General features: G+C 39.9%; 3 protein-coding genes across 3 annotated transcripts; all 3 read right to left on the reverse strand.

The window, feature by feature from the left end:
* Positions 1–2,364: 2,364 nt before the first annotated feature.
* On the reverse strand, positions 2,365–12,804 carry LOC148369064 (serine/threonine-protein kinase 38). The gene is made up of 14 exons (XM_088330989.1): positions 12,642–12,804; positions 11,395–11,532; positions 11,227–11,278; positions 11,020–11,142; positions 10,748–10,831; positions 10,542–10,665; positions 10,307–10,461; positions 9,959–10,061; positions 9,644–9,705; positions 9,105–9,222; positions 8,862–8,985; positions 7,043–7,138; positions 4,386–4,480; positions 2,365–3,886 (listed from the first exon to the last, which is right to left on the reverse strand). Exons 2-14 carry the CDS (start codon positions 11,523–11,525, stop codon positions 3,750–3,752), a joined length of 1,404 nt encoding a protein of 467 aa, XP_088187115.1. The 5' UTR covers positions 11,526–11,532; positions 12,642–12,804; the 3' UTR covers positions 2,365–3,749.
* Positions 12,805–19,952: 7,148 nt separating this feature from the next.
* Positions 19,953–54,690, reverse strand: LOC148369065 (DENN domain-containing protein 2D-like). Its single transcript, XM_088330990.1, has 17 exons — positions 54,352–54,690; positions 49,694–49,757; positions 49,511–49,597; positions 49,332–49,397; positions 31,433–31,471; positions 30,299–30,391; positions 29,679–29,854; positions 29,258–29,370; positions 29,103–29,172; positions 28,956–29,033; positions 28,561–28,701; positions 26,486–26,634; positions 20,976–21,147; positions 20,844–20,894; positions 20,679–20,760; positions 20,364–20,609; positions 19,953–20,278 (listed from the first exon to the last, which is right to left on the reverse strand). The coding sequence occupies exons 1-17, from the start codon at positions 54,379–54,381 to the stop codon at positions 20,217–20,219; spliced, it is 1,719 nt and encodes a 572-aa protein (XP_088187116.1). The 5' UTR covers positions 54,382–54,690; the 3' UTR covers positions 19,953–20,216.
* Positions 54,691–62,910: 8,220 nt separating this feature from the next.
* Positions 62,911–71,105, reverse strand: igf3 (insulin-like growth factor 3). Its single transcript, XM_088330991.1, has 4 exons — positions 70,987–71,105; positions 70,741–70,861; positions 65,777–65,970; positions 62,911–64,630 (listed from the first exon to the last, which is right to left on the reverse strand). The coding sequence occupies exons 1-4, from the start codon at positions 71,020–71,022 to the stop codon at positions 64,469–64,471; spliced, it is 513 nt and encodes a 170-aa protein (XP_088187117.1). The 5' UTR covers positions 71,023–71,105; the 3' UTR covers positions 62,911–64,468.
* Between the last annotated feature and the right edge of the window lie 984 nt (positions 71,106–72,089).

Genomic DNA, 72,089 nt, shown 5'->3' on the forward strand with positions numbered 1-72,089 from the left:
TAAACTTTATTAATAATGTTTATCGTACTTGTTACTGAGAAATGTCTTGGGTTCTTTTGTGTGTTACTCCCAAGTGTGTTTCTAACTAAGCCAGCCCTGGGATTCTAAATTGATTTTTTTTTTCTAATAAGTAAGAGAGATCCTGCCCCAAAGGGAAGGAGTTCAAGTATGCATTGTATTTATTATATTGTTCTCTAGTTCTGCCATACTTAACATAGTGTGCAATAATTACACAAATTCACTACAACCCCTTTTTATCCTTCAAAAATGTGCAATAAGAACCATACACAGGGTAGGATATCGGGATCATACTAATATTTTATTCATGCAGTCCAAATTATTCAAATGATTTAATAAAATGTTTCACTTCACAACTGTTATTTAAGGTCACCAAAAACATGGTGCCAGAAAACATCCAAAAATTATTCATTCGGAAAGAGGGAAATTATAACTTGAGGGGCTGTAGTAAATTCAAAATCCCAAAGGAACCAGGAAAAGTACGTGTGTGTCTGTGTGTGGAGTCGAACTTTGGAATAATTTACAAGATGAAATCAAACAATGTCCAACTATTCATGTGTTCAAATTTAAATACCAAAAAGCATTACTGTCAAAATACAGGGATGAAGAAAATGGGATATGAGTGAGATTGGAAATACTCCGTTATGGTTAACTTTGTTGTTATTGTTGCTATTATTATATCATTACTGTTATTATAAATATTATGTTTATTTTTATTGTTGTTATTATCATTGGTGCCGCAGTGATGTTTGGTAACTAGTGGCATTATGATGTTGAGGGATGGGTATTACGAAGATTAGTGTATAAAATATGTGATTATATTATTATAATTATTGATATCTGACCTATGTAATAAGTATATCCATGAGATTTTGTTATATTAGACATCAGAGGAAAGGAGGATTTGTGGAATGTATTTAGTGGGGAAGATAAAGAGGTAGGAAAAATAAGCATCTGCTTCTGACTACCCCTTTTCGAACATGTTATGTGACATTATTTTGTTGTTGACTCATTGTTTTTGTCCTGTTTTTATTTTAATGTTCGAAATAAAGTTTTCATTCATTCATTCATCTCGGGGTCTTGTCAACAATTGAGGGTAGGGTGGAACAGGAGATCAACAGACAGATCGGTGCAGGGTCTGTTGTCATCACCACCACTAACGACCGTTAGTGGTGGTAAAGGAGCTGAGCCGAAAGGCAAAGCTCTCGATTTACCGGTCGATCTACGTTCCTGCCCTCACCTATGGTCATGAACTTTGGGAACACAATCCCGGATACAAGTGGCTGAAAAGAGTTTCCTCCACAGGGTGGCTGGGTTCTCCCTTGGAGATAAGGTGAGAAGCTCAGTCACCTGGGAGGGACTCTGTGTAGAGCCACTGCTCCTCCGCATTGAGAGCAGCCAGTTGAGATGGCTCGGGCATCTGATAAAGATGCCTCCTGGACGCCTCCCTCTGGAGGTGTTCTGGGCATGTCCCACCGGCATGAGGCCCTGGGGACGACCCAGGACTTCCTGGAGAGGCTTGGTTTCTGGGCTGGCCTGGGAATGCTTTAGGATCCTGTCGGATGAGCTGTATGAAACGGCTGGGTATAGTGAGGTCTGGGCTTCCCCCAGATAATGCATGGATGGATACTTTTATGAACAGGGAACAAGATGGACAGCAAAACAACCATCTTTTGGTTTGGTGAGTTGGAGTAAAAAGCCTGAAGGGTCGCATGTGAGCCTGTTTGCTCGCCATGTACCAAATGGTTAGTTTAAGGACCACGTTATCTTCAGTGTACACTAGGATTTCAAACAATCACATATACTCTCCCAATACAGTTCCGTTTACCTAATTTTACAAATTGACTATACTTGAGTATTATTTTCAGCAAATAATTTTGAATATCACAATATTCAAATGATTACAATTTGTGCTTACACTGCCCACATCAGTATTTTTCAAGTGACTGTAAGGTTCATAAAAAAAAATACGAGCACTGGTGAAGGTTTGAATCATTTTAGTGTTAGAGACATAATTGTGCAAAAAAATTTGTTGCCTGCAGATTTCGATTGATAAGTTTCCTAGATTGTGAACTCTATAACACAAGTTTTGCATCACATCCACAAACTAGGGCCCGTTCATTGAACTCAACGCATCTCTGCAAACTACAAACTGAACAATGCAATGTGGCTTTTCATTTTTAAACGTTAATCCAAAGGTGTGCTTTTTGCGGCGCACTACTGACACCAAGCGGCAGTCACTACAAAGTGCACTGGTTATGGGACTGGTGAACACTCAAAAACGTCTCGTTGAATATTTTTAGGAAGATCGTTCGTCATATTTTATCAACATACTCAACATCTGAGTGAATCTAGATCTTTTTAATTGCACATGAATTCATTGCAAAATAGAAAATTCCACAAATCAGCATCGAGTGGTTTAAATAATAATTACAATATACATCCACCTTCCCAAACGTCCTCACACTTCAAGATGATTCCGAAGCAAACATTTACACAAACGCATCCTTTCGCACAGATCTTATCGCTCCAACGCGGACTCGATTGCTTTGAAGGTGAGCGACTTGACACGATGACTCCAGTAACAGATCACTTCACCCCAAAATGTACCCAGCCAAAAGAAAAAGATCCTAAAATATATATGCTCATGAATGTCATATCAAACAATTCTTCACAAAACTCAGATGGAAGCAATGTTTTAGTTCCCATGAAAATACACTTGCACGGATTAAAAAATGGTCTGCAATGCTATAAAGTCAAATGAACAAGCTGTGAGTTCGTCAGGGGAATCGGTGACTATTTTGGACATTGTTTTTGCATACTTTTCACCAAACCCGATGACGACAAATTCTATTTCTTTTGAAAACAATGTTAAAATCATGACGTCGGCCTTAACTACATTTCCTTCCATTTATATTGTACATTCAAACTCAGCATTTGGAACCATGGTAGCAAAGATAGTCAAGTGTTGCACCTTAAGACCTACATTCATCTGCAAGGACAGCATTTTGGATGTTGCGAAAAAGAGTGGTTAAGCCCGTATAATTACAGAATATTATGTACGTGCCCAAAGCGGGTTTAAAATAAAGCCTGCGGTGCAGCTCTAATTTTAACTAAACATACAAAAAAAAAGCCTCGTCTGTGGAGAGCCCAGAGAGGACTTACAATTGTCGAGTTTGCGCAACAAGCATTATGGCATGGGGAACCATTTTCATCCCACCACTTTTGTACGTAGCACCCTCCAGAAAGAAAACGGTTCCCAATCTAAAAATCACATAAGGTGCAGTTATGGTGGACTAAATACAAGTTAAATTCCCTCTTGACATCAAGCAAATGATGAAAATATATTCTATTAAAAAATAAACAACCCTTTGCAGTTGTTCCACGTGGTCACGGAGAAGTTCTCGATGCGGTCTTTGGTCGGACAGCCTTCAGCGCTATTTGGACAAAATCCCTGAATTCGGCACTGGTCGAGTGTCGAAACGTGGACAAAGAGGTGAGGGAACGGAGGAAGCATGCTGCTGGCTTTCGAAGAGGGACCGTGACGGTATGGGAGTTCGAAGCAGACCGTCCTGTCGCCGAGAAGAGCGAAAAAGCAGGAAAGCGGCTCTGGAAGCGCCAAAATCGAGGTGAAGAGAAACGAAGGCAGCGGTTTCTACGGTGCGAAGCGGTCGGCGGGAGCCCTTCCCGCAAAAATCCATTAGAAGACGAGGACTTGTCAAGGGGCCGCTTCATCTCTTGGTGGACTTCATGTAGGACGGGATGGCCCCTCGGGCGGTCAGGCCTTCGAAGCGCTTGTAGGTGTAGTTGATGAACACCCAGTCTTTATTCTTCAGGCCGGCGTCCGAGTGGTTGGACACCTGAGTGGCTGAAAAAAAAACCACACACACTAAGGGGTTACCATCACTGCATTTGCTGTCACGCTTAAGTTACCCTCCCTCCCTCCCCACAAAAAACACCCAAATACAATCAGGCAAAATAGATATATTGCTGTGACATTTACAATCTATCTACCTATCTACCCTGGTCATATCCCTGAAAAGAAAAGTTTAGAATTGGAGCCTTCTGATTTAGAACAAACCGGCGAAACAAGAAAACTGAATTAAATATCCTTCTTCAAATCATACTAAATGGCAGACAACTAGCACTTGGCCGGGAGCTGCTTAATAATCTGCAAAATACATTTTCGGTAATTCTGTCCCAATGACAGATGGAATTCATTATAAACACAGTTTGGCACTTTAATGTTGATGCATCAGTGATGAATGACACACCGCTACGTAAAATACTTTATCGGCCCCTGCCTAAATACTACCTAAAGACCTAACTCCTAGGACACTTTTATTTAAAATGTGTAGCAGTCCTACCTGTTGGTGTGAGGATATCAGAATCGGGGAATTCGTCGAAGTTGGAGGTATCGTCGATGCTTTTGATCTCGATGGGGATGGCAGCAGGCCTTTCTCTGCAGATGCAAGCAGGTTGTCATAGTCACTTATTTTGCAGATTTGGGAGGATAAACAACTGCATGCCATGATTAGTACTATAATACATCACAACAGCTTTTCTTGTTCCTGTGTGATTTCCTTGACCCAAAAAAGTGAGAAAAACAAACAAGGTTGACTGTTAAGTCAATGAAAGGTGGCGTGATTGTCTACCTGTTCTGATCCAAACCAAGAAAACGACTCTCATGTTTTGAGCAACACATGTAGTATGCAAGAGAAACAATCATTAGGGTGACTGTGTGTAATAGTATACCATTACAGGTGATTGTATAACGGGATGAGACTGAATGCAATACAGAATGCCTCAAAGACCAAACGATACAAATTCGCAAGCCAATTGCCTTGAAGGCCAGTGACGCGGAAGGAAGAAGCAAGATTTTTTAACCCAGATCAATTCAAAATAACAGCAGCTCGTGGCGAGCCATAGGCTACGATTAAATCCTTAAAGTGAGTGGCTAGCGAGAGAAACAAGTGAAAACAAAACGGCTAGTTAATATTTGCAAGAGCAAAATGACAAGGGACGGATGTCTGAATCACTAGATTCAGTAAAGATTAAATGCGAAGCCCAACTATAGAAGGTGAGTGGTTATTAAACCGGTGGTAAAAGCACCAACACAGACAAGCTAACTTTGCATAACTGTCATCCCCGCACCTGTCGATTTTAAATCATGTTTATGCGAGAGTAAAGACGTTTCTCTTTTAATGAAATGAGTATATTTTTGAAAACAAGGCACTAAGAATCCAAATTGGGACTTTAATTGCCGTATTCTCTGCACTATAAGGCGCACCTAAAAGCCTTTTTTCAAAAGCTGACCGTGCGCCTTATAATACAGTGCACCTTATATATGGCTCAATATTGAGTTGCAAGGTCTCGCAACAAAGGCAAGCAGCCGCAGACTAGATTTTCCTCCGTAGGCGAAGTGGTCCGCAGTGTATGCTGGGATATATATATTAGGGTGGTCCTTAATGGGGGTCGAAAATTTTTTTTTTGAAATATTGGGCTCTGACCCCCCGCATATGTTCTTATATCGATAAAAACACACTGTGTGCAATTTTGAACAATTTGGATAATATTTAGAGGTAGCTCAACGACTTTGAAATTTCCCAAAATGGTAAAATTTTGGCAATTTTCGAGAAAAAACGGAAATCTTAACCCTATGTGTACGGCGTTTTAGAACATCCAATTTCAGTCCATTGCTTATAATTGTAACACAAGAAAAGTTACAAGTAACTTTGTACACTAGGTCTGATATAATGTGCGAAAAATCCTTATTTTTCATACCAAAATTTCAGAGGCCTTGAGCGACCTCTAAATATCCTTTGATTTTGATGAAACTTTGCCTAATTACGTTTTGTATATATTGGAACATATTCAAGGGGTCAGAGCATGAAATTTTAAAAGTCGAAAAATAAGGACCACCCTAATATATATATATATAACAGCGTTTCATTTCCTAACCAATGTGTCAATCATTATTTGAATCGGGTCTTTTTAGAATTTACAGACTCACATAGGCTAAAGCGGGGCAAAACAAAGCCTGCAATTGGCCGAAAAAGATGTGAATCACACGTTTGGCTGCTCTACGGCCTGGAGAAAACCTTTTTTCCTAGTCTGTATTCGTAAACAGGAATTACGGGGCTAAACAGACAGCTAGCAACAAGCAACGTCTATCGATGCAGATACTTCTCGGCTGATTTTTCCTTTTATTTGTCGGCATTATTGCGTGTTTTGGACTGTGTTAATGTTTTACACGGTTGGATTTACTGCACTCACGGATGTAAGAGGACCATGGTTGCGTATTATTATTGAACGTGATGCCTGCAAGACGACTTTAGTGAGCTACCCCAGCTTTATAGTTTTCCAGTATCTTGTTTCAGACTGATCTTGATGTTTCTGTGATGAGTCTATTTTTAATTTATTTCAATTCAAAGTGTTTATTGTCATATCCACAGTAAAGAACCAAGTTTTCCTGCACAATGAAATTCTTACTTTGCTGTACTCACAGTTGCCAGCGAAAAAGAAAATATAAACTAAGAAATGGTTGGCATTTCTTGAATCCCAAGAGTTTAACCTTCCTAATGATATGTGGAATGACGCATTTGAGTGATTTGTGACATCGTACAGACAGCGTGTCCGTACATGTCTGGTACACGTATGGTACACGTATTTGCTTCTTTGCGAGCCGTCGGAATGTTTAGGGGTTAAAAAGTTTGACTGAACTATCTGGCTGTTTTGTTGACGTTCCCACTGTAGCGCCTTATAGTCTGGTGCGCCTTATGTATGGAAAATATAGAACAAAAAAACAATTTGGGGGGGGGGGCTTATAACTCTTATAGTGCAGAAAATACGGTAATTACACTCCTAATTATTGCTCTTCTGCCTTACAAAGAAAGCGAGTAATGTCAAAAAAGTACATGATCATATATACCTACAAAATCACATGTTTGGTGCACAATTGTCATTCAACTCTTATTGAACCAGTGACATTTGAAGCTTAAAATGTATACGAGCTATATGGCACCTAATATGGTCGTAGTCCACGCCCTCAAAGAACAGATTGGACTTGATTTCCTCCACACCAGTGGCACCGATCCTGTGCTCCTCTTCAGAGCAAAACCTAAAGGGGGAAAAAAAAACATCTCTATTTAAGATCACAACAATACTTGTCAGGAATGCGTAGTTCAAGTATTAGTACGACGCAGACGAGGCGTGAAAGGTGAGACGCAGCTGCCACGCGCCATTTTCAGAGATGCTTCAAGGTGTGTTTATCACGTGACCATTCAAGATGGCGATATTGGGTACATACCACATTTTTGTGACATTACAGCGCGGTTTCAATTTCTGCAGACACATTACTTAAATAAAGGAAAGTCAAAGTTACCTGAGAAGTAATGCAAATTAAAAGACAGCATGCCGAAGGGGAAGATACTGCAGAATAGTCCTGACGCAATTGCAACACTAACGCCTTAACTCTTGCTGATGTTTGCCACGGTAACCGGCAGAGCATGCGCTTGTGAGAGACATTTTTCATCACTCCGGCAGGATCAATTAAGCAACTTTAGCCGTCGGACGTTGGCGTAAACAAGACTCTCAAAACGTGACTGTGTGTCTTATTACGAGAGCTCTTGCAAAAGCCGGCAAGATGAAGGCTCCGATAATACAGACAAAAGTGTCGCATGTTTGCTGGAGAACTGTTCTAATAGTGAAAAGAACCGGAGTGCATAGCAATATTATGAACGCCACTGCTAATGTATAATATGATGCAAGCCTACGCTATCTAATATCAAACACTTAAAGCACAAAAACAGCACCAGAGTGAGCCAGAACTTTTGATTTGTAATTGCGTAACCAAAGCTGCTTGTTGGATATCTCTTCAGTCTTCTTGTCCTTATATTTTGAAGACCAGCTGACATCTAAAGGAAAACATCATTTTGGCAAATATCAACCAATTCATTCTCCAAAAGAGAGTATCAAATGTTTTCAGCTGTCACCAGAGCCTTTTCTACTCAGAGTGCATGTGTTGTGGAAAAGAACAGCTTGCCGTTTTCCACTCTGCTTGTATAAAAGCAGAAATTCGTAACCGAAACAATTATCAAACATGTTTGATATTCATCACCGTAGGTTTTTATTTTTCTCCGGAATGCCGCACACAAGCCGCCAAGAGCAAAATACCAAACATCAGTTGCAAAGCTCGCAGGCGGTGGCAGATGTGCGTGAGGCTTAATATGCAAATTATGATTTCAATATTAATCAATAGGGGTAAGAAGACATTCTTTGATTTGATTTGAAGCACGATTCTCGATAATTGCAATTCTACAAGAATTGAAATACGATACGAGTGATGATTGCTATTTAATTTTCTTTTCCAAAATAAAACAAGCAACTTCATTTATACACTTCTGGGACAATAAACGGCCACAGTTCTTAGCGCGCTGGAGATACAGTATTGAATGTTCACACAAAAACTAGGAAGAGGAAGTGGATTTCTTCTTTGGGGTGGATACTGGGTGACCTCTCACAGCACCACAAGGCAGAAAGAAAGACTAGAGTAATGTCCTGTACTCGAAAAAAAAGGTGCACAAAAATACAAAATCTTACTTACAGCAATGTCCGGATATTTTTCGACATCCTGAAAAAAAATGTATCTACCGTTTTTTTGTAAGTCGAATGGTCGTAAGTAGGGGAGCGTCTGTATATACATGAATTGATAAGTTTGTCCCACCCCTATTAATCAACATATTTTAGATGTTTCCTTGCTCTCTTAAATTCATCAGTCAGAATTGAAAACACATTGTGAGATTCGCCGAGATTAAATGTCAGGGCAGAAAACAAGGTGCAACCTGAGGATGAGATCTTTGGCCTTTTCGGAAATAGGCACTTCTGGAGGGAAAGTGAGCGTCTCCCGCCAGTTCATCACCTTTCTGTACGTCTCTTGAGGCGTCTCAGAGCAGAATGGCGGGTAACCTAGTACAGTATAAAACACACACACACACGTAATTGATATCTTATTAGACCCAATGTCCAATTTGGACACCTGAATCTTACACTCCAATATCTTACAATATCAAATGACAATATCTTACCTATAAGCATCTCATACATGATGACACCAAGGCTCCACCAGTCACAGAGCTTATTGTATCCATTTTGCATAAAAACCTCTGGTGCGATGTAATCTGGTGTTCCCACAGTAGAAAAAGCCTGAATGAAAAGAACTCAGAGTGACTACTATTTTTATGCCCCAAAATAATAAAATACTTGAATGATTCTTATCATTCAAGATGGCCAGTACTTAGTTTATTTAAAGTAGCAAAGTTAGACAGAGTCTTAATCAAGTTCATTCAGTGGTGCTTAAATTCGCAATTTTAAACTGTGATCTGTGATTCCATGAGTAGGAGCTAGAAAGCAAACAAACACACAACGTCACTATAAGTCCAAAATGTGCTTTTGGGTCTTTTTTGGACGTAAACTGTTTGATGCAAAAAAAAAAAAAAAAAAAGTAGAAGGGTCCTCTGATTAAAAGCACATTATAGAACTGTTGGTAAGATTACAGGTCTGTTTCTATACATAACTTGAACTATCCAAAGTACATGAACAACGCAACTGTGCTTCTTGTCCTTACCAACTGTCTCCTATTTCTCTTCCACGTCTCTGCTTTTCTCTTGGAGTTCATATTCTGAAAGGCTGGGGAAGGACAATGCAATGGAAGGTTAGAAATTATTTTAAATGGACAATTCAAGCTCTGAATGCTGGCATGTTAATTAAAATGTATTCGGATGACTTTTTGAAGGAGTGTGACCAGAAAAAAAAAAAAAAAGGAAACAAAATCAGGAGTGTATTGGATTTTAGATTATTTTTCAATATTGAATCTGATTCTAATAAAAAGGTATTTTGACCATGACTGTGTAAAAGGAAGAGGTTTCCTGACTTTGCTTACAGAGGTCGCTGGGCAAGTTATGGTTGAGGTTCTTGTAAAAATCGGTCCGATGTGCCCTCTTCAAGCCTGTGCATAGTCCAAAGTCAGACAGCTTTACATGACCCTGAAATGTTTACAACACGTTATCAAGTTAGGTATGGACGATGAATCTATTCGTTTAAGTTTATTGTTAGGATCATTTTTGTTTGTTTTAAAATGACTACTTAGGAGCAGGTTATTTCTGCAAAGCATAAAGAAAAAAACACTAGGGTCTACAAAAAAAAATGGTTGGGGGTCAGCCAAACTCAGATCGAATGATGTAGGGAAAAAACAAACAAACAAATGTAGCAGATCTGCTTGGTATCTTACTTTGGAATCCAGCAGGAGGTTGTCTGGCTTGATATCTCTGTGGATGAATCCCAGCTGATGGATGGAATCGATGGCCAGTACCGTTTCGGCAATGTAGAACTGAGTGGCCTCCTCCGTAAGTGTGTCCTTCTTCATCAAGAGGGTCATCATGTCTCCTGAGAAGAAACAAGCCAAACCACATACTTATTTTCCTTCCTTTATTTTTCGTTAGTAGCCTTAGAAGCAGCATTCATACCTCCAGGCAGGAACTCCATGATGAGATAGAGGTTCATCTTATCCTGGAAGCTGTAGAACATCTTCACCACCCACAGGCTGTCTGCCTCCACCAAGATGTCCCTCTCGGCACGTATGTGACCCACCTGATGAGATTGGAGCCTCCGTTTCAGTAAGTCACAACAGATGGAGAAAAGCATTGTGTATATGCTGGCATCGTGACCCCACCTGCTCCTTCTCGAGCATGTCAGCTTTGCGAAGAATCTTCATGGCATAAACATGGCCAGTGTCCTTTTTCTGCACCAGACGCACCTGGAAGAAAATCATAACAAAACCGATATTCTAGCTGATTTTAGATGAGCTCAGTAATTTTGACAGAGAAGTATTGGGTGAGAAACTATGAGTCAATGTTCAGCCAAACCAAATGCTGATGACAGACTCCATTATTATTTGTTCTACAATGACACCTGACATTCTGTACTATTGAATGATGGTTGTACCTCGCCAAATGCTCCACGTCCGATCACCTTAAGAGACTCAAAGTCTTCCAAACCGAGCCGAGTGCGCTTCAGACGAAGAAAGTCAGTCTCTTTCCTTGCATGCTCTGTGCGCCGACGGCTTTTCTGATGGACAGCAACGTCATGATTAGTAACATGGTTTCAATGATTCTGTTGGAGTAAAACCATTTCAATCTGAAAATCTCTCACTTCATCATCAGCCAAGCCTTCTTGGTCCATAACCTTCTCTAGTTTCTTTTGCCTGAGGAACCATTTAGCAGTTTACAGTTTATTTTTACACATTAATCAATTTCACATGATTACACTTAATCCAATGTTTTCCAAAGCAGCCAGTTTAAACTGTCTGCCTGCTGTTACCTCATCTCTCGCTCCTCGTGCTGGGCAATTAGGTTGCTGTAGAAATTTTCAAGGGTCACCTTGGCCATGGTGACCCGTTCCTTGGTGTGGTTACTCATGGAGGAACATGAGCTTTGGCCCGTCATTGCCATGCTTTGCCTAAAAAGAAGAGGAAAAAAATGCCAAAAACAAATTAAGTAAGCGCCATAGAGTGGTGATAGAAAATCCCAGGGACTTGTTGAGTTGTTATTGAGCTTCGCATCTGAGAAAACTTAATATGATTTCATACACGGACCGAGACATAAAAAGAGGAAGGAAAACGAGTGGCGTTGTGACAGCAGTTATGAAGAAAAAATAGGGAAATGTGCAAGAGATGGGCGGCGTCACTTCAGTGAAGTTGTAGTAGACAATAACGTATTTTTAAAAAGTATAATACGGTATGGTAAATACTGATCTATGTACATTTAAACTGCTGTTATCTGTTAACCAAGTATGTATCTGCTTAGAATATGAAACAGGAAAACAGTTTCTAGTCACAATAAAATCATCTCATCAGTAAACAGGAGTGATTTAAAAGTCAAAACTAAGCGCATGAATAGGCAAATGGATTTGGAGTTTTTGCTTGTTCGCGTTGCAAATTAAGGAAAACGTGGGCTGTGTTTTACAAGTCAGAATGAATAAATACCCCATCTTTAAAGCGTAAGAGGAAGATGAGCGTGGTTTGACATTCTAATGGGATGAGGTCACGCTTGACTTGAGCAACAAGACAGAAATACAGACTCAGATGTTGTAGGAGAAGAAAAATAGTGTTTGCGACCATTGTCAAAACAAGTTTTAACTTGTAAGCAGGGATATATTGATTCATCTTTAAGCAATCGATTTAGAGATGTTAACGTGTTAGCCAAAGTTAGCCGCCTAGCTACCAAAAGTTCAAGACTGTGTCAAGTTTTGAAAAATAACACATAACCTTCCGTAAATTAGATTCCAGGCTTTTGTCGCGTGTCGTTTTACAGTTTTTTTTTGTCGAAATATCATTTGTTTGAGAAAACTTTCAAAATCTTGTCATTTCCCTAAGAACTAAATAACACCTTGATGGTAGATAGTTGGCTAGCCTTCGCTAGCGTATTAGTGAAAGTAAATAGGGACGTTCGTCTTACGAAGACATGTAATACAAAACATTCACATGAGTTGGAGATGTATTAAAATAGAAATACTAATTTGTTTTTTGGGATTAAAAGTTGAAAGATTGTCCTTTGAACGTCTCTTACCTTTATCGGAGGTGTTGTGGTTGCCGCTTCTTCCTCGGCTAAACAGCGCTCAATGTAACATTCACAGCGTGGAGTCAGTGCGACTCCTAGTGGACAAAATCTAGCCGTCACCACTACACACGTTAGGTGTCAAACTCATTGGAACTCGGGGGCCACACGATAGAACAAACATTCTGTCGGGGGTCGGATTAGTATATAAAGATAGAGGAAAAGAGAGATAAAGAAATAAGAGAAAGAGGGAGGGAAAAGGAGAGAGGGCGGGACAAAGAAAGAAAGAGAGAGAGAGGGAGAGAGCGTGAGAAACAAAAGATAAGTCGTGAGAGATGGGGAAAAGAAAGGGAGGAGAAGAAAGAAATCCAAAGATAAATAGAAAGACAGAAGGAGAGAAAAGAGAAAAGAAAGCGCAAAGGGAGAAAGAGAAAAGGGAGGAAAGAGGGAAAAGAGAGAAAAGGAAGTTAGAGCAAAAGAGGTTAAAAGACACAGACAGAAAGACACAAAGAGCGACAAAAGAAAAGAGACACACAGAGAGTGAAAGAGACAGAGAAGGAGTGGGAGAAAAGGGGTGGAAAAGAAAGAAAGAGAGAGAGGGAGAGAAAGGGAGAAATAAATACAAGTACAGTGTCTTTGTGAGAGGCACCTGGCTTTGGCAACATCCAGTTGACATATCTGCGATTGGCTGGCAACCAGTTCAGGGTGTCCCCTGCCCACTGCCCGATATTGCTGGGATGGGCTCCAGCACCCCCGCGACCCTACTGAGTATAAGCGGTGCAGCTAATGATGAGATGATAAGTTGACATATTTCAACCTGCAGCTTGTTTTTGTTTTGCGCTTCTCTGAGTGTTATCTCGCGGGCCGGATTCAATCCCTTAGTGGGCCTGATCTGGCCTGCGGGCCGCCTGTTAGACACCTGTGCGTTAGCCGATGTCAAGTTTCAAAGCCTGAGGCTCTCGCAAATGAGTAAAACTTTTACATACGTGCTAAGAATGCATTGGTAAATATTTCCCACTTGTGCTTAGCTGCTACTAAGTGTGGGACCAATTCTTAACCCAAAGTTCCCACATTGAACTTCCCATGATCATGAGTCAACCTGAGGTAAATGCGGTGGAAACTAAAAAGCAACGAGGCGTGTTGATTTTGCAACCTCGCGTTGTTTCAGCCATATCTTGTGCACGTATTATTTGCAGGGTTGGGTAGGGTTACCTTAACTTGATTACTTTTAATTACTTTTGGATTACTCCAATACCAAATATGCTAATAAAAGACAAAAGAAACAAAATATGAATAAAATTATGACTCACAACACGTGGTAAGTTTTCTCTCTTTGATCTCTGGCAAAACTAACATAAAATGAGACAGAAACAAGATGAAAATAAATCCAAACAGCTTGCCAACATCATTTTTGCCATTCCATATATTCTGTTACTCCCCAAGCCTGCACAAAATTTAGTAATTTTATTCATATTTAGTTTCTTTGGTCTTTTATTAGCGTATTTGGTATTGGAGTAATCCAAAAGTAATTGAAAGTAGTCAAGTTAAAGTAACCCTACCCAACCCTGATTATTTGTGTTTCAGAAGTTTGGTTGTGTGTGTCTGCCTGATGCTTTTGATCTTGATATGTGTTCTCCATTTGAGTAGTACCATCCATCTCTCCATTATCTGCATCGCTTATCCTCAGCTGGGTCGCGGGGGTGCTGGAGCCCAACCCAACTATCTTCGGGCATTGGGCAGGGGACACCCTGAACTGGTCGCCAGACAGTTGCAGGGCACACAGAGACAGACAAGTCAATCACACACCCACACCTAAGGACAATTTAGACCGGCCAATTAACCTGACATGCATGTTTTTGGAATGTGGGAGGAAACCCACGCGAGCACAGGAAGAACATGCAAACCCTGCACAGGAAGCCTGGTAGCTGGATTTAAACCCATGACATCAGAACTGTGCCACTCAGCTGCCGTGTCAACTTTTAGAGTGGCACCTCTACTGACAAATGTCTCGACATACAAAAGTTTCAGGTTACAAAGTACCTGAACAGGAAAATATCGACTCAAGTTACAAAGGCATTTCTCGATACAAAGTAAAAAATACAGTACAGTATGCGCTGTCATTCGCCGCTCTCAGAGTTCTACCTGGCAAACCGGTGCGTATGCTGTGCCTCTTCCCACTCTTCAAACAGTCTACAACAGGGGTGTCAAACTCCATTATACAGAGGGCCAGAACTCAAACCAAACGTTTGGTCGCGGGCCGAACAGGATAAATATTTATTGAATACACTAAAACTTTCCTTTTAAAAAAAAACAAACAAACAAATATGAATCTAAAACAGTCAGGAATATTATTCCAGAATAAACAAACTTAAACATTAAATGAATTAATCGTTGCTCTCCATAAAAATATCTCCTGTCAAAACTATACAAATTGAAAATATGAAAAAACGGAAATATAAATAAAATTTGTGCTTTTCACTTTGGTCATTTGCTTTGGTGAAAAACATCTTTATAGTCTTCTTAAACTCTTCAACTTTCTGTATCTTTTCTCTGGATTCAAGTTTTTCAGCTTACTCTGGAGCTTTGTCTTGTAGTGCCGTTTTACATTAAATTCCTTAATTACGGACACAAAAGTTCCACAAAAAAGACACACGGGTTTACCGGCAATGTCAGTTGACATAATTTTCTCGGCCATTGTGGTGTTTAGTATCCGAGTATAGCTTTAAAGTTATCAGGGTTTCATAGACCCGGGCCATTATAGTAGATGTATATAAAATGATTTCACGGGCCGGATATAATTCTACGCTGGGCCAGATGTGGCCCGCGGGCCGTGAGTTTGACACCTTTGGTCTACAGTATGGTAAAGCTATGAAGAGCTATCATTCCCAATGGACCCCGCGAAAGACATGCAGAAAAGTCGTCAAGGATAAAAGAAGAGGAAGAGACTTTTTCTGTTCATTGAAACAAAGAAAGAGATAATAGAAAGGTATACAAACAAACACCGCCGTGGGGAAGGAGTTCAAGGACAACAAAGAAGAGGATGCAGCCCTGGGGGTGGCAGTAGCTCAGGAGGTAGAGCGTTCGTCTTGGGATCAAGGGATCCCAGTTCGAATCCCGTTCGAATCCGTGTTACATGTCGAAGTGTCCTTGGGTAAGACACTGAACCCTAATACCCCCAATAAGCAGGTTAGCGCCTTCCATGGCTGCAAGGCCGCTATTGGGAAATGTGGAGCACATTGTAAAGCGCTTTGGGAAGTCATTGACTTGAAAAGCGCTATATAAATGCAGATCATTTCATTTCATTTCTCATTCCATCAGCCCAAATTAAAGACATTTCGGCAAAATTCCATGAAGAAAAGAAAACCATGTGGAAAGGAATCACCCAGAAAAATTGTTGAAAGGTTGGGCTATCGCTCATTATGACGTCTGCCTCGCACATTTCCAACGGATTGTCAAGCCGGTGAAAGCAGTTTTTCAAGAAATGTGAGGCAAAAAACACTGTTGAGGACCAGTAAACAAGAAGGCCAGTTAAAAGGTAAATTAATATAATTATTATTTCCTTTATTCCTTGTTTATTTTTCATGATATGCCTCTCATTTTCTGTTTATTGTGCGGTAAGCTAATTTTATTATATATATTTGTTACATATTCCGATGCTCTTTTATGATATACTGTATTGAAAAAAAAACTTTTGCGGGGCTTGGAACAGATGAGCGCATTTACATTCAAAAGGCGTCTCTACTTACAAATGTTTCAGATTACAAAGCTACTCTCAGAACAAATTAAATTAGCATTTTGATCCTGAGTATCATGGGAAAGAAGGCTGCAGATAACATGTACAATGCACAATCATAAAGGGTAGGTGCTGTGACATGGTCAGCAACTGTCAGAAACCCCTGAACAGCCTGAGTAGAAAAATAAAACCGGTTCAACTTCGAACTTTTCTGGTTTCATTGTGGTTTCAGATCATGATGTAATGATAAGAGCAGTATCACGAAACAGTATTGTCACTGTCACAATAAAGTCACCTGGCCTTAATAGCCACCTGCCTGGTGAGTTCCACTTTTATCCATCACACATGCCAACATTGACATTAAAACGTTTTATATACAGGGTTGGGTAGGGTTACTTTAACTGGATTACTTTCAATTACTTTTGGATTACTCCAATACCAAATATGCTAATAAAAGACAAAAGAAACTAAATAGGAATAAAATTACTACCCATCTTCGGGCAGTGGGCAGGGGACACCCTGAACTGGTTGCCCGCCAGTCGCAGGGCACACAGAGACAGACAATTCGCTCGCTCATTCACACCTAGGGACAATTTAGACCGGCCAATTAACCTGACATGCATGTTTTTGGAAAGTGGGAGGAAACCGGAGTGCCCGGAGGAAACCCACGCAAGCACGGGGAGAACATGCAAACTCCGCACAAGAAGGTTGGTAGCTGGATTTGAACCCATGACCTCAGAACTGTGCCGCACACGCGCTAATCACTGCGCCACCGTTATATGCTATCGCACACTTTATTGTTTTGCACGAATCATGATGTATCGTATGGTGGCGCGTCTGCAGCACAGTTCTGAGGTCATGGGATCGATTCCTCCTGTACGGAGTTTGCATGTTCTTCCCGTCCTTACGTGGGTTTCCTCCGGGAATTCCTGTTTTCTGCCACATTCCAAAAACATGCATTTCAGGTTAATTGGCCGGTCCAAATTTTCCCTAGGTGTGAATGAGTCTCTGTGTGCCTTACGACTAGCTAGCAACCAGTTCAGGGTGTCCCATGCCAACTGCCCGAAGAGGGCTGGGATGGGCTCCAGCACCCCCGCAGCCCTACTGAGGATAAGCGGTGCAGATAATGGATGGATTATGTAGCGTGAATATTAAATAAAACCAAAAACATGGCCGTGTTTAAAACCAGTGATCTGAAATTTCTTCCTACCCATCGAGACGTCCTAGTATGGGTCCAGTGCGCTTATGATGATACGTTTTGTTAAATGTAGTAAGTACTTCCGCTTTTTGTTTTTATTTAGTCTTATTTGACATGGTCAGCTTCCAAATACTATTTTCTGACATAGCATTTAAACCTGGCATGTTTTTTCTTGTGGTAGCATTATTTAGATAGATACTTTATTCATCCCCGTAGGGAAATTCACACTTCCGGCAGTATCCTTGTGCTGAAGATAAAACAATAATAAAGGAAAAGGAATAGAATACATAAATACCCAATGTAACGTGTTGAAATAGAGTATTTAAATAGTGCTACATAAAATACACACTGTAATAAAAATAGGGTAATATGCAAATGTGTGGGTGTGGTTTAATGTGGGCTTTTACTCCCTCATGGCATGAGGAAGAAATGATATCCTCAGTCTATCCGTGGAACAAGACTGTGACAGCATTCTGTCGCTGAAGCTGCTCTTCCGTTTGGAGATGATGCTGTGTAGTGGATGTGATGAATTGTCCATGATTTTCAGTGCCCGTCTCTCAGCTACTGTTGTCAGGCTGTCTAGCCCTGTGCCCACAACAGTTTATTAAGACGAGAGGCATCCTTCTTCTTGGCGCTGCCTCCGCAAAACGCTGCCGCAAAGAAGTTTTTTTTGGCAGTGTTTGTTGACTGTGGTAATCACAAAGTGAATGTATGCAGTCCAACCCTCATTTATATGATCAGTAAAAGTTCTGTTTGCAATAATTCTGAATTTCAGTGTTGCTGGTTTCACCTGATTAAAACAAAAACAGTTATGCATTTCATCCCAAATGCACAGCCAGGCAAGCGGTTGCAACAGGCAAAGAAAACTGTTCTGAAACAAACTGATAGCCTGGTCATCAAAATCGAAAAATATTTAATAATTTTTTTTGTTTGGCATATTTGTTCAGAAAATTCAGTTATTATTTTTGCATTACCAGTGCATTAAGCAACGGTATGAGTGTTTGTTGCACATACATACAGTCTGGTATTGTTGATCCCTCTTGCGAAATACTTTTTATGTTTTGTTCCTTTTGAAATAATATATTTTTGTGTTACATTAACAATATGAGTATATATTGCACATAGAAAATAGCCTGGCAATCTGTAGATCCCCTGTTGGAAAGTTATTTTTGCTATATTTTGTTGATTCAGTAATAATTATTTTTGTGTCACATTAACATTGTGTTGGGAAATATCCAATTAAGATATAATTGTCTCGCTACTTGCCTTTATTTGTATCTGCCACCACCGAGTAATTGTTTGTTAAATGAACACCTTATGCCTAATGTATGCACAACACTTTAAAACAGAATTGTTGTGGAACTCATAATGTTGACTGGACAGTTATTGACTATGCACATTAAATCATCAAAGATTTTAAGTGGCCACATCTGGCAACCCCTACGAAACATTTTTGACAGTACCACTGGCAGAATTTTCTGGCAGAACACTGGCAGTGGCAAATATTATATCTATCCATCTATCTACCCTGGTCGTATCCCTTGAGAGGGGTGACCGAGAGCCAGACAAAAACATACAAAAACAAAGAAAATAAAAAAAAGGTAAAAGTAGCAAAAATAACACACACAGAATATTTTGGACCATGGCCAACCTAAATACCCAAACTCCCAGACAACTTAAACACCTCGGCACCCAAGTCAGTCTTGCTTTTGTCCCTCCAGATGAAACGGGAGACAAGAAAGCGGCCATGTCACTCGGGTCAGGTTGACGCAACGCATTCTGCTGTTCAACAGCAGGGCCCGACAGCTTTCACTGGTTTACCCCTGCCGCATCATACGGGTGCCCATCCTTATGAACGCTTCCACAATCCCACTATCCTTTCACAACACCTCTCCACTTCTTCCTATCACCAACAAGAGCTCTAGCTTCCACTATATTTAGACATCTTTCCTCCAGTGCACTCATCATAACACAATCCATCCACGTCAATTGCGGCCCTCCTCTTGGTCTCCTTACATTTACTTCTGCTCTGTAGATCTTCAACATTGGCTCCTCATCCATCCTCTCCATTCGTCCAAACTAACCAAGTACTCTCTTATCCACATGCTTGCTCAGTTCCACTACTACTCCAGTTCTGGCTCTCACAATTTCATTTCTCAATCTATCCAATCTTGTCACTCATAACATACTCCTCAAACACTTAATCTCAAAAACATTTAAAAGCATTTAAGTGGCAAACTTACCTAAACGTAAATCTAATGAAATTGTTTATTCACGTGAAAAAAGACGTTAAAACAGCTTGTCTTGAGTCAAGTCATATTTATTTGTATAGCCCTTAGGGCTCCACAGACCACCATTACATGTCCTGATCAAAAACACGACGAGTCAAGAGTCAATCCATCAGATTTATTTCAATGAAATGCCCAGACTTTTAAAGTTGTTTTGTAAGAGATCATATACTAATAGACTTAAAAACTTTCCTTTATTTTGTTGAATTTATTTCCTGCTAAAGAGCAATAGGCTGTAAACCCAGTGTTATGACAAAGTAGCAGCAACACAGTATGTCATTTTTCAAAAACAGTATGAAACAACAAACAACCAATAAAAACAGTGCATCGTGCCAATGTACTCCAATATATAAACTCAGTTTGAATAATTAGTGTTTCTTGGTCTTTTTCTTCTTTGCCTGGTATTCCAGAATCTTTTTGTGAAATATCCCTGCGAGAAAAAAAATACAACAAAACAAACCTAAATGAACATCGAGCTTTTTCACAACCAGAAAGCGTGCAGCGAAGAGCCTCACCCTGCTGTGGCCCCGTCTGCTGTTGCTCCACCTCCTGGATGAACAGATCAAACATCTGAGTCTGGATAAACTTTTTGACAAAGTGCCGTGTGGTCTTTGACTCGATGGCTTTGTAGAAGCTCCTTTTCTCAAATACCCTCTGCTCCCTCGCCTGGCTGCACTTCACGAAGGACGAATAATGACCGACAGTTTTTACAAAAAACAGCAGGAAAGCCTCCGACACCACGTGGTTCAGATCTTCTGTTGCTACAAGAGAAGACGAAAAGGTCAGCACTCATGTACGATGAATGATGTTGAACACCGCAGTTGACCTACACGAGTCTTCCCTTCTCTGACCGAGTGCCTCGCGGATTTCAATTTGAAGTTTGGGCGGAAGAATAGAACGCTCATCACCGATCTGCAAGAGGGTTATTTCAAGGCTTTTAATGGATATTAAATGCAGTACTTAAATAAAACAAACAAGAAAATCTTACATCTTACAGAAACAATGAAGGTTTCTTTTTTCTTCTCTGATAAATCCACTATCAGTAGCTGTATGAAAACATTCAAAAATGACTGATATATCTGAAATAATTCGCATCAGTAAAAGTTCAAATCTCTTCTCTAACTCACATCACTTTGGTCTGTGACAAGGTCAAGCAGACGTTTTTGTACACCAAGCAGGTAAGGTGTTGGTGCCATCACAACATCGATGAGGATCTCTGGAACTATGGAGATAAAGGTGTGTTGCCAGGTAAAAGGATAAAGAAGGGCGGCTACGGCATGAATGACTTGGGACAATGTGCTGCAGAGACAAAAAAAGGGAGGAAAAAAATGTTAATCCAATGTCTGAACAGATTGAATTGCATTTACATGCTTCCATTAGGTGATATTATTCACAAGTATAATATCAGTTTCCATTGCTACGCAGATGACACTCAATTATATCTTCCGATGGAGGAATCGGCTCCTCTAAAATGTGGAAATATGGAAGCCTGCCTCACTGAGATAAAAGAATGGATGTCACACAACTTCTTGCGCCCAAACATTAAAAAGACCGAAATGTTAATTATTAGTCTATCTAAATGCCGTGACTTTCTCAAAAACTGCTCTGAACATTGACACATGTAATATCACCCAGAGTCAAAAGTGTAGGTGTCACATCTGACCCCAATCTGTCCTTACAAACACACGTTAAGAATTTTACGAGAACAGCTTTTTTCCATCTTCGCAATTTCACATTGCTAAAATTCGCCTTATGCTGTCCCAGTCATATGCGGAGATTATAATTCATGCGGTTGTTACCACCCGTCTCGATTGCTGCTACTCTCCGGTCTCCCGAAGTCGAAAATCAAGAGCCTGCAGCTAGTAATAAATGCTGCAGCGAGGCTTTTAACCAAGACAAGAAAGTTTGATCACATTACCCCAATTTTAGCTAACCTGCATTGGCTCCCTGTTAGCTTAAGATGTGATTTTAAGGTTCTGTTGGTATTATACAAAATCATGCATGGACTTGCTCCCTCATATCTTTCAGATTTAATTTCCCCCTATGTTCCGGTCAGGATTCAGAGAGAGATTCAGAGATTCAGAGATCTACTTTATTGTCATTCTAGTACACGTGTATACAGAACGAAATGTCGATGCATCTGACCCTCACAGTTTCCTTGAATGTACAGATATAAATAATGTTGTATTGTATTTTGGCTACGTATAGTATTTTACCATAGTGCCGATAGTGCAAGAAGAGTAGCTAACCAGATGTGCAAAATGGGCAGTCAGGTTAACAAGTCAGGTACACAGTAACATTAACACTGTAACAATAACGCTGTAATTACAATAGTGCAGAGAGCAATGTGCAAGGAGTGGCAAGCTATAGCTTTCGCTCTGAAAATGCTAGCCTACTAGTTATCCCAAGAGCTAAGAAGAGAACCGCAGCTTAGAGAGCGTTCTCCATTCGGGCCCTGATGTTGTGGAATGCTCTTCCCCCTGAGATTCGATCTGCAACATCAGTGGAACTGTTTAAATCTAGGCTCACCAAAGTCGTCTTGCAGCCATCTCGTTCAATAATAATACGCAACCATGGTCCTCTTACATCCGTGAGTGTAGTAAGTCCAACTGTGTAATATATTTACACACTTCAAAACACGCTATAATGTTGACAAATAAAAGAAAATATCAGCCGAGAAGCATCTGCGTCGATAGACTTGCTTGTTGCTAGCTTTCTGTTTAGCCCTGTAAGTCCTGTTTACAACTAGTAAAAAAATATTTTCTCCAGGTTGTAGAGCAACCTAAATTGTGATTCACATCTTTTTCGACCAATTGCAAGCTCCGTTTTAGCACGAGCCTTTAAATTCTAAAAAGGACCCGCCATCTTTACCTCCGAAAAACTTAAGCCAATAGTGACCGATTCAAATGATGATTGACACATTGGTTAGGAAATGAAATGCTGGTATATATATATATATATATATATATATGCATACCTGTCAACCTGTACGGTTTTGCCGTACAAAGTACGTTTTCATACATTTTAAGACGAGTACGACGTACAAGGAAATCTGTACGGAAAAACGCAAATTTGTCAATCGCATGCGTCTGCCGCCTGGGGATTTTCCCATCATGCATCATTCAAAAATGAAAAAATGGTGTACGATTATTTTGTATTTTGTACGGGAAAATACGACAGTTTGTGCGGGCATGGAGCCGTGGCGGTTGACAGGTATGGGTTGTTTTTCCACTAGGCTTTTTCAGGAAAAACAACAGTCAGAACCGGTTTCTCCTGTTTCTCTTATTCCTACATAAGGAAAGCTATTCGGCTAAATATATCAGGCAGTTTAGCTGAAGTTAAAAGCAAAACAAAAAAGGTCTTGTTAACACGCTGCTACCATAAATGTCCCCACCAGTCCAAACATAGCATTCATAATAAAATAAACTTATGGGGTATGGATGAGAAGAGCAAAATCCACCAATTTTTTAGGGAACAGCTTTATGCAACTTATTGACAACTCAAAATGACATCGCAGTTAGTAAAAGCTCAGGTAATGACAAATCACAGTTCAGCTTGCGTATGTTAAAAGGGACATTGTGTATAGTTTAGTCAAGTCAAGTCATTTTTATTTGTATAGCCCTTAATCACAAAGAGTCTCAAAGGGCTGCACAGGTTATTACACAGACTATTTTTCAGACTATTATTACATCATCCCCTGATCTGGAACCAACATGAGGGCAAGGAAAAACTCAAAAACCTCAATATGCCTCCTAGAGATAATAAAACTTCTGTCATTTCAAAAAAACATTATTGATATGAATAATAATCGAAAAACATGAAATATCAAATAACATGCATTTTTAGAAATACTTGTATGTCGAGAAATTTGTGTTATACACAGGGTTGGGTAGGGTTACTTTAACTTGATTACTTTCAATTACTTTTAGATTACTCCAATACCAAATATGCTAATAAAAGACAAAAGAAACGAAATATGAATAAAATTACTAAATTTTGTGCAGGCTTGGGGAGTAACGGAATACATGGAATGGCAAAAATGATGTTGGCAAGCTGTTTGGATTTATTTTCATCTTGTTTCTGTCTCATTTTATGTTAGTTTTGCCGGAGATCAAAGAGATCAAAGCCAGGAGAGAAAGCTTACCACGTGTTGTGAGTCATCATTTTATTCATATTTAGTTTCTTTTGTCTTTTATTAGCATATTTGGTATTGGAGTAATCCAAAAGTAATTGAAAGTAATCCAGTTAAAGTAACCCTACCCAACCCTGCAAATAATACGTGCACAAGATATGGCTGAAACAACACGAGGTTGCAAAATCAACACGATTCGTTGCTTTTTAGTTTCCACCGCATTTACCTCAGGTCGACTCATGATCATGGGAAGTTCAATGTGGGAACTTTGGGTTAAGAATTGGTCCCACACTTAGTTTCTTTTGTTTTTTATTAGCATTTTTGGTATTGGAGTAATCCAAAAGTAATTGAAAGTAATCCAGTTAAAGTAACCCTCCCCAACCCTGGTTATACATAACATGAGGCTCACTTAAAGGGAGCTGACGTGATTGTCCAACATCTTGTTGCTAAGGGTACCCGAAAAAACCTTATGAAATGTTTATTTTTGTGTGCAAATATTTGTTCTTCCCCATTGTTAACTAGAGGTTGGTGCTGTTTTTATTTTTTAGTCCTGTGTCAAAATAAATGTCATAAAAAATCTACAAAAAGGCTGTGCCAAAATATTCGAAAAATGAGGCGGTTGGGTCAATTTTTCGTAGCCTCTATTCTTCCTTGTGTTTTGTAGCATTCATTCCTAGTTGCGCTACACAATACAGAGACATCTAGGGGTCAAATATTACAGTGTCCATTTAAATGCCTAAACAAAAGAAAGCAAGGGTCAATACATGAGCTCTGAGCAGTTTTGACATAATTTTTAACTAGATGACGAGATGGGCACCGCGTGAAACGGATAAAAACAGGTGGATTTTTTTCATTTTCCACGGTTGAAAAGTTAACGAGAGGACTAAATAAGGGCATTAAAATACATTATTGAAAATACATTTTCAGAGTTGTTTTTTAATCTCAACTTTAAAAAAAGATCCATCCATTATCTGCACCGCTTGTCCTCAGTAGGGTCACGGGGTTGCTGGAGCCCATCCCAGCTATCTTTGGGCAGTGGGCAGGGGACACCCTAAACTGGTTGCCAGCCAGTTGCAAGGCACACAGAGACAGACAACTCATTCGTTCATTCACACCTAGGGACAATTCGGACCGGCCAGTTAACCTGACATGCATGTCTTTGGAATGTGGGAGGTAACCGGAGTGCCCGTAGGAAACACAAGCACGGAGAGAACATGCAAACTCCGCACATGAAGGCTGGTAACTGGATTTGAACCCATGACCTCAGAACGAGCGAACCACTGCGCTACTGTGCCGCTCTAAAAAAAACAACTTGGAAAAATAAAGTCAACTTGATGAATTACATTGACAATCAGAATTAAAATCATTCTTTTAACCTAGAGTGCTGAACATTTGTATTTGATTACCTTCACTTAGACCATCTGGGGTCATTATCAAATTTCTATTTGACTAATATCTTAAAGTATTACAATTTTTAATAGGAATAATACTGTTTATAAAGATTTTCCAGCATATTATGGATATTTAATTTGGTCAGAAGATATATTTTTTATGTGTAATAAGAGTTAATAACTGTCATTTGAAATGTTTATAATTTATCATTATTTTACTTTAAAAACATGAAGCCAAATTATTGCAGTATTAGCATTTTTCATTTAAATCAACGCCGGTGTCCGGAATTTAAAAATGTTCTACATGCTGATGCCATCTTCTGGCTTAAATCATCATTGCAGCCTCTGTCAAGCTGCTTGTGCTGTGCAAGTATGTGCATTTCTTGGACGCACGCAAAAAAAGTCCAATTTTTCTCCTCTTATTTGGGGTTTGGGTTGACGTTTGGACTGTATTTGAAAAAGTCCTTTCCTTCCTTTCACCGTTCCCATGCAACCACAGGCATGATAAGGAAATCACTCTCTACCCCTGCACTCTTCCTTTTCTCCTTCCTAATGTTGCGAATCCCTAACACCTGATAAAAGTAAGTTGAAAACAGTTATGCACGGAAAATACAGATATAAAAGCTCTTTGAACTCAGTTGGGCATTGTTAACACATCCTCAATAGAGAAAGTTTTCTACTTTCAACTTTTTAAGGACAATTCAGACGATGTACCCCATCTTTAAACAAAGCAAATGTGAAACAATATTCTATAAAGGACATAAAATCTAATTCATCCTGCTGCAATTTAAGTAATCAATTAATACAAAGGAAACGACTAGATTTCAACTCATGTAATTTAGAGCTACAGGAACTTGTAGAAAATTTGACTGTTCTGTTTGAACAGAACAGAAATAAGTTCGGATTTATCTGGGGGAAAAAAAGCTATTTTTTAATGCAGAGAATAAATCAAAATCACAGAATTTTATCGATTAAAGTAAGGTTTGGTTGTAGTAGCATGAGCATCGTTAAGTTTAACACTGACGATTTTACCCCAAATTGGCACTATTCCTACTACTATTTATTACTGACCACGTTTTGCATGAATGAGTTTGTGTAAAAACGTGTGTATTACCCCAACTCATCAGCAATGAAAATGATTCGTCTCTCAAGGACTGCGGCCGCGAACACCAGTAGAACTTCCTCATCAGTAAGGCAGCTGAACAGCACCGCAAAATTGACGTGTTCCAACCAGGAGTCCAGCGGCCGTGTCAGTCTGATTATCTGGAAAGAAAGTGAGCAATGTTAGCCAACTGGCATTTCATTGACTTTCCCTGATCATGAGCGTGTTTTTCAATGACATGGTTCCGTCTTAGGACCACTACAGGTTATTTCACAAGTCTCATTCACGCTATCAACAAATTCACGAAGCATGCTCGTGTTTTGAAGGTAACCTTGTGCCGACTGCAATAATTACACCACAAACATTGGCAAGCTTCACCGAATAACTGCACTGAGCGAGCGCTGTTGAAACACGGAATACGGCTTTAGTGCTCGGAGGTGGAAGTTGAGCAATGTAGGACAGGTTGAGGCACAGCTCCAAACAAACACACCCGCTTTCAAGGATGAGTACCCTCAAGTCATGACAACAGCCTTGCCTCTCCTTTGATTGGATAGCCTCTTTGACAACGATTTTGAGGTTTACCACAAATTGGCACAGTGGAGTCAAGTTAGAATTAGAATAGTCTTTATTGTTGTTAATAACAACGTAGCGAACATTGTTTCCAACGAGATTAGACACAGCACTCCAGGATAAACACCAAATAAAGACTTAAAATGGTAGATGGTCTGCATTTATATAGAGCTTTTCAAGTCAATGAAGACCTCCCAAAGCGCTTTACAATGTGCTTCACACTTACCCATTCACACACACACTCACACACCAATAGTTGCAGGGCAGTTGTTAAAATTTCTTTTTTTCAAATGTATTTTCAAAATGTTGATCTTTGAGAAGGATGCACTCGAGTGTTTGAATTTGGTTTTCTTTCTTAATTTCTTTTTCAGGTTTTATTTTCTGCTTGCACCAAAATGTTTATTTTTCTGTCAAACAATTATGTTATTTTGTGGCTCAATTATTATTATTTTTTATTAATGATTTTTGTTGCACTGCATTTTTTTTTTTCCAGCAACGTATTTTTTTATTTTTTATTTTTGTGCGTTGCTCTGCGAGGGCTTACATTTTCTTTATTTTTCAAATGTATTTGTCGCATGTTTTATCTTCAGGTTGCACAAACAAATTTAAATTCATTTATTTTTATATTTATATTTTGTGTTTGCACTTCATTTGTTAATAATTGATTTTTCTTTTTTTTATGTATTTTTCATATTTTCCTTTAATTTTTAGTTTCACTGTGATTGATTTTTCCTAATGTTTTTCATGTTTTAATTTTTGGGTGATTGCACCACAAGTCTTTACATTTACAAGTTGTAAGTGCATCATAGTGTAAAGACAAATACAGCATTGTAACAATATTGCAATGAAAAGTAGTGCAGTGAAATTTAGCAGTAACAAAATTCCTAAATAAGTTGATAAATATGATTTGAATACTCATTTTTCAATATAACTGTCAAGATATACATTTTTCAGTCTTGCACACTTGTTCAGGGTGGTAATGGCCCTGAGGAAGAAACTGTCTGAGTCTGTTAGTGCTTGTTTTAAGATTCAAGTTTGTCTTTATTGTCATTAACACAAAATTGCAGATGAAATTTTATTTGCAAAGCCGGTGTAAAATGTTGATAAAAGTTTAAAAGCTAGGATACAATAAAATAATCTCAAATATTCATACGTTTAAGGGACATATAGCGCCTATCAGAGGGCAACAGGTCAAAATCGGTGGTGAACTAGGTGAGAGGAGTCCTTTTCTAATAGTGTTGGCTAAGGTTTGTTAAAGGGACAGTGTGCATTATTGAATGCCTCCTAGGAGCAGGCAATGATTCCCTGGGCTATTTGTTTAAGATTTTTGTTGACTCCAAACTACCTCAAATATAGTGGCAACTACAGAATGTCAACTTGGATATGAAATATGCTTTCTTTTTCTTGGGTTATTTACATCCACCAAACACGAAATAGTTTTTTTCTTTTCGATACTGAAGACTGTTGACAATCAAGTCCAATATTTTTGATAAGTTGAGGCATGGCATTTCTCTGACCTCAGTTCCCGACTCAGGAATGAAGCTTTTAATCTCCACAGTGTTTCCCGGTGCAGGGAATGGAGCCTCGCGCAATTTCTGCATGAATGGATAAATCATAGCCATGGAGATCTGCCGCCTCTTCTCCACCTCATCAAAAATCTGCTCGGAAAGAAATAGGCAAGTCATGAGCCAATAGACCTACAGATATTATAAAGGAACAAACAGCTTTGGCATGATTTCCTCAACAGGTCCGTGCTGTAATCTTACCTAAAAGCACACAAAGATACCAGTTAAGTTCTCATACAAAAACAACAAAAACCATGCATGATTTACATATATATTGCAATTAGCTTCAGTTCATAGTTTCCGATTCCAAAAGATAAGCTTACGGCGGATGTTTTTTTTTAGATCACCTTAGAAAACAGTCCGAAACAAGCCAAGCTACTGATGATGCAGTATGCTTCAGGTGGACGAGCACCTTTGCCACCAGGCTGCAAGTTGGACAGTCAAGTGGTTAAAATGCATTACAGCTATTTCCAATTCACAGTCCACATACTAACCAGTAGACGCCTGCAGTATCCATTTCTCCTGCTGCCGTCAATCTCAGTTAACACAAAGGAGAATGTCTCGCTGCAAGCATATGATGAAGATAATGAAGCACAAGTCAGAAACGGTTGTCAACATGTTTCCAAAATGAATGAAATTTCTGTTGTACCTGGGATATTCAGTCAAAGGAGCCCATTTGATGCCCTCTGGAAAACAGAAGAGTGTGATCGCCTTAAGTGTTCGCTCCTCCTCCTCCTTTTGAAATTTTGCCATTCCATCCCTCTGAATTTATACACATGCACAAAAACACACAAGTATTGGAATATATATATTCTTTTTGACAATGGAACCTGATGACACAAGTCTAAACTCATTTTAATAAGAGAACGGGTTATATAATTTGAAGTCATTTTATAGGTTAAGTTTGCGCTTTTTTCCCTTTAACTACATCTATATGTTAGCATGGACACAGGAAAGATATTAGAAAAACATAGAGAAGACATGTGTGAAAAACTGCTCCCCTTTTCTTGTGTTCCAAATAAATATTACAACCCCATAGCGTACGAGAATGGTGTACTGTGAAACCCAACCTTTGGGAACTGGTAGGTGATCTGAGGCTCATAGCCGTTGCCATCTTTATTCTTCTTTAGGCTGACAACCACCAAGTACTCGAAAAAGTATTGACCACTTGCAAAACGCCGTTGTCTAGTTGCTTTGTCTTCCCCTATCAGGCCAAGTGCATCTGGAGGATCTTGGTCTCTCACTTCTTCAGAGACATATGAAAAGGAAGTTTCATTAATTAGCATGAAATGTTTGGAAACTTGAAGGTATAAAGATGACGTGTATTTTAAATTCGATTTTTATGTGAACACAAAAAGAAACATCTAATGCATTTGATTTCATATCCCACAAAATGATGATGGTCATCATACTGTGATCTACAAACTAAATGAACACTTGACTTTGTGACCCCCATTTAATAATCTAACCATTAATCTATGAAAGGGACTGGCAGACTGATAGCACAGAGAGACGGTTGAGTAAGAAAGCAAGACAATTAAGATTGCTGCTGTGTTATTTTTGGACAATTCCAACATAAAATGTCAGAGTCAAAAATCATACCTAGGCTATCACATACAATAAAAAATGCATTCCAATAAACGGATTAAAACGTTCTCTAATTGATGTATATACAACATGGAATACTTACTATCTCTTTTGCCTTTGCGGAAAGAGGACCACATGGCACTTAGCCTCTTAAGTGCTTTTGGACGCCCACTCCCATCTTCACTTGGGATGGTGCCTGTTAAAGAAATTACAGTATTTTATTTGTCATGTTTACTTATTTATTTGTGACGCCCTTAATCACAAAGATTCTCAAACGGCCGCACAGACCACAGATTATTGCAAACCACAGACTATTATTACACCATCCCCTGATCTAAAACCTACATGAGGGCAAGGAAAAACTCAAAAACCTCAACATGAGGAAAATGAAGAAACCTTGAGAAGGGACTACACAGGTGGTAATCCCCCCTTCCAGGATGACCAGGCTGCAATGGATTTTGCAATAACAAATAATAAACAGATATTGTCAACATAAAATGTAGGTTATTCATATGCTATAGAATAGAAGTGTGTTTTAAGCTTAGATTTAAACATTTCCACTGAGTTTGCAGATCGAATGTCAGGGGGGAGGGAGAGCATTCCATTGGAGAACGCTCTCGAACCTGCAGAACTCTTCTTAGCTCTTGGGATCACTAATAAACCTAGCAAAGGCTATTGAACTATTCTAAAAATGCATTTTGGCCAGTCAGTAGGTTTTCATACTATATACAGCAGTAAGACTCTAAATGCAAATTATGTGTTTTGAGACAAAAAAGGCAGACACTACCATCTTACATAGACATTGTAGTTCTGCTTTTGAATGACACTTAAGCTCAATTTTGGAAAACAAAATGAGAAATATGAAACACAATGATAACACAGTTTCATCTTAACACATTTTAGACCAAGGTCAACGTTCAAACTCCCAACCCCAAAACCAAGAATAGTTTAAAGTAAACTTATTTTCTTTTAAAAAGAAAGTAATTTCTCTGTATGAACTAGGATTTGCTAGCGACCAGTCTTTATTGTATCCATCTGCTTGTCCAAACCTAGTTGTAAAAAACTAAAGCACATCTGCAGAACTAATGTGAAAAAGTGCAATAAAAACAGATTACTGATTATCCATTTGACATGCCAACTGACTGGTGACACACTTGCCCCAAATCCAACAGGAGCTGTACTAATGCACAGTAGACTTTCCCTTTGTATACAATTGTTGGATAGATCATTGACTTACCGGCAACATCTGAGAACAAACTACCTTTGGGCTGTTCACCTAGAAAACACAAACTTTATGTGAGTTTATTGGTTTAAATATCGGTTGTTCAACAGTGCTCAAGTAATTTTCACATTAACAAAACATAAACAAATATATTAGTGGACAATGAGTATACGACCTAACCCAGCTGAGACCTTCTGTTTAGAGACTGACTTAGCACAAATGGTTACGAGTTATAAATGTATTTCTAAAATAACAGCAAATCAAACTACTACAAAGTCATTATTATGTTACTACTAGGTTGTACTAATTAAAATGATCAGGGTTAAAACAGGCTTAATAAACCATTAAATCGGCCTCGTATAAGGGCCCTGAGTAATTTACAAATGTAAATTATATGCAACTTTTAAAAATAATTTCGAAAGAATGGATAATGTATTTAAAGACACTGATCGTCTCAGTGATTTTATCATGCTATTTAGAAATCACATTTCCTAGAAAATCAGAATGACCCATTACTGGTGAGATACTCTCACAACCCGTCAGCGAGCTACTCAAGTGTTCTTAGAAGGTTATCTGGTGCCTGCAGGCACCACGTTGGTGACCCCTGAACGACCCATTCAGATCACGTGTTCGGATTAAAAGTAAAAGTTTAGATCACAACACAATTACTTCAAAACCCACGAAAACTAAAACTCACACTTAGGTTTATTCGGTTTATACCAGCTACAGTACTTTGAAGGGCTGTGGCTCATATGGTTAATGTTGAGTCAAAAGTAGAAGGAGGCAAACTGTTCCAAGTGTGTTCTGAAGGGTCAATGGGATAAAAGCACAACTGTAAGATTGTTGGAGATCAACAGTAGGAGGTGATTAATTTTACTACTGACAATAAAATCCTCAGTCGTAAATTAGCACTGAATGTCTCTCTCCTAAGAAAGAAGGTGGGTTTACTGCCTGGCCTCCTGGCAAAGATTTGTGGATTCTTGATGAAAGAAGCCATTTCGGCCTTACTAGAGTATATATATCACATTTTTTACTAACCTAAACCCTAGAATGCTCATTTTCACATTATGTTCCTTCCAACCTCGTACATTTGCCTTAAATGTTGGGATATTTTTCCGGTTTGTTTTACTTTTTGGTCCTGGCAACAGACCGATTCAGTAGTACATGACTTAACACTGTAACTCCTAAATCAAGCGAGAACTCGGCAGGCTGCTGAAAGAGTTGTTTACTTCAGACTCCAGGGAAAGAATTTTCATACTGGAGTCCCATTTACATTGCAAATGACTGGAAAAGGACTCGCTTAAAGTCATACTTAAAATAACAAATAGCAGCAGCCAATGCATTTTTTAACTAATAATAAATAATAAGCAAAAATGAATTAACTATCATATAACCTTGCATGGGCAGCACGGCGGCGCAATGGTTAGCGCGTGTGTGGCACAGTTCTAAGGTCTTGGGAACCTCCTGTGTGGGTTCAAATCCAGCTAGCGGACTTCCTGTGCGGAGTTTGTATGTTCTCCCCGTGCTTGCGTGGGTTTCCTCCGGGCACTCCGGTTTCCTCCCACATTCCAAAGACATGCATTTCAGGTGGATTGGCCGGTCCAAATTGTCCCTAGGTGTGAATGAGCGAGCGAGTTGTCTGTCCCTGTGTGCCCTGCGATTGGCTGGCAACCAGTTCAGGGTGTCCCCTGCCCACTGCCCGATGATTGCTGGGATGGGCTCCAGCACCCCCGCGACCCTACTGAGGATAAGCGGTGCAGCTAATGAGAGGAGATGAGATGAGATAACCTTGCATTTTTAAAAATACTCATAGGTCAAAAAATTAACCCTTATTTTACATAAGATGAGCTTCACTTAAAGGGAACCGTCATAATTGTTTACCTTCTTGCTGCTAGAGGTACCCAGGAAAAAAATAAAGTAAATAAATGGTGCGTTTTGGTCACTGAGTCTCTGTAGTTTTTATTCTTCCTTGTGCTTCTTAGCACTTGTTATAAATTCCACTGCACCATACAGCGGAATCTAATCAAACAATACACATTGTCCCTTTAACACAAATGACCTAAGTTATTACAGTCCATCAGTTTTACTTCGTAAACACGTAGTATGTGTAAGACATGCATTCTGTTTGTCCCCAAAGTTGATTGGCTTGGGTGGTTGGATCCCTTAACCACTAGGGTTGTAGAGGCACCATTTCCTGTGGTGTGTGTTGGGCAAGTACAACCTGGCCAACATATGTTTCCACCTTGTCAGGCGAATGTTCTAACCACCGCACCACGGAAACACTATTATAATTCTTTTCATTTTTGGCAAACATGTGAGTGTAACTTGGTTGTTGTATTAGACTGCACTGTTATTTATCATCATTTACCATTTTCTACTGCTTTCTGGTCACTATTGATTTTTCTGTCCATCAAAAGCAAAGATTTTTGCAAAATATGAGTTTAAAAAAGGGAAGAGAGACTGGCCAGAGCAGAAGCAAGCAATTCATTATTCATCATGATAAGCCACTCTACTCAAACTACACAGTAGAATGCAATTACGTAAGTTCATTTTACTTAATCCGTTCCACTTTGAAGTTTGGCAAAACTCATTTAAAAGCACTTAAATGCATTTTGTATTTTATGAGAATTTAATATTGTAACAAAACAAATACTAAGTTCCTAATATGCCGGTCAGTTATCATTTCATATTGTGCCGTATTTATTAGCAAGACAGAGCAAAATATACTAATTTCATTTAGTTTATTTCAGTGTTGTAGCCGGATGTTTCACATTTTTGGTTTAGGCCCACAATTTTCTATTCGGTGGATCCAAAATTCCAAGGTAATCATTTAAAAACCTAAAATTGTTTTAATGTCATCAGGACATGTGCAAGGAATTATTTTAAGAGCAAACTGCTTCAGCTTTCCAGGGAATACTGTTGGTGAACAATACTGGGCGGTGATAGGATAACATGACTCATTCTAAAGCAAATATTAACAAGCCGAAATCAAAAATAGGTCAACCATCCAAGGTGCCAAAGCTTTTATAAGTGTCTACTATTATAAAACCACTCTCGTACTTGTAATTGAAAAACATAAATGTAAAGATTATAGAACCAAAACGTGCAATATCAGTTACTAGCCAGTGGTACAGTGGTGAAAGATACACGACCATGTCATAAAATTTATATTACATGTTTCTTATCCCACTTAGTATTATTACAGGTGCTTTATATTTCTTGCGAGTACCGCAGTCTAACTACTTTCAAGAGGACAGTGTAAGCAAGTTGTATGTTCAGCCAAACAAGTATGTATCCCCCCCAAAAAACCCTTGTGTCATTTTTAATCAGACTTGCTTCATTTTTCTTCATTTAACGTGTGGTTTATCAAGTCGGACCTCAAGGAAACATGGCAACAATTTTAAGCATTTACAAGCGCTTCAACCCAAATTTCCAGCACAACATCACAACTCAAGAATTTTCAAGGATTTCAAGCACCCGCACAAGCCCTGCAACAACATTCCACTATTTAGATTGAGTCAGACATGAAAAATTCCATCTGGTTTTCAGAGTAAAAGAAGACAACAATGAGAGGAGAAAGTACCAAATAACAGAGGATTAACCCTAACTCACCCACTTGCAGTTTTGAGCAGCAATGTTAATAAAAGCTCTGTGTAGAGGCATTAGATATCTGATAAATCATTTGTTTCAAGATGTTTTTGAAAAAAGAAAATATCATTGAGTGCCAGATACATGGAAATGTCTTTTAAAAATGAAGTGAGATCATAAACAAAACAGTAATGACACAGCATTGTTTGTACATCACTCAAAGACCTTAGCACTTACTAAGTGTCCAATCAGATTGCTCTGATGTCACACCTTTGCTTTTAATATAAATGGTGGATCCCTTAACTCCTAGGGTCATAGGGACACCCTTTCCCGGGGTGTGTCTTGGACAAGTACAGCCTGGTGCAGCCCACCTCTCTCCAGGCCACCAAGAATGTGCTAACCACTGCACTAATGTATATATATATACATATATATATATATTATATATATACATCCATTATCTGCACCGCTTGTCCTCAATAAGGTCACCGGGGTGCTGGAGCCGATCCCATCTATCTTCGGGCAGTGGGCAGGGGATACCCTGAAATGGTTGCCAGCCAGTTGCAGGGCACACAGAGACAGACAACTCACTCGCTCGCTCATTCACACCCAAAGGCAATTTAGACCGGCCAATTGACCTGACATGCATGTTTTTGGAATGTGGGAGGAAAACGGTGTGCCCAGGGAGGACATGCAAACTCCACACAGGAAGGAAGTGAACAGAAAGAGTTACAGAAATACAGAGCCTAAAATAAATAAAATAAAATAAAATAAGTGAAGTAAAAAGAAAAAGTAAGAAATATGACATGTTTAACTCAAAGGGGAGATTCCTAAGTATATTATACATTCACTTGGATAGTGGAAACATTTATCATTTTTAGGTTTAACCCCAAATATAAAAAAATGCTAACAAAATTCAGAAAAATTGGGTTTACATTTTTTTTTTGCTATACATAGAATAAGATTTATTGCCTTTTTTGTCATTCCTATCTTTGCTTTTAATATTTAATTCAGGACAAAGAGACACTTTTAAATACCAGTACGAGTGAAATCATCTATGAAATGACTCAGCTACTTGTATCTTGTATTTCTAAAAGGCAGCACGGCGGAGCAGTGGTTAGCGTGTGTGCGGCACAGTTCTGAGGTCATGAGATCAAACCTCCTGTGTGGAGTTTGCATGTTCTCCCCTTGCTCGTGTGGGTTTACTCCGGTTTCCTCCAACATTCCAAAAACATGCATGTTAGATAATTGACCAGTCCGAATTGTCCCTCGGTGTGAATGAGCGAGTGAGTTGTCTATTCCAGCTGGCAATCAGTTCAGAGTGTCCCCTGCCTACTGCCCGAGGACAGCTGGGATGGGCTCCAGCACCCCCGCGACCCTATTGAGGATAAGCGGTGTAGATAATAAATGAATGAATGTATTTCTAAAACTGTCATTTTTGTATGTGAGGCGCAAAAAGGGAAGAGGAGGAATGAAAGCATCTGTCACAAAGAGTTTTCAACAATTTTAAGCCAAATGCATCAAAATGAAAGAGCGGGGAAACAGGATCTCCACAACAACTAGACAATTTACAAACATTCAAGGATGTTACTGTTGCTGAGGTTTCCACAACACAATTCCGGGTTCACACACCTTTTTCATGACCAATTTCAAGTCTTTCAAAGCCAATTTTCCAGTTTTTCCAGTATCATTAAAAGAAGAAATCCCGTGTGAATCGTGTTTTTTGCAGAGCCACAAATGTATCTACAATTTACATATGCGATTTTTAATCTTGCGTCTGTATTTATAGAGCAGTTCATTCACGCGCAAAGACTTACTCTTTCTTCAAAATAGAAAAGCTGTAGACTAAAATAGTAGATCTTGAGTAACTGGCAAATATATTTGTTTTACAGAAAAATCCCTCCTGATACAAGTGATACAAAATGACATATACCCTACATTTTATGTTTCAATTTACTACTGTGAAACGCAACCTTAATTGTTTGCATTGTCCATCATAAATTTCCATAATCGATACATAGTCGTTGCACTAATACACATTTCACAGCGCTCTGTAAAACCACCTACCATTATTTGCAAGGGAAGAAGAAATGTAATGGCACAGCGAAACCACCATAGAGCAGTGTCAGGGTCATTTTTAAGCGGACTTGTTGAGAAGCATGACAATTTCAAGCATTTACAGGCACTTCACTTGAACTTGGAGCACTTTTCAATATTGAAAAGACAACTTTAAACTTCAAGCACTTTTAAGGATTTCGAGCACCCAAATGAACCCTGAAAATTACGTTGCATTTCTGAGCTATACATACACAAAATGGGGTTTCAATGTTTGATCGGTTAAGTGGTGCTACGACCACCCAGGCGGTTAAGGAATTTGTGAATAGTGAACTCCTTTAGCAAGTCATCGCTGCAATGAATTTGCTTCACATGTGCCACTATGAGACACTACCACGGTCATGATTAGCTATATGTTACGTTTTAGTATATTTGTTTTGATTTAGTATAGCTACTTAAAAGTACTGCAAAGAAAAATAACCTCTTGATAAGAATAAGTGTTTTTTCTTAGCCATTGCATGTTTACCATTTAGTATTGAAGTACTTGTATATGAAGTTTAGAAGCCATAACATACCTACCAATACTACTGCTTTTCTCCCCTAAACGGCTGCTTAAGTCTTTGTGTGTGAATAAACCGCTCCCACTTTAGATTAGCATTCGATTTTCATTTTGGTAAAAAAATGCCAAGCACATATTTTTCTTAGAGATATTCTGGAGACTGATTTTGTTTCGTGTACAAAAATGATCCCATTTTTCGATTATTATTTTGTAAAATAGTGACGACCATTCAGTGAGGCAGGTAAGGCTGTGCCTCACCTGTCATAAGTGAAATACCAAATTAAAAATATATTAAATGGTTTTATCTATTTAATCTTAACGTTTTTTTCAGATTTAACTCCAAATTTTTGACAAAACTGGTGAATTTTCACATTATATTAGGAATATTATAAATACAATTATTATGTGATGTATTACAGTGCTTAGAGTCTGCAGATGCAGAGTGAGGCACGCAATTATCTTGCCTCATGGCAGAGGGCGTTTACATTATATTAGGAATAATATTAATACAATTAATATGTGCTGTATTATGTGATGTATTACAGTGCTTAGAGTCCGCAAATGCAGAGTGAGGCACGCAATTCTCTTGCCTCACGGCAGAGGGCAGTAGTGTGACCAAAGATTATAAGCCACACACATCACCCCTGAAAAGTAGAATTGGCGATCGTATCAGCAAGCCAACAGCATGTCAATCCATCCAGTATTTTTTTTTCTTGTTGCATGGACTTTTATTCAAACGTTTTATGCTACAATTCATAAATTGCTTTTTTGCTCTGCCAATCAAAAGAAGTTTAGGATGTATGTTGATTTATTTGTAAATCTAACTCCACAGCACATCCCTTTCTTACAATACAATTCGCAATTTGGAGTAGTTTTAGTGATTTGGTAGTTTAAAAAAAAGGACTATTTTTTTTAAAAAAGGATGAGCTTTGTTTTATAACAAGAAATACATATTTTTTTTCTAAATTTACACAGATTGCTTTTATCCCCTGAATTGAAAAATGACTTTCCCTCTTGTCAAATGGGTGCCCCTTCGTTTCGGCTTTGTGCTCTTGCTTGCTGCGTAGGTGTGAAGATAGACCGCATAGGGAGGATGTGTGCCATTTTTTTGCATGCATATTTATATTTTAAGCATTGTTTGATAATTTATATGAATATAGCGTGGCAAAGTTCTGAGGTCATGGGTTCAAATGAAGCTCCTAGCCTTCCTGTGTGGAGTTTACATGTTCTCCTCGCATGTTCTTCCTCCGGGCACTCCAGTTTCCGCCAACATCTTAAAACCATTCATGTCAGGTTAATTGGCCGGTCCGAATTGTCCCTAGGTGTGAATGAGCGAGTAAATTGTCTGTTACTATCTGGCCTGCGACTGGCTGGCAACCAGTTTAGGGTGTCCCCTGCAAACTGCCCGAGGATAGCTAGGATGGGCTCCAGCACCCGCGCGACCCTACTGAGGATAAGTGGTGCGGAGAATGAATGTATATAGTGTATTGATTTTTAACATTTAAGAATTTGAGATAAAATGTGCAGCCCCTTCTCAAGGTTTCTTCATTTTCCTCATGTTGAGGTTTTTGAGGTTTTCCTTGCCCTCATGTATGTTTTAGATCGGGGGATGATGTAAAGATAGTCTGTAGTTTGCAATAGTCTGTGCAGCCCTTTGAGACTCTTTGTGATTAAGGGCTATACAAATAAACATGACTTGACCCTTAGCAGCAAGATGGTGACAATTATCTCCAGTTATGCGAAATAATGCAAATTTATCGCGCAACGAATATCATAGTTCATGTATTTTGGATAATTTTTTTTAGAACAATATTGTTATTTTTAATCTTTTTTTTTAACCACTAGAAAGCGCTAAATAATTCAGTTGTTCCTTTAAGCCAAGTCAAGTCACATTTATTTGTATAGTCCTTAAACACAAGATATCACAACTCTCATATTACGGTGAGGGCGTCAAACAACCACCCTGCGGCCCCCAATTGGCCCCCGGGCCGCATGCTACAGAACCCTGCGCTAGATTTGTCCACCCACCGGCATCTCACGAAATTCTACATTTTTGATAAATAATTGCCACTTTTACGTATGCACTGTATTGATATTTTTTATTTGAGCATTTGTGCAATTGACAAATATATCCCATACCTGTCAACCTGTACGTTTTTGCCGTACAAAGTACGTTTATTATGCATTTTAAGACGTGTACGACGTACAAGGATATCTGTACGGAAAAAGGCAAATTTGACACCAACTATCACGAAACGGCAAATCAATCAAGTCAAAGGATTTTGCCGCGGAAGCATCTATTTCGGTATCGTTTTTTTTCGTTGCAAACCAAGCGAGCGGTTTGATGTAGTGAAAGGAAGTCCGTCTCTTTTTAGCGACCCGGCTATTTCGGCTCAACTCATTAAAGAGAGCCGGCTCTCAAACGGCTCACTTGCTTTGATGCATTGTATTACGAATTATTATGGTGTTTAAAGAAATTAAGAAAAAAAGGTTTGTAGTTTGAATTGAGAAAACGATAAAAGACAGGTTTGTGGTTATCCCTTTAATCAGTATATTACCAACAATAATTTAATACAGAAAATTAATTCATAATTTGAATAAGAAAATGTATTATTCTACTTAATTATATTTGCATGTATTTTTCCTTCTACAGTGAACGTCCCAGCTACTTCATTTTTGAACTTTTTCTATAATAAAGCTCATTCATGTCGAGCAACTCAGTAGCTCACAACAAAATGTTAATTAACAATATACACATAAACACATGTACAATAATGGGCAGCACTGGACTGACTGTGCGGAGATTATTTTGTATTTTGTAAGGGAAAATACGACAGTTTGTAAGGGCATGGAGCCCTGGAGCTTGACAAGTATGATATCCACCTCTTTTGTTCGTGTTAAATATATTTTTTTCTGGTGGGGAAGGGGGATGCTTGGAGGTGGTCTCCCCCAGGGAGTAATTTAGTGTAGAACCGCCACTGCACGTACCTATTTAAGAACCACTGACCTAAACTTGAACGTCGACGTAAATCGGGTGGCCCACCTTCCAAATTGATTCTGTTATGTCACCAATAATGCAAAACAGCGTCGGAAAACGACAATCACAATCTCTGCAAGTATATACAGAAGCCCCCATTTTACCACATCTGTAAAGTGTTTGAGAGAATTATTTTAGATGCCATATGGAAATTTATACAGGAGCACAATCTTTTTACGTTTAAGCAACATGGGTTTAGGTCCGGACATTCTACCATGACTAACTTGATAGCTCATTTGAATAATATTACCAGTATGTTTTTCGTTCGCAATATGTCTGGTCATGTTGTTTACTTAGACTTTTGCAAGGCTTTTGATAAAGTGTCTCATGTCAAGCTTTTACAAAAACTGAAATGCTATGGTATTAGTGGAAAACTGCTTGAATGGATAACTGCATACTTGTCAAATCGTAAACAATCCGTAAAAAATTGACGATGTTCTTTCAGCGTGGTCGGAAGTTTGTAGTGGGGTACCGCAGGGCTCAGTACTAGGACCATTATTATTCCTGTTTTTTGTGAACAACCTACCCGAGGTCATTCAAAGTAATGAAATCTCAATTTTTGCCGATGATGCTAAACTGTCGGCTTTCTTACCAAAAACCCAGGTTGCAGGAACAATTGATTCTCTTCAAAATGACATTAGCTTTTCTTTGGGCTGAACAGTGGCAACTGCAACTGTCATCTCATAAATGCTTAGCTCAATCGTTTTTTCAAGGTTCTGTTCCGCTGTATAGCATTAATGATCATGATTTGCATGTTGTTACTGAACATAAGGATCTGGGTGTCACTCTTCAAACCTAAAGTTTATCACGCATATCGCCAAAATTACCAACAAAGCCAATAACGTAGCATCAAACATGTACAGAAATGTTTACAACAAGAACCCAGCATTCTTAGTTCGAATGTTTTGCGTGTATGTTAGACCCGGGTTAGAATATAATAGCGTTGTGTGGAACCCTGACTTACTCAAAGACATCAACTTACTGGAAGGACTTCAACGTTGGTATACGAAGCGGATACCTGGGATGCACAATTTGTCATATCTGGACTTAACTTGGACTTTTTGGAGCTCCACAGAATTCGATTTGATTTAATTTTTGTGTTCATAGTACTAGATGGAATGATCAATGTGCCCTTTGATCAATTTCTTCAGTTCTGTTGTGTTGATGGTTTACGTGGCCACAGATAGAAGTTACAGGTGCCTAGACCTACCAGCAACCTGCATGGAAACTTTATTTAAATTTGGATTTTTTTGCCTGACCGGGTTGTTAGTGCAAATTCGGTGCAAACTATTAAGCAAAGGTTGGCAGAGATAGATTTTAAAAATTTTCTTAGGGGAGGGGGCGTAAGGTGACCAAATTTGGCCATGCTCACTCTCAGCATTAGATTTGTATCATGTTTTGATTAATGTATCGAACAATACTTTCAATAAACATTACATTACACATATACAGAAGCCCCCATTGTACCACCCCTCCCCCTTCCCCAAGGTCTCGCTAAACACCTGACGGCAACATAAATCGACACACGATACCGTGAACACACCAGGAACTTTTAGACGATAAAAAACTAAACCACTCCGTTCGGTTTTATCTCTTGTCATATTATGGATTGGAAGGACGGCAACCTGCCCCGTCGAAGCCGTTTTATTGACATTATGAGTTGCGAACAAGCAACTTACTCCATCTGCTTCTGAAGTCCGCCAGCCGGAGTCCCGCTCGTCTCGGTACCGTTGCACTCATCGTTGTCTTACTCCTTTGCGTCAACTTTACACGTGTATTTGGCAGTAAAAGGATTCAAACTACATATGTAGCGCATGTTCTCCATTTCTGTTCACGTCAAAGCCCACCATTGCTGCGTGCGTGGGTGTGGGCGCGTGTGCGTCTCCTGTCGTTGTTAGATCAGTGTCAAGCAGCGCTGCCTTCACATGACCTGCTAGTGTGGGATTTTCAAAATATTGCTCACCGCAAGACCTTCACTTCCTGTCAATGTTCCCTCTAAACTGCGTGCGTGCGCAATCACGCACTGCCCGCACATTCTCAGCGCACAAGAAAATCTATCCGGCTCAATGTTCCCTCTAAGCTGCGTGTGTGCGCAATCGCGCACTACCCAGAGCTTTTCTGCGCACAAGAAAATCTAGCCAAGTCACAAAAATCAGGGCTCAAAATTGCTAATTAAGAAGCTAATTAAGTAAAACTTACAGTAAAACTTACAGAGTTCCCCTGACGTTGAGTTCTAAATGCGGTATTTTGAAGTCAATGTCGAAGTAGAATGAAGTTGAGTAAAGTTAGTAGAGTTTGTCGAAGACTGGCTTCTTCGGCCCAGCTCACTAAAAGGAACCGGCTCTTTCGGGTCCTAAACGGCTCTTCAGGTTGTTTTTGCTTCTTTCATCCCAACATGACCAAATATTATGTAAAATTATGCGCAAAATGACTTAAAGGAAGGGGAGAATAGAACAAAAAAGAAAAAAATACCAAAATGAAAAAATGAAAAAATAGTGAAAAGCTGAGGAAAAAAGAAACAAAAGGAATAGAAAAAAAGAAGGAAAGGTTCAGAAAAAAAAGCCAGAAAAAAAGAAAAGAAAGAAACAGAGGAAAAAAGTAAATAGAGAAAAGAAAAAAGTAACAGCTACGAAAAAATAAACAGAATGAGAGCTTTTTTAAAGGAATTTATAAAAAGGAGAAAAAAAACAGGGAAAAAGAAGAAAAAGTTTGTGTTGCATTCAAATAATTTCCATTTTTACCAAGTCAATCTTGTTGCCAACATTGTACTTCCACTAAAAAATGTAATTAAATACAGTTCTGTATCGTGCAACCGAGTAAATAAGCCCCCAAAAATGTTAGTATTATGTGACAAAAGATACCGGGAATAAAATAAATGAAAATCTTGTGAAAGAATTGTAAAAACAAATGACGTTTGTAGGCCGTACAACCTTTGCAATAATACATGAGTCAATTCATTCAAAAGTGAAAAATAATTTTGCATTGCCGGAAACTCAGCAAAATGTAACTTGATGTCAAGTTTTGGACATGTTTGATAATGGATTAGTTGCCACACTTGGGATTGCCGATGCTCACTGTTGTTTCAAGTGTCGCTCACCGACTTTGTGTGAACGCTCAGACCCGTGGAAAATTACAGGGAACATTGCTTCCTGTGCAGTTTTACTAAATGACTGCGTCGCTTTGTTGATTTCTTTTGTTGTTGCACAAAGTTGCACCTGTTTGTTTAAGGAGATGAACATCAAGTCCCTAGAGAATAACTTATCTGGATTTTTTTCTTATTCAGGTGTCCGACAACATTGACTTCTTCATGGGTTTGCGTATGAAATATTTTTATTTACAGTGTAACTTTATGGATTTTGCTTCAGGATCAGTGAAGTTCCTGTCTAGTGAGCACATCTTTCAACCTCCACGGCTCCATGCCCATACAAACTGTCTTATTTTCCCTTACAAAGTACAAAATAATCTTACACCACAGGTGTTAAACAAGCGGCCTGCGGGACAGATCAGGCCCGCTAAGGGATTGAATCTCTCTCTCTCTCTCTCTCTCTCTCTCCCTCTTTTCCACCCACTCTCTGTCTGTGTGTTTCTCTTTTTCTCTTCCTTTGTTGCTCTTTGTCTCTTTCTCTCTCTGTGTCTTTTTAACTTCTTTTGCTCTAACTTCCATTTTTCCTTTTCTCTCTTTTCTTTTTCTCTCTTCCTACCCTTTGCGCTTTCTTTTCTCTTTTCTCTCCTTGTGTCTTTCTATTTCTCTCTGCATTTCTTTCTTCTACTCCCTTTCTTTCCCCCTCTCTCTCCACTTCTCTTTTTATCTCTTTTGTTTCTCACGCTCTTTCCCTCTTTCTCTTATTTCTTTATCTCTCTTTTTCTTTCTCTTTAATCTACTAGTCCGGCCCCCGACAGAATGTTTGTTCTATCTTGTGGTCCCCTAGTTAAAATGAGTTTGACACCCCTGTCTTACACTATTTTTTTTCCCCCGGAATGATGCATGATGGGAAATCCCCAGGCGGCAGATCCATGCGCACAGTAGCATCCAACCGCTCGCTTCGTTTGCAACAAAAAAAAAACGATACCGAGATAGAGGCTTTCGCGGCGAACTCTTTTGACTTGATTGATTTGCCGTTTCGCGATAGTCGGTGTTTACTGGATGGTACCCATCATTGACAAATTTGCGTTTTTCCCTACAGATTTTCTCGTACGTCGTACACGTCTTAAAATGCAAAATAAACGTACTTTGTACGGCAAAAACGTACAGGTTGACAGGTATGAGTGAGGCACAGTCAGATTTACAAATAAACGAACCTACATCTTATTTATGATTTTATCGGCAGAGGAAGAAATCAATTACAAAAATTTAAGCATAGAAAAAAGTTGTATTATCCTACTACAACTTATAAATGAAATCTATGTACTGGGGGACGTAATGCACCAAAGTGATGGATGCCAATTGCCGTTAAACTCAAAGAAGAGAAAAAGCCTATGTGCTGCATCTTCTTAACAAATGCAAAGTGGGGTGCGGCATTTGAAACTTAAAGCTGCAATCATGACTTCAAGCCAGGAGATGGCAGGAGAGTAACAGATCATTTGCGTGCATTTCACAGACAAGCTCAAATAAATGCTCCTTTTTTCATCTTTTTGAGGGTTTGTTACACCCCGAAAAGGCCTGATAAAAGTGGATGGGCCCAATGGAAAATAAAGCATAAGGGCTCTTTGAACTTAATGTTAATGCCTACTTAAAAGAGAAAATATTTAATTTTTCACTTTTTGCCAATATCATCACTAATAATATTGTTTGGGGCTGAGGTGTGCGCCTCTCTTTGTGTTTGCAGATGCTCAGCACAGTTATGTCTTACATACTAATCATATTCATAACATTCTTTGTATAAATCCAAATGTAAATGCAAAATTAAACGAGAAATAACTTTAACACTGAACAAATATATATGGTATATTTGCAATTTTACATTTCCATGATGACTGGTGAGGCACAGCTTCACCTGCCTCCCATGACTGGACGTCACTGTTATCTTCCTACTAAGTAGTCTGAAATAGTCAACTACTTGGGGTTTAGTTTAAAAGATTTTCATTTACAGTGACGAAAATAAGTAACTATTTTGCTGTTTCTCCAACTTAGAAATCATGGTGGGGTCTGAAATTTTCATCGTAGTTGCCAGTCTACTGTGAGAGAGATAAACTAAAAAGAAAAATCCAGAAAACACAATGCATGATTTTTTTAACAATTGTTTTGTGGGATACAGCTGCAAATAAGTATTTGAACACCTGTGTATCATCTAGAATTCTGACCCTGAAAGACCTGTTAATCCGTCCATTAGAAGTCCACCTGCACTCCATCTATCTTTCTGAATTAGATGTAACTGTTTGAGGTCCTTGGTGCATAAAGACACCTGTCCACCCCATACAATCAGTAAGACTTTAACTTGTAACATGACGAAGACCAAAGAGCTGTCCAAATGAAATGAAATGAAATGAAATGTCCAAAGACACCAGAGACAGAATTGTACACCTCCACAAGGCTGGAAAGGGCCACGGAGCAATTGCGAAGCAGCTTGGTGAAAAAAGGTCCACTGCAATCATTAGAAAATGGGAGAAGTAAAATATGACAGTCAATCTCAATCAGTGTGGAGCCCCACGCAAGATATCACCTCCTGGAGTCTCAATTATTCTAAGAAAGGTGGGGAATCAACCCGGAACTACACGACAGGAGTTGGTCAAGGACATGAAAAGAGCTGGGACCACCGTTTCCAAGGTTACTGTAGGTAATACACCAAGACGTCATGATTTGAAATCATGCATGGCACCAAAGGTTCCCATCCTCAAACCAGCACACGTCAAGGCCCATCTTAAGTTTGCATATGACCATTTGGATGATACAGAGGAGTCATGGGAGAAAGTTTTATAGTCAGGCGAGACCGAAATAGAACTTTTTGTTCATAATTTACTAAGCGTGTTTGGAGGAAAAAGGATGAAGAGTACAATCCGAAGAACACTGTCCCTACTGTGAAGCATGGAGGTGCTTTGGGAGTGTTTTCTGCCCATGGGACAGTATGAGTGCACTGCATTAAAAAGAGGATGACTAGGGCTGTGTATTGTGAGATTTTGGGGAACGACCTCCTTCCCTCAGTCGGAGCATTGAAGATGGGTCGTGGTTGGATCTTCCAACAAGACAACGACCCGAAGCACACAGCCAGGAAAACCAAGGAGTGGCTCCGTAAGAAGCATATCAAGGTTCTAGCATAGCCCAACCAGTCTCCGGACCTGAACCCAATAAAATATCTTTGGAAGGGAGCTAAAATTCCGTGTTTCTCAGCGACAGACCAGAAACCTGACTGATCCAGAGAAGATCTGTGTATTGGAGTGGGCCAAGATCCCTCCTGCAGTGTGCGCAAATCTGGTGGAAAACTACAGGGAACGTTTGACCTCTGTAATAGCAAACGTAGGCTACTGTATCAAATATTAACATTCATTCTCTCATGTGTTCAAGTACTTATTTGCTATATCACACAAATAAATCGTTAAAAAAATCATGCATTGTGGTTTCTTGATGTTTCTTTTTAGTTTATCTCTCTCACTGTGGACATGCACCTACGATGAAAATTTCAGACCCCTCCATGCTTTCTAAGTGGGAGAAATAGCAAAACAGCAAATATTTATTTTCTTCACTGTATATTGTATTGTGAAATTATGGATTTTGTATCGTTGCAGCCTTGCCTCTGGATGAAGTAAGATGTATTTTTACCTCTTCACTCGATAGGTTTCGTCGATTTCCAAGACTTTGTTGATGCAGTCATCATTGATACAAAACATTTATTCAGTGTTATAGTGTTTTCTCATGTACCGTAATTTTACTGTTTTAGGTTTTAAAATTATTTTTTACATTATATTATGTATATCATTAATACAATTAGTCCGTAACATAGCACTCTGCTGAGGCACACAATTCTCTTGCCTCATGGCAGAGTGTGATAGTGAGACTAAGGATTTTGATTTAGCTCACACCTAAGCCCCAAACATTAGAATTAGTTATAGTATTAGTAAGCCAACACCATGTCAAGCTACAGTTTACAGTATTTTTTCACTTGCATGGACTTTCTTTCATAATGAAGGATTACCTCTCTAATGATAGTTTTATTCAAAAATAGCAATATGCAACTTATTGATATGCGAGTGCAGATTCAGAGTGAGGCACTCAATCTATTAACGTCATGGCTGAGGGCGACGTTGAGACCAATGTCTCTGGTTTGGCGCACACCCCAGCCACAAACGATACAATTTGTAATAGCATTAGCTAGATAACAGCAAGTTAAGCCGTCCATAACCTTTTTTCGTTGCATGGACTTTTTGTAAAACAGATGATTGACTATATGGCGCGCGAGTGCAGCGGCTTCAGGGGCTCCAGTTCGTCTTTTGTTTTTCAGTGTTCTTTTATCCCTCACATTTTCCCTTCGACTCCTTTTACAACTACAATAACATCCACAACATCCCGAGGGATATACAGAGACCACCGGATCTCCCTGGGTGATCTGCCTGCCGACAACGACGGAGCAAAAGTAAAGGCTGCCGGTCGGGCCTAGGCTAAGAAGGCGACCACACGGACCAGCGCTTCCAAGCATGTTCCTGACTAATGCCTGATCCATTGTCCACAAAATGAGTGAATTTGAGCTGTGGATCGCCACCAACAACTTCATCCGAAATTGCAGTATTTTTGTCATTACGGAGTCTTGGCTTCCCCGACGCCGCAGTCCAACTAGCAGGACGCACGCTTCACCTGCACGAATGAGACGGAGACTCCGGTAAAAACAGGGGTGGGGGACTATGCGCTACAATAACAGCCGAATTATTGACACACACTGCTCACTCGATATAGATTTTCTAGCATTATCGTGTACTGTAGACCCTTCTATCTGCTGAGAGAGCTAACTGTGGTCATTGTGGTTGCTGTTTCCGTTCCACCGGATGCTAACGTTTCACCGGATGCTAACGTTGGCATAGCGCTAAATCTCCTACCCGCTACGTACTATCAAAAACAGCAGCTTGCACACCCCGACGGAGCTTTTATCGTCGCCGGCGACTTGAATCAGGCATGCTTAAGGACTGTACTTCCCAAATTCATTCAATACGTGGACTGAGCAATTAGGGAAAAAACACTGGACCGTGTGTACAGTAAGATCAAACATCTAGTTGGATCCGGCCATCTCTGTCTGTCCCTCACCTCCTCATACACCCCGCTTCCGGAGGAAAACAAAGCCTATGCAACAAGGACAGTACAAACATCTTCTTTGTTCCTTTATCTCTTTGTTTTCCTTATTCTCACTGTAAAATGTGGACTGGTGTGCCACGTACAATTTCGTTGTCACAATATATCCCATGTTGTAACAATGACAGTAAAGGTATATTCTATTATATTCTGTATTGATGCTTTCATTCAAAAGGACCAATTTATAGACTATAAGTTAAGGTACTACAATAAACGTTTTTTTTAATGCTACAGTTTATATACTGCTTTTTTTTGCTCTGCCAATCAAACAATGAATAAGATGTACGGTAATTTTTTTTGTAAATCTGACTGTGCCTCACCAGACACGAACCTTACCGCACATGAATGCTTATTCTTCATCATGCTGTGGTTACATACTTGGAGAGAACGGATGTTTGTGTACCTGTTTGACTTGCTAGGGCCTGAGTGCTGTGTGATTGTGAAGCTGCAGCTCCATCTTGAGATGTCCCTGTGAATAGAAAATATAGCTCATGTTGAAAGATACCATTGTTTCTTTAACCTGTTGGTGGCCTGTTTTAATTCTCATCTTTTAGTAGAATGTAGGTTAAAAGTGATAATTACTTCTTCTAGACAAAGCTCGAGCAGATGAAAAGGACCATGCACTTCTTTGCCGTGGAAATCCAGCTTCTTCGAAATTGGTATTCCTTTCTGCAAAGGGTGATCATCAGACTAAAGTTTACTTTTTAGATGTGCATCAAATGTGTCTTTAGTGACTTTATATTCTTTGGTTTTACACAAGCTTACTTTTAATGCGTAAAGACGACAAGCTGATGCTCCTCCTGTGTCGAAACGGCGGTTGCTCTGTTATCTATGTGAACATGGAATAAAAATATATGAAATAAAATTAAAAAAAAAAACGGGGGTGTCATACATCATGTTATATTTTGTAACTTTGCTGTTCCATTTCAAGAAAAATGAATAAAATTTTGAATGTAGGCAGTGTCTGAAACTCATGACAAAAAGTTACCGGACAGCCAACTCTGGAAAGTTGGCTGCCCAGCCATAAAGTTGCCTGCCCCATTTTTCACAACTTGAAACACAATAAGACGACTAATCGTAAAAACAAAACAAAACATTGTTTCAAAATATTAAGGATTGATAATCAGAATATATAAGAGAACAACACTTTAAAATTAAGTTTATTATAAATCTACTTATAACATTCATTGCATGTACAACATGACATCGCTGTTTTCCATCTGCCATCAGTATGTACCTGTATTTCCTCATCTTCATTCATGCAATGTTTGTGTTGCGTCTTCTCCTACAAGCCACGTCAACTCCTCTTTCCACGAGTCTTTTAATGTACGTTTACGTTTTGTAGCGTCATCAATTTTGTTAGCTTCTTTTCAATTTCTGGGGCTGAGGTTTTGGCTTGATTCCTAACCACTTATCCATTTTTCTTGTGTTCTCTGTGCGTCTACTTTGGAAAATGATATGCAAATGCGCGACCTTATAACGCTCGGGAAAGTCCGAAAGTGCAAAGTTATTCGATGCGGACTTCTGATTGGCTGCCGAGTATGCAATTTGCCAAACAAACCGAAATTCCAAAATTTCCAAACCGAACAAAGATTTCCAAATCGGAAGAAATCAAACGTTTGATTTGAACCCCCCCCACCACCCCCCCCCCAAAAAAAAAAACCCCGAAAGATTTTATTATTTTTAGTTTTTTCTTGAAAAAGTTGTCGGCCACCCGGGCGTAGATGTTTTGTAAGTTGTACGCCCGGCGTAAAAGATGCACGCAGACATTATCTCAAACACTGGTGTAGGTCAGTTTATTTGTGAAGTCAACCCGAATAAATTTCCCCAGAATATCGTGTTGTTTGGGCTGACACTAGTCCAAACACATTGCTCTGATTAGTAATGTTTTTGTAGAATATTTGTTTAAATAAAAGCAACAAAAACAACAACAAACAACACCACCACCACCACCAACACCAACCGCAATACCAACACCAACACCAACACCCACCAACCACCAACCACCAACCACCAACCACCAACCACCAACCACCAACACCAACACCAACACCATCCGCTGCTCCGACGCTGGCAATTCCTCCTCCGCAAGTCGGCCACCGACATCTGTCGACTTTGTGGGGAGAGTGAGGAATCGGCCGAACACCTATGGGTCGATTGCCCCGCCTTCATCGCGGACCGTCAACGATGGGCAGTTGGATCCGAATTCGCGGAACTCGTAGCACGACCGAAGCGTTCCATGTCGTTCCTAAAGATCATCTTTAGACGACTTGAAGCGATCTAGCAGCAGCAGCAACACCAACACCAACACCAACATCAACACCAACACCAACACCACCACCACCACCACCCACCAACCACCAACCACCAACCACCAACCACCAACACCAACACTACTGACAACGACAACCACCAACGCTAACACCAATGCTAACGCAAAGCCACCATTGCCACCACCACAACCACCAACTGCCAACACCAACCACCAACACCAACCACCAACACCAACACCAACACCAACACCAACACCAACACCAACACCAACACCAACATCAACAAAAAAAACAACAACAACAACAACATGCAACATTTACATGTTTTGGTCCATCTAATGGTGCAGCCAATTATGCTACGTTTCCCCTAAAATGACATAGAAAGTGCCCTGGGCTTTGTCAACACATTGCCATTGGCGACTATATCCGTCAATAAAAACAATGGGTTTAAAGCCAAAGACATCTATTGCCATCAAAATGTATTGGCTTTGAATCTAATATTTTCAATATATTTCTTCAAAATATCAAGCGTTCCAATATTGAAAGTATCTTCGTTTTTTATTTTAAAGGGGTCCTTTGTGTTATTCTTCTGTAATGTGTGGTGCAACCAAAAATGAGGGCTAATGAGCACAAGGAAGAATACAAACTACGGAGAATAAAAGTAACCAAAACACACCCTTCTCATCTTTTTGCCCAGCCTTTTTCAAGTTTTTTTGTTTATTCAGGCAAGATGGGGGACATTTATGTTAGCACCCTTCAAGATATGAGTCTCATATTGTATAAAATAAATAAAAACGTCCTGACCCAGGAGTAGTTAATAAAATGCACGTTCATCTAATAGTTTATGTCATTTAGCTTATTGTTTATATGAATATTTTGTTTACTGAATAAAGTTTTTTCACCACTAGGAAGTGCTACATAAAACACAATTTCTCTTTAAAATAAAGACAACACAAAGACCAACTATAATGCTGTAGATTAGCTTCACACAGTTTTACATGTTCTGCGCAATAAGCGTATTTGATCTTTTACGCCGTGTTTTTTTTAACTTATTTTTGTAATTTGTGAGTAGGTGTGTGTGTGTTGTAGTAGTAGTAGTAGTAGTAGAAGTAGTAGTAGTAGTAGTAGCAGTAGTAATAGTAGTAGTTAGCATAGTAACCCAGCCACATGAGGGAAAACTATACACTATTACGTCTTCCAAGAAGAGCACATGAACTGCTGAGGCATTCATCTGTATCTGTTGGATTAGACTTCAGTAAAGCTTTTATCTCACTTGGCTGCAAGCAGATTTACTTTTTTTTAATCACTTATCCTCAGGTTCTTTATATTGAAACAGGCGAATGTCTATCAGGAGCTTGTAAGTACCAGCTGAAGGTTAGATAGTGTACATTTTGTTGTTTGACTATTTGACATTAATTTGGTAGCTTGAGACGTTGTAGTAGTAAGACATTTACTAGGGTAAACATTTTTTCAGCTCTATTTTAACATAGTAATAAGTTGTTCAGACAAAACCGAGACATAAGTACTGCAATGGTTTTGCAAGGTTTGAGTGTGTAGAAGCTGTAATGGATATGACTTTAAACTCCCATATCTTGAATGTGGAAAACGACCAAGAATAATAAAAATAATAATTGAATTTTACGTTTTTTCCAGCCAATTCCATGATGTGATGTTTGTCCTTGGGAAAAAAACCCTCTTAACAAACTAAAACTTCAGAAGAAGGATGGGCTCACATAACCACTATATTGTGGAAAAAGTTGAATCCATCCATTTATTTATGTTGTGTTGCACTTGGTGAACTGGAGCCCATCCCAACTCTCGTTGGGTGAGGGATGGACTCCCTCTTGAACTGCTCACCAGCCAAAAACATGAAATTGATACACCAACTTTTATGGTAAAAATAGACACCCATAAACAATTTAGAGTCTTCAGTAACATACATATTTGTACACTCTTACATATTTGATTCAGTTTCGCTATTTCTTCAAAGGAAATTCAACATCCATCCTGTCATTTTTTTTGCTGTGTTGCATATAAATTATAATAGGGTTGGGTAGGGTTACTTTAACTGGATTACTTTCAATTACTTTTGGATTACTCCAATACCAAATATGCTAATAAAAGACAAAAGAAACTAAATATGAATAAAATTATGACTCACAACACGTGGTAAGCTTTCTCTCCTGGCTTTGATCTCTTTGATCTCCGGCAAAACTAACATAAAATGCGACAGAAACAAAATGAAAATAAATCCAAACAGCTTGCCAACATCATTTTTGCCATTCCATGTATTCCGTTAGTCCCCAAGTCTGCACAAAATGTATTCATTTTATTCATATTTAGTTCCTTTTGTCTTTATTGGAGTAATCCAAAAGTAATCGAAAATAATACAGTTAAAGTAACCCTGCCCAACCCTGATTATAAGTATTAGTATCACATCAACCCTGTCCTTCAGCAACTCCACTGGCTCCCAATCTACCAGAGAACCAATAGCAAAATCCTGCTCTACACCTACATGGCCGTTCATAACCTTGCCCCGTCCCTACCCCTCTGACCTCCTTCACACTGCCACGCTTTCCCAGACCCTCAGATCATCCTCCTCCCTCCATCTCACTACAGTATAACCCCTGCCCGCCTCAGCTTTCAGCCGCTCTGCCCCCCAGCCCTGGAACACATTGCCGCCTGACCTCCGAAATTCTGCGACCCTGTCCACTTTCAAATCCGGACTCAAAACTCACCTCTTCCGACTTGCTTTTTCTTGACCATCTTCCTCTTATACTGCCTCTTTTAACTCTTATGTGTTTTATTTGCTATTTATTACTTGTTTTACTCTTGCTTTTGTGTTGTGTCCTACTATATGTACAGAGACCTGAAAGTTACTTCAAATACAATGTATTATTATTATTATTATTATTATTATAGTATGGAAATACACTGCAACTCAACAAATGTTTTTTTCTCCACAATATTGGATGTATTACGTCACTAATCGTTTAAGGTCCATCCCTGTTCTAACACACAGAACAATTCAAGGGTTCACCTGTCGTCATCAATTTATTGCATTAATCAGTTTTGTCCTATAACTAGTTCAATATTACAGCTGAGATAAACCTAAATCAAAGATCAAAGTCATGAAGGACCAGCACATACCTCTCTTGTGTAGTGCGATGTTGCGTCCATGTCTGAGCAGCTCGGAATGACTATTCTTCAAGTGAATAAAAATCAAGGTAATGTCATATGCTTGAACGTGCCAAACCCACATTTAAGTGATTATTTTCCACCGAATTGGGGCAACGGCTTTCTTGCTATTAGGCACATATATGAGGAAGTGCACTTGTCGAAGTGTTGTCAGACTTCACTCTCAGGCTCTCAGATTTCCTCTTTCTTTCTGAAGTAAAAAAAACATTGAAATCTGAAACAAACTACCTGTTATATAAGTCACTTCTGATAAGAACCCTTCTGATAACTGACACACACATGAACACGATCCCGAAAGTAAATTTTATCATAGGCAGACTTTGGAACTGAATAGAGTTTGGCAGGAAAAAACAGCTGTGAAAAATTGTTGTTGGGGCAGATCCAGTCAGGGGGAGGGCCCATATTGTTGCCCGACTGGTTTATCTGATGGAGGCTGAATAATTAACTAGATAGGTGAATAACATGAGAACATTTTAAAGGTGGGGTGAGGAATTTGAAATCTTAAGGCTGCAATTATTACTTTAGCCCAGGAGATGGCGGCAGAGTAACACATTATCTGTGTGCATTGCTTAGACATGCTCGAATAAACTCTTCTTTGATGATCCTTTTGGGGGTTTGTTCCACCCAAATGGGCCTGATAAAAGAAAGAAAAAAACAGGTGTGATGGAATATACAGCACAAGGGCTTCTTGAACTCAGTTAGGCATTCCTGAAACATACTTATTTTATCATAATAGAGACAATACTTAACTTTCAACTTTTTAAGGACATCTCAAACTGTGCTCCCCATCACCAAATGTGTATGGTGGGATATTCCCCCTGCCTTGGATGCACATGTGCAGGTACAACTCAAGAGAAAACTGTTTTTTCAATGCATCTGCTTGAGGCATTGGATGCAAAGTCAAAAAGCTGCCATTTCCAGTTTTGATACTCACAACATGGTTAGAAGCGCAAACTTTTATGATAGAATTGGCATTGCTGGCATGGATAGTAAAGGTACTGTATGTGTCATGAACCAGAACGGACTCTCGGATCCAATAGCGTTAGTTTCAGAAGAGTTTTTATCTGAAAGAGATGTTGGAGCTGGCTTGGGACGTCGGCGCTTGTTGGTGATCAGCCTCTTTGGGCGGAATGGCAGCTCTGTGACGGGTAGACGGAAGGTGCAGCGGGAGAGTAGGTCGCAAAACGTGGAACGGAAAAAGGTCAAAAACGGAAGGCAGGCATGAATCAGGCAAGAGGAGTCGTGGGTACCTTGTAGTCTGTAGAAACACTCAGGGATACAAAGAGTACACTCGGACGACCATCTCTGGACGCAGACCGCTTAAGTGGAGAACGTCAGCCAATCAGGAAGTGCGCTCCAGCGCGCCAAACGATTGCCCCAGGTGACTTCACTTAGGCAATCACGACAGTATGCACCTTTTGAATTGCTTACTCTGCTGTTGATCTATTTCATGGCTTATTTGCTAATTGTAAACCCTTTATTAATAAAAACACAGCCAAAAAAAACAACAACAATAAATTACACCCCAAAAAATGTTTGGTAGTGTGCTCTCCTTCAAGCCATTAATGATAGTCATACATAAAATTCCACCAACATCACTAATTAACTACAATTTGTACTTTTGTGTTTATGTCCTCCAGGTGTGTCATTACGTTGTCCTTCCTTAACCAATAAAATATGATTTAATTTACATTGATAAACATTTTAAACAACATCAAAAACAAAATATAACTTAGGTAATTATGTCTCAGTATGTTACGATCTATTCAATGTAAATACAACTGATCATTGTTGTATTTTTGCTGGGCAGCACGGCGGCGCAGTGGTTAGCGCGTGTGCGGCACAGTTCTGAGGTCATGAGATCGGACCTGCATGTTCTCCCTGTGCTTGCGTGGGTTTCCTCCAGGCACTCCGGTGTCCTCTCACATTCCAAAAACATGCATGTCAGGTTAACTGACCGGTCCAAATTGTCCCTAGGTGTGAATGAGCGAGTGAATTGTCTGTCGCTGTGTCTGGCTGGCAACCAGTTCAGGGTGTCCCCTGCCCACTGCCCGAAGATTGCTGGGATAGGCTCCAGCACCCCCCCGACCCTACTGAGGATAATCTATCTATCTATCTATCTATCTATCTATCTATCTATCTATCTATCTATCTATCTATCTATCTATCTATCTATCTATCTATCTATCTATCTATCTATCTATCTATCTATCTATCTATCTATCTATCTATCTATCTATCTATCTATCTATCTATCTATCTATCTATCTATCTATCTATCTATCTATCTATCTATCTATCTATCTATCTATCTATCTATCTATCTATCTATCTATCTATCTATCTATCTACCTACCCTGGTCATATCCCTCGAGAGGGGTGACCGACAGCAAGACATACACAAAAGAAAAGAGAAAAGAAAAATGGAAAATAAAAATAAATTAAAAAATACTCGGAAAAATTTGACCATGGCCAACCCAAATGCCCAAACACCCAAGTTGGTCATGCTTTCATCCCTCCAGATGAAACGGGACACAAGAAAGCGGCCATGTCACTTGGGTCAGGGTGACACAACACACTCTTCTGGTCAACAGCAGGGCTGACAGCTTTCACTGGTTTACCCCTGCCACATCATACAGGTGCCCTGCCCATCTCTTAGAACACGTCCATACATCCCACTATCCTTTCACAACACCTCTCCACTCATTCCTATCACCAACAAGAGTTCTAACTTCCACTATCTTTAGACCTCTTTCTTGCAGTGCACTCATAACACCCTCCATCCACGTCAACCGCCTTCCTCTTGGTCTCCTTCCATTCCAGATTCCTATTTTTCTTATTACTTTTATATTGGTCTCATGCAGAAGTCACAAATCTCTTTAAAACGTACAGCTACGTTTTGTTACTGATAAGTGCATAGTGCTATCCTTTTTATATGCATTTCGTGTTATTACTATGTTTACACCAGTTTGTTATCAATGGAAGTAAGGTTAAATCAGGTGGAGTCAACCAATCAAAACTCATGCTAGTTCAGAATGACCTATTACTGGTGAGCTATTTCTACAACCAGGGCTACTCATGTGTTCTCAGGGGCCAACTGGTACCTGTGGGTACATTGGAAAACCCCGCTCTTGTGTTTAAAAAACATGTAAATATTCTGTCTGTTTAACTTTTCCTATTTAGATAAAACATACTTAGTAATATACTTAAAATAAGGACAATTTGTTTTTTTCTTCCATATATTTTAATTCCATTTATTTCAATGGATTATGTTTCATGTTAGGGCAGCACTGTTGCACAGTCAATTCCATGATGTGATATGTTTGTCCTTGGAAACACAGTTCTAAGGTCTTGGGAACCTCCTGTGTGGGTTCAAATCCAGCTACCGGACTTCCTGTGTGGAGTTTGTATGTTCTCTTCGTGCTTGCTTGGGTTTCCTCCGGGCACTCCGGTTTCCTCCCACATTCCAAAGACATGCATTTCAGGTGGATTGGCCGGTCCAAATTGTCCCTAGGTGTGAATGAGCGAGCGAGTTGTCTGTCCCTGTGTTCCCTGTGATTGGCTGGCAACCAGTTCAGGGTGTCCCACTGCCTGATGATTGCTGGGATGGGCTCCAGCACCCCCGCGACTCTACTGAGGATAAGCGGTGCAGCTAATGAGATGAATGTTTAATATTTTATTGGGAAAAGAATGTACGAAGAATATTATGAAAATAAGGAAATCAAATTAAACAAAACACTTACCAATAGGGCTAGATTGTTGTTTGTTTGTTTTTTTTTAGTTTGGCAAGTGCTACTTCTTAAAATATATTCGAAATTTTCACCAACCCACTGGAAAAGTAAGCACGATTACAGCAATTTAGTGTGTAGGAACTTGAACAGGGCTGACCTCATTGGCATCAAAGCCAGTTGGAATAACCGCTAGGTGGTCTGTTGCTCAGTGAGTGTGTTCATTGACCCAGCAATGTGGACGGACCCATTGAGTGCAGTTGTCTGAAAGGGAGCCACATAATCTGAATTTTCTCCGCGAAACAGGCCATAATCAAAATGCAACAATGGCTGGCATCTAATCACAAAGTCCTTGCCCCACATGTTCAATTTATCTGTGACTTGCACATTGCTGTTGCGATTTTACCATGATGAAACACTGTGTTTAAAGTTTAAACATGGCATGAATTCAGATAGCTTGTTAACACTGATATTGAGCTGCTGTCTCAGCATGGGAATTGAAAAAACAAGAAGTCGTTTTGTTTGTTGGATTTGGTGCAACAGCCGTATTTCGACAACAGAATTTCCCAACATTGACATTTGATGAGCCAAAAGTAATTTCCTTTTGTGTAACAGCTTGCGTGTTTTTACCGTGTACCATATCAAAAACCAATGCTCCCAATTTACCTGTTATAACAAAATACACTACATATAAACTAGAGCTAATTCTCTTATACCGTTCCACTGCCACTACTGTTTGTAGGTGTATCAAAGAAAGGTAGATTAAAATAAAAAATGTATAGGTATCAGTCAGAAAATCAGAATATCAATTTAATGTACATTTTCAATTTTTTTTCCAGAGATGAAAATTTTTGGACATAGCATTAGTATTGTTACCTGGGTACACTGAGTGTTGTAGGTTTTTCAAACATCCCACAGTTTCACCCAGGTGACCCACTTGGGGTTGATCCAGCCCCAGTTTCTGTCCAAGTAGCGCTACCTCACGCATGGTTCTCCTCTCCGTAACCATAGCCACCTGGAGGCAACCTCTATTGCTCTCTTCCTCGGATTGACATCCCAGGGTACAGTCATTTTCAGGAGAACGTTGAGCTTAGATACCTCAGAGATAAGCCCCATGTCAGGCAACAGTGTTGTTGGGGCAATGGACTGTGGGAATCTCAGTTGCCTACCTAGGTCAACTTGCATTTCCCAGTCCTGTGCTGTTGCTAGCAACCCAGATGAAGTAGCTCTAGCAGCTGATGGTGGCTTCTCCCCAACCTGGATGAAAGTGATGGAGTTCTTCACTGAGCAGAGACACTTGCATTAGCCAATGCCACAGCTGAGGGATTTTTCGATGGCGTTCAGGACTTGATCATGATGCCAGCTGTACCCCCCTCGCCCAGGACTTTCGCACTGGGGATATGTTTTAGGCCATGAGTGCCCAAAATGTTGATCGTGATCTACCAGTGGATCACAACGACTGTGTGGGTAGATCGTAGGGCATGGTCAGGACACAATGCGTTGTTCCCCACCTGAGAACAACATTGCTGCCGCATGACTGCAGCTCCGAAGGAATAGGCGAGAGACTGCGCGCCGTATACGCAGCCTATCAACAGCTCCGTGACCCTTCTAGGGGCACATAGCATTTCTTCGCCGCTTATCCTCACTTGGGGTTGCGCAGGTGCTGGAGCCCATCCCAGCTATCTTCGGGCAGTGGGCAGGACACACCCTCAATCGGTCGCCAGCCAGTCGCAGGGCAATCAGAGACATAAAACCATTCACCCGCTCAATCACACCCAGGGACAAGTAGGACCTTCCAATTAACCTGACATGCATGTTTTTGGAATGTGGGAGGAGACCGAAGCGCCCAGAGAAAACCCATGCAGGCACAGGGAGAACAGGAAAACTCCACACGGGAAGGCTGTCGTAGCTGTAATTGAACCCTGAACCTCTGCACCATTGGCGCCAACCACCCAGCCGCAGTGCCGCCTAACCTATCCTCTCCTGACTATAAAATATGTCATTTGATTGACATACAAATCGGCCAGTCCGACGTATGATCTTTCTGATGCATGGGTCACAACGCATGCGCATACAACCCTGTTAAAATGTTTGAGTTACTGAGCAGTCTGCTTTGGAGGTTCCTCGTAAGCTTCGGGTTTATTCCTTCTGAATTCAAGAAAATATAAATATAAAAAAAGTGTGGGAGCAGGATCAAGTAAGAAGTCAAAAACCTAACATTTCCATACGGAGTGGGAGGAGGACCTTTTTCTCAATGTCATGTTTTAAAGTGCTAACCCTAAGCGACCTGAGAAAGAGAAAGGTTAATAAACTCAAGGGGACACCAGTCATTTTTCTCACAGCTGAGAACAACCATTCACATGAGTGTGTTTTATGGGCTTCAGAACAAAACACAAATGATTCTGAATTTTCAATTTTTCACAGAGTGGGCGGGACTAAATTTCAAACACCGTACTTCAAAATCTGCTTTGTTTATGGATAGAACCGAAAAAAAGTGTAAAGGTCTGCTATTTCCCTTTTTTATCACAGCTGTTAGCTGCCCCAAGGCCTGCCGTGTGGGCTTTGTAATTTGATTAAAATTTAAATTTAAATTTAAACCTTGGGCGGCAGTGGCCCAGGAGGTAGAGCGCTTGTCTCGGGATCAAGAGATCGCAGTTCGAATCCCGGCTCCTCCGTGTTACATGTCGAAGTGTCCTTGGGTAAGACACTGAACCCCTAATACCCCCAATAAGCAGGTTAGCGCCTTACATGGCTGCACGGCCGCTATTGGGAAATGTGAAGCACACTGTAAAGCACTTTGGGAAGTCTTGACTTAAACTTATTTTGAGCACGTGTGTCTGTTTCCGTGTGTTGTGAGGTGAACCAGTACATCTTTATCTACAGGACTTTAGTTAAAGCCCTCCCAAGGAGAACATCCGAGCCCTTAAAGTCTCTTTATAGCAGTTTTTTCCACCTTTTTTCAGCCAAGGCTTACTTTTTTCATAAAGAAACTTTGAGGCACCAATCCGTCAAACATGTTTAAAAATAAATTACCGGCACTAGTTTCATGTTTTGTTTGTTTTTAAAGCTTCAATTATCATGTTGCCTTAATTGACAGTATAAAGTTGTTCTGCTCATTTGTGGCAACCATAGCTCTGGTGGTAATACAGGGTATTCATTTTTTTTTAAACTTTATTTTGAACCGTTTACGCTGTATTTCGGTCTTGCTTTTCTAGAAAAGTAGCAAAAATAATGCCATAAATTCCGGACTATAGAGCGCACCTGATTACAAGCCGCACCCACCACATTTTAAGGGGATAACCGCTTTTGTACTTAAACAAGCCGCACCTGTATACAAGCCGCATGCGCCCACATCAAAACATGTAACACAATCACAAAATTAACCCAAACTCTACTTTGCGTCCCGCGTTTTTAGCTGAACATAAGGTACACAGTTCAAAAAAACCACAGCTGGCAAAATGAACGGAAAATGATACCGGTAGTTAAAATTTGATGCAGACCTGCAGAGTCCGGGTCTCGTTAAAAGTAATCCAAGGAAAAAAAGTGTATATTTCCAAAGGTAAGGGTGGGAAAAATATATATCCACTATTATCTGCCGTGTCCACAAACACTCACCTTTACCGGTCCCCACTTCCCGTCATCCCCGGCGTTTGTTACGCCCCTTCTTTTTAATTAGTCAGTGCAAGACTTATCAGAATAAGTGTCCAAAATAAATACAAATAAATACATTACAAAAATACACAGTTGCAAATACATATTATACATGGTTACACATATTTACAAAGAAAGACGGTACACCGAGAGAGTTTTCAAAGCTTTAATGTTTATTATTATAACTTTCATCCCAAACCGTGCCTGTGAAGGGTAGCAAAACGCTACTAACAACACGCTCGGAATACAGTTAGCGGGTCTGTTAAAAAAAAAAAACATACCGTATATGTAGAAACCACGGTAAACCGTTCTCAGCTTCCTCCCTATAATTTCGTCATCAAACATATCCTCCTTTAGTATGGGAAAGAGACTTTGTCATGTAGACTTCGACCTACGCTCCCTTATTCAAAAACACGCTAGCAACACGCTCGCAAAGTTTACGTGCAGTAGCTCTGTTTCCTTCTTTATCGGACTGCTCGATTGCCTTAAGCTGCATCATGTGCCTTGAACTCGTGCGCCGCTAGAAAAATGACATAAATTGGCCGCATCACTGAATAAGCCGCAGGGTTGAACGTTTGGGAAAAAAGTAGCGGCTTATAGTCCGGAATTTACTGTACTTAAAATGAGCAAAAATGATCAACTAGTCGAACAAAATAACTTTTTACTTCTTTCCAATTTTTTGGGCACCAAAAATGTATTTTTTTTGTGTAATTAAGTGTAATTTGAACACTCTGATTCGGCTTTTTATTTTTATTTTTTTATTTGTTTAACTTTGAGTGTTTGTATGACTAAAGTCTTGATTGTGAGCTTCAAACACAGATTAGAAGATGACTATTATATAATATCTCTGCTTTCGGGAAAATTTAAATCCTACTGAGTCTTTCGTTGAGATGGCCTTCCTAACAGTAGGGAAGGGACTAGATAACTCGAGTACCGTTATAAAAGGATCATCTGTGTACCGTGTCAACGAGACTCCGCGTCAAAACATAAGGTCATGTTGTGGTAAACAACTTATTGTTATGAATTGCCGGCAAAGTAGAAACTAAATAACCGGGCAAGCCTGAAAATTGCTCTAAACGAAATTTCCAAATCAGGGTGTTTAAAATGTGTTGATAGGAAATACCACAGTGCATTATATCATCATCATGTTTTTATTCTCAACAATTATGGGAATAAATAGTTCTTTTAACATTTTAGTTACACAGAGATGAAATGTTCGATAAGGTCCACAAAGTAGAGAGAAACAGCCTCTACACACAAATGAAATAAGATAAAACAGTTTAAGATAATGTACAAATTATACAATGTTAGCAAAGTGCATGTGTCGAAAATAAACAAGACATGTTTGGAAAAACACTCATAAATGTACTATAAATAAACAGTAAAAGCTTTGAATTAACAAACGAAATGGACAACTCATTAACGAAGTGTGGATGCAAAATCGGCTCAGAAATTATGTATTTATATATTGATATTATCGGGTCAAGTTGATATTCCAAAATCAGAAAATGTCTTCATCCTGTCTTTAATGCAGTGCACTCATCCTGTACCATGTGTAGCCCTTTCCAGCCTCGTTGAGGTGTACAATTTCCTCTCTGGTGTCTTTGGACAGCTCTTTGGTCTTCGCCATGTTACAAGTTAAAGTCTTACTGATTGTACGGGGTTGACAGGTGTCTTTATGCAGCTAAGGAACTCAAACAGTTCTAATTCAGGAAGATAGACAGAGTGCAGGTGGACTTCTAATGGGCGGATTAACAGGTCTTTCAGGGTCAAAATTCTAGATGATACACAGGTGTTGCTACTGAATAACACAAATAAAAAAATCATGGATTGTGATTTTTGGATTTTTCTTTTTAGTTTATCTCTCTCACAGTGGACATGAAAATGTCAAACCCCTCCATTATTTCTAAGTGAGAGAAATAGCAAAATAACAGGGTGTTCAACCACTTATTTTCTTCACTTTAATTACTATGAACTTAAATAAAGTACTGAAAATATCACAGAAAAAACAGCATTTCCAATTGTACAGGGATGTAATACTCCAGAATTTCTGTTCTTAGGTGGGCCGGATAGGTAAAATGATTTCAACTCAAAATGTTTAGCCTTGTTTTTCAGTAAAGTATTTTGCTTTATAATTCAAATATCTTTAGTAGCCTACCCTATATATTACAATCATCGATGACAAAAAATGGGCAAAAAACTATTTTCATGGTTATTTTCACTCTTGAACCAACTCACCAAACTACACAAAATCAAGGCAGAGCCTTTAAAACCTTATTTTGACCTTAATTCTCATACTGGTTGGAAATAAATAAAAAAATAAATACAAAATAAAAGTTTTAACAATGCGTTGGCAAGAAGATTAGACTACATCAGATGAAACTACTACTAGGATGGGCCCACAAAAGCTAAGAGTATATCCTTTACTGCTCACTAGCGGCCAGAGGCAGCATTTGGTTTGCATTCCTTTAAAAAAATCAATTTCTGTTTTTGACATACTCAAAAATTTATGGCAGGCCGGATTAAATCATCCAACAGGCCGGCCGGCCCTGTGTTTGACATGCCTGTTATAGTACAAAACATTCATGCGTGACATCAAACACCAGTTGGTGAGAGTCAGGCCAGTCCTGAGAGGAGGGTCCGTGCATCTGGGTTCACTCCAATAGTGAGGCAAAACCACTGGAGGAGGGTCAGCTGCTTAAAAATTTTGGCCCCGTGGCGGAGCGGCCCCTTGCATGGTACTTTTGCGAAGACGTCTTCATTCTTTTCCTATAAAGTTCCCTCTTCGGACTGCCGGGCGGCCCCAGGTGCTGTAAAAGTCTTTTCTGAAATACTTCTTGGAACTGATAAGCCTGCAAGACAAGGATAAGCAGAAACAAAATGTTTCAAGGACAGAGTAGGCAGAAGCTTCTGGCATCAGATGACCTTGGTCCTTAGTTTGACCTGAGCTGATCTGACGGCTTGCCACTAACTTGTTATGGTTCATTGCCAGTATTATTTGTTGCATGCGTCTATTTACATTCCTTTATCTGGTAAATGATTACTTTTCATCAACATGATAATTTCAGCATGCGGACGTCATCATGATGTGTTTTGCTCACCTGTTAGTAGCAGGTTTAAGATAATTAAGTTGTTGCCACACGATTAAAGTCCAAAGTGCTTAGCTAGTAGAAATGAAATGAAATAAAATGACCTGCATTTATATAGCGCTTTTCAAGTCAAGACTTCCCAAAGCGCTTTACAGTGTGCTTCACATTTCCCAATACCGGCCGTGCAGCCATGTAAGGCCCTAACATGCTTATTGGGGGCATTAGGGGTTCAGTGTCTTACCCAAGGACACTTCAACATGTAACACGGAGGAGCCGGGATTCGAACTGCGATCTCTTAATCCCAAGACGAGCGCTCTACGTCCTGAGCCACTGCCGCCCCAAGTAGGTCATTTATATTTTTTAAACATATGAAATCATCATACCTCTGAAAGATAACATAAACCTGATTGAATATATGTACATATTAAAATAGCACACAACAATAGCTCATTGCAGGTTCGAGAGTGTTTTCAAGGTGTTGTGGAATGCTCTCAAAAACTAAGATAAAATGCGACAGAAACAAAAAGAAAATAAATCCAAACAGCTTGCCAACATCATTTTTGCCGTTCCATGTTTTCCGTTACTCCCCAAGCCTGCACAAAATTTAGTCGTTTTATTCATATTTAGTTTCTTTTGTCTTTTATTAGCATATTTGGTATTGGAGTAATCCAAAAGTAATTGAAAGTAATCCAGTTAAAGTAATCCTACCCAACCCTGCGAATACATATGCACGCACGAGTAATGGGAAAATGAAAGGACTACCGGGTAAACCTTAATCGGGTTATTGTGCGCTTTTACACTTCATTACCTAATGGGAAAACTGGAAATAGGCAATTCCCATTTAGATTATTACCCGCGTGTAAACGTACACTCTCTTATTTAGCTAGCGTGTTTTTACGCAGCTCTTACCACATGTGTCTGTTTTGTGGAGAGTACTTCTGTGCTCGTGCTTGTACTGGGCCAGGCTGTGGTCTGCTCTTGCTTCTTTGCCTTAGCGCAGTACTTCTCCAGATGTTGCAAGTCACAACCGCTGGACCGGCAGCATTTGTCCACGATTCCCCTCCCTCTGGGACGAGAACCGTATCCAGACCATGAACCTTTACCTGTCGATAAAGAACAGAGGCGATCCGTCAGGGTTACGCTTTCAAGCCAACAGAACTTTCAGGGACTGAGAAACGCGAGAATTATGTTTGGGTTCATAGCATATGCTGCCTCGCCAACACGCTCTTCTATGCGACAGCTTTTTGGGGAGGCAGCGTCAAGAAGAAGGATGCCTCTCGTCTCAATAAACTGGCTAGGAAAGCGAGCTCTGTTGTGGGCAAAGAGCTGGACAGCCTAACAACAGTAGCTGAGAGACGGGCACTGGAAAAGCTGCGGTCAATCATGGACAATCCATCGCATCCACTACACAGCATTATCTCCAGACAGAAGAGCAGTTTCAGCGACAGACTGCTGTCACTGTCTTGTACTACGGACAGACTGAAGAGATCTTTTCTTCCTCATGCCATGAGGCTCTTTAACTCTACCCGGCAGAGTAAAAGCCCACAGTAAACCACACCACCTACATTGCATATTACCGTACTTTTATTGCAGTGTGTATTTTATGTAGCACTATTTAAATACTCTATACAACAAGCTACAGTGGGCATTTGCACGTCACACTGGGTATTTGTATATTGTATTGTTTTGCTTTATCATTGTATTGTTCTCAGCTCAGGGATGCTGCTGGAAATGTGAATTTCCCTTCGGGGATGAATAAAGTATCTATCGATCTATCTATCTATATGAACGTGTGTTTTATTTTAAATACTAGCAGGTTGCGAAATGTGTATTTATTTTACGTAACACAAGCATAATGGCCCGGCATTGCCAGGCTTAGCGTTGCCGGGCTCTGCGTTGCTGGGCATTCTACTTTATGAAGGTTGTCGGGGACATGGTTTGTTGCAAAATTGCCAGGGAGCCACTAGGAAGTGCCAAAGAGCAGTATGACCTCATGCAGCTCCAGAGCCGCTAATGCACGACAGTAGATGTTTATCGATTTAGTTGGTTTTAATTGGGGGTGCCTTGACTCAAAACCTAGCTAAAAACAGTTCCAGAGGTCTAAGGTAGTACCTTGTAAATTTCCATGAAAATCTGTTCTGCCGTTTAGTAGCATGTAAGCCACATATGAACACGCACGCAAATAAGATTTATATAATAGTCTAGATGAGGCTCACCAAGAGGAAGCTGGCATGAATGGCCACCATCTCGCTGCTGGGCAAAAAAACAAAAGGAAAATTCTGCGGTTTGGTCACTCCGTAGTTTTTTATCTTTTTTGTGCCTTTTAGCACTTGTTTTTGGTTGCTCAACACAATTCATCTCGTGGTCACATATTGCACGGCGTCCCTTAAGTCGTTTGCCTTTTATATGAGTAAAATTATAATTATTCAAAAGGCGGCTGGGTGGTTAGCGCGTTGCGGAGGTTCAGGGTTCAAGTCCAGTTACAGTTTGCATGTTCTCCCTGTGCCTGCATGTCAGTCCAAATTTCCCCTAGGTGTGAATGAGCGAGAGAGTTGTCTGTCTCTGTGAGCCCTGCGACTGGCTGGCAACCAGTTCAGGGTGTCCCCTGCCCACTGCACGAGGATGGCTGGGATGGGCTCCAGCACCCCCGCGACCTTACTGAGGATAAGTGGTGCATATAATGGATGGATGGATAATTATTCAAATAAATAGAAAGAAAAGTATAACATATTCAAAAAATGATGTTTACAATGGGGCAGCACGGCGGTGCAGTGGTTATTGAGTGTGCGGCACAGTTCTAAGGTCTTGGGAACCTCCTGTGTGGGTTCAAGTCCAGCTACCGGACTTCCTGTGCAGAGTTTGTATGTTCTCCCCGTGCTTGCGTGGGTTTCCTCCGGGCATTCCACATTCCAAAGACATGCATTTCAGGTGGATTGGCCGGTCCAAATTGTCCCTAAGTGTGAATGAGCGAGCGAGTTGTCTGTCCCTGTGTGCCCTGCGATTGTCTGGCAACCAGTTCAGGGTGTCCTCTGCCCACTGAAAACATTTGGGATGGGCTCCACCACCCCCGCGACCCTATTGAGGATAAGCGGTGCAGATGATGAATGGATGGATGGAAATTTTTAATGGACAAAATGAACAAACGCTTGTAAAACTAGAGAGATTTACCTAGAAAGAGGATTATTTTAACCGCATTTCTATGTCTTTACTTATTGTTGTGGGGATTGTTGTGTTAGCCAACAGCTTTTTATATCTCCCCCCCCCAAACCCCCCCGGTGTACTTTTCATAAAAACAAAGTTTCCCTCCGATAGCAAGTGCAGTATCACACAATGTGGCACTGTGCACCGGTGGGTACACTCAAAAAATTCGAGTAGCGTTTTGATAGCAGATGGAGTCAGTGACCTTGGTCAGAACAGGACAAAGGGAATCGGGTAAAAGGGCCTGCACGTTTCCAGTGTGCACGTTTTTTCGATTTCTGAGCGAGATGAAAATAAATGTATTATATAATTGCGCCTTGCAACTTCCTGTAAACTGTCAACAAATTCAACGTTCGAAATGTGCACGGATATCAATTCATTAATTCAATTCGTGGGACTGGAGTCGTCCAATTTCACAGCATATCCCATGTTGTAACAATGACAATAAAGGCATATTCTATTCTATTCTATTCTATTAAAGCAGGGGTGTCAAACTCGTTTAAGCTGGGGGCCACAAATGCTATAAAAAAATCTCACCGGGGCCGGACTAGTAAGTTTAAGAGAAAGAGAGAGGAAAAAAAAAGAGAGGGAAAGAAAGGGAGGGAAAGAGATGTTGAGAGAGATGAGGGAATTGTTTTATTTTATTTTTTCATCCAGCGAATTTCATCATATTTAAGCCTATGCTAGTTTTATATAATTTTTTAGGGTGCTTGGGTTGAATTTGGGGGTACTTGAGCAACCCCCAAAACGGGCTGGTTACGCCCATGTGGAAAACCATGAGAAAATATCGCTTTATCTATCTGATTGGAATATATTTGTTAGCTTTGTAGTAGCTTCAATTACGTTTACCAGACTCTGACGATATGTTTTAGTTCCGCTCTTGGTTTGTGGCTTAATCTTTGATTTGGCCCTTCCATGCATTTAACTTGGACACCACGAGTGTAGTGCTGAAAACGAATGCTACAAAGCACAAGGAAAAAGAGAAACTACGGGGACTCAAAGTGACGAAACAGCACAATTTTTATACTCATTTTTTCCCTCGCCTTTCACAATATTTTTCTGTTTTTTGGGGGTACCCGTAGCGGCAAGATGGCGGACAATCAAGCCAACTCCTGCTAAGTGAAACTCGTTATGTAAAATAAACACACACTTCTTGACCTAAGCTTTTTTTTTTAAATACCACTTTTGTATGATAGTTTATGTGTTTTTGAGTTATGATCTAGCGAACCCCCTTTCAACAGGGGGCGCTGAGCAGTCACCAAACCTGCAGCCCATTAGGGAGTTTGTATAAATAGACCATGCTGACAATGGTATTAGTCCGATCGGTGCACTTCAAGCGGTTCTTGACTGTTAAAGTTTCCGCTCCTTGTCACTTATGCCGTGCCATCAAAAGACGACCATTATTCCAGCCGTGAGTTGTCTGGACTGTGTTTTTATTCTTGCGACCCGCCCCAATATTAACAGTAATAATCATAATGATAGCACTAATAATAATTCAAAGCAATTATAATGTTGATGAAAATACTAAGCATCAATCCACTGAGTAATCATGAAACCACAAGGGATCTAAATGTCAGAGGAAAAGGCACTTGATTTGATCTCATCATCGCACTCTTTTACTGACTTACCACGCTGTGCGTTATTTTTGTCTGAACTCTTTCCCATTATGCTTCATTATGACCGTAATATAAAATCGCAAAACCTCGTGGTGTATACCGAGCACCCAAACGTTGCCTATTTTATTGGGTAAAAAAGAACTCCGTTACACGAATAATTTCAGTAAAAGCAAAAAATATGGCAACCGATTCATTCTCTGCAGCCGGCCCGGTGGTTGCTGACCACCTATATATGACCAGGGTTGGGTAGGGTTACTTTAACTTGATTACTTTCAATTACTTTTGGAGTACTCCAATACCAAATATGCTTATAAAAGACAAAAGAAGGGCAGCACGGCAGCGCAGTGGTTAGCGCTTGTGCGGCACAGTTCATGTCATGGGAACCTGTCGTGGGTTCAAATCCAGCTCCAGACTTCCTGTGCGGAGTTTGTATGTTCTCCCCGTGCTTGCGTGGGTTTCCTCCGGGCACTCCGGTTTCCTCCCACGTTCCAAAAACATGCATTTCAGGTGAATTGGCCGGTCCAAATTGTCCCTAGGTGTGAATGAGCGAATGAGTTGTCTGTCCCTGTGTGCCCTGCGATTGGCTGGCAACCAGTTCAGGGTGTCCCCTGCCCACTGCCCGGAGATGGCTGGGATGGGCTCCAGCCCCCCCCGCGACCCTAATGAGGATAAGCGGTACGGCCAATTAGATGAGATGAGAAGACAAAAGAAACTAAATATGAATAAAATTACTTAATTTTGTGCAGGCTTGGGGAGTAACGGAATACATGGAACGGTAAAAATGATGTTGGCAAGCTGATTTATTTTCATTTTGTTTCTGTCGCATTTTATGCTAGTTTTGCCGGAGATCAAAGAGATCAAAGCCAGGAGAGAAAGCTTACCACGTGTTGTGAGTCACAATTTTATTCATATTTAATTTATTTAGTCTTTTATTAGCATTTTTGGTATTGGAGTAACCCAAAAGTAATTGAAAGTAATCAAGTTAAGGTAACCCTAACCAACCCTGTATATGACATTAGTTCTTTGGAAAATGAATCAACTCAAACCGTGGACACGCACCTAAGTAGATTCCTCGATCGCCACAAACAAAGAGGAGGTCACTGAGGAGTTCGGAGCCGCAACGGAGCTTGGCCGCCCCCTGGCACAGAGGCCAGCCGAGGAGGCACAACATCCACAGAACCTGAGGCCAAAATAAAACCAGTTGTCGCTTGAGTGGGAATCGAACCGGTGCTATGGATCAGCAACATCCAATTCAGGTACACAAGTTAAAAACGCCGCGATCTCAGATCATAAAAAAGCCGTTACCTTGAATGGCAAAGAAAGACCTGGTGGGGAGCTCATCCTGCTAGTGCGAAGGGACTCCAGCACACCTTGGGTATTATAGTCTGAGAGTAGGAGGACGGAGTACAGCAATGGCCTCCCTCCACCCCTTTGCCCATTTGTTTTTGAATCTCCTTCTCATATCAGACAATTCAACATTCTGTCACAGGGACTGGAGTTGTTCCAAGATGTTCCTCTCTATCAGGCCAGCAGAAAGATACGGTGAAAGCAAAAAGTTGAAAATTCTTGAGCTGTTGTGGAGTTGTTTCGATAGTATGAGTTTTGTATTTTAATCCAATTGTACATGTTTCACCGTAGTCGACTTCACAAAAACCCTACACCTTGATTCTGAGCTTGACTTTGGAATCTTTAGCGTAGTGTTCCTCAGTGTTTTTTGAGCTAATTGTATTGTATTTTGTATTTATTTATTCAGCCAGTATATACCATAAACATGATATATATCGGCGCCGGGTTTTTAGACCCAACTTGCTGTTTTGGGAGTCATTAGGTGACCAAACCCCCGAATTCCAACCCTTAATGCCGAGCGCCAAGCAGGGAGGCAATGAGTACCAATGTTGTAAGTCTTAGGTATGACTCAGCCGAGGCTAGAACCACCGACCTCCCAGTCTCGGAGCGGCCGCCCTACCATCTAGGCTACCGAGCTGGTTAAGGTACATTTTTTTCTTCATTTAAACAATTTTGTGGCGCACTGTTCCTCAAAAATGTTTTGAATTCCCAGCACAATTTTTTTGATTTGGTTGATTTTTTTATTAGGTATTTTTTTTAACTTTTTATTTCTCACACACGACAGAGGGTTGGGTTAACCATCATACAGCAACACGAACCACAAAATATATACAATTGACATTCCCATAAATAACACAAAAAAAAAAAACAACAGCAAAAAGGTCGGGAGACCAGAACAGACCAGGAAACCAGAGAGCATTCGTTACAGTTCTTTATTTAAGATAGCATTCAGGGCTTGCGGGAGACGTGATGGCTGTCAGACGTCAGCAGCGGAGCCGGAAAGAAGGCTTCGGATCGGGTGGCCAATCGTAGGGCGGAAGACAAGCAGGTCGAGTTTACCG

Source organism: Urocampus carinirostris, chromosome 3, assembly GCF_059441175.1.
Source record: "Urocampus carinirostris isolate Australia breed hairy pipefish chromosome 3, RoL_Ucar_1.0, whole genome shotgun sequence".
NCBI classification, from domain to species: domain Eukaryota; kingdom Metazoa; phylum Chordata; class Actinopteri; order Syngnathiformes; family Syngnathidae; genus Urocampus; species Urocampus carinirostris.

Bases quoted from the DNA above. Each gene is read 5' to 3' on its own strand.
- LOC148369064 (XM_088330989.1), bottom strand. From the start codon at position 11,525: ATGGCAATGACGGGCCAAAGCTCATGTTCCTCCATGAGTAACCACACC. The intron at 9,706-9,958 runs GTAAGCAAAGTC...GTCCTTCCCCAG, and splicing joins TAACTTGCCCAGCGACCTCT to CCTTTCAGAATATGAACTCC. The intron at 3,887-4,385 runs GTAGGACTGCTA...TTTTTTTTTCAG, and splicing joins TGATATCCTCACACCAACAG to CCACTCAGGTGTCCAACCAC.
- LOC148369065 (XM_088330990.1), bottom strand. From the start codon at position 54,381: ATGGACGCAACATCGCACTACACAAGAGAG. The intron at 29,034-29,102 runs GTTAGTATGTGG...TCCAACTTGCAG, and splicing joins GATACTGCAGGCGTCTACTG to CCTGGTGGCAAAGGTGCTCG. The intron at 20,279-20,363 runs GTGAGGCTCTTC...TTTTTCTCGCAG, and splicing joins GCAGACGGGGCCACAGCAGG to GGATATTTCACAAAAAGATT.
- igf3 (XM_088330991.1), bottom strand. From the start codon at position 71,022: ATGAGCTCCCCACCAGGTCTTTCTTTGCCATTCAAG. The intron at 65,971-70,740 runs GTGCGTGTCCAC...CTTTATCGACAG, and splicing joins CGATCGAGGAATCTACTTAG to GTAAAGGTTCATGGTCTGGA. The intron at 64,631-65,776 runs GTAAGAGCTGCG...CTTGTCTTGCAG, and splicing joins CCACAAAACAGACACATGTG to GCTTATCAGTTCCAAGAAGT.